Below are 60,659 nucleotides of genomic sequence, written 5' to 3' on the forward strand. Positions count from 1 at the left end.
TTCTGTTCTCAAAATGCAAGAATAATATCAAAATCACAGCTAAAGTATCATACCATTTTAATAATCTAAATTTTAGGGAGCATATGTATGGAGCATAGAGGAGTCAAATAATTCATAACTAGTCCCATCATAAATTAATGTGACAGGCACCTACAATATTTATTGGATAAATGGATAAAGGATAAATAATGGTTGCATCTCCCAAAGATTGGGGAAATCAACCTCTTCTATTAGGAATATTTAAATTTTCTCCTTTGAATCTATTTAATACAGTGAGATTAACAGTGTTGTTAAATTGTCAAACAAAATCTTCAGCTCAAAGGAAGATAGTCTGTGTAAAAATAAATGAGCCATACAAGAACTATATATTTATTGCACTAAAATAATAAAAAGCTGCCAGTATATTGAATGAAAAATGTCACAACTCTTAGATCAAGTCTATTTAATTAAGTCTGCAGTATCTTACTACATACAACAATGTATTTACATTTTCTAATAAAATAGTGGAAGAACTTTAAAAAAATATTGTATAGAAAGGAGTAATGGAATTCCTCACCTTCCAACAATATTAACAAAAGGCAGCTATCCATCTTCATTATTTGAAATAATTACCAATTAAGGTTGCAATCTTTCTTCCCTCCCCAGTTACACGTATTAACTCTCATGGATTTCATAAAGATTTAATTATGTCTGATGAGGTATCATCTTTTGCACTGGAACAAAAATTATACTTTCATTTTCAAAAAGAAGAGTATTTTTAAAGGGGAGGGGGACTACACTTATTTGGAGGCCCCTTCCTTTTCAGACATACAACTCTCCTGATACTCTTACATTTAAGATTAGAGGTGGGATTATACTTTAGATAGATATGAAATAAGCAACATTTAATTGAACAATTTTGTCTGTGAGTGTTAAGGTCACCCTTGAAGCCAGCATGTACCAAAAGTCTTAGGACAACAATTGCGAGATTTGTAGGGATTTGTAGACTCAATTCATTTGAAAAGAACCAGGTTAGAGAAGATAAATCCACAAAGTTACCTATAACACTTCAGTTTAAAAGTATCCATTGTTGCTTTGTATTGGTTGATTCTCTAGTTTTGAACAATACCTCTAATAATGTCAGTTTATTATCACAGCATATTTACTAAAAGAAATAATGTATTTTATTCAATCATCACTTATTTTATTAGATGCAATGCCTATGTATTCTGATCCATTTCCCCCTTCCTTAAAGAAAACATATAGATGTGAGCAATAACCTCACCATAGCCAAAAATATATGTCACTCGTGAAATGTATTTGAGACTATGAGGCACAAGTGAGTTATATCATCCCATTGATCTTAGTCCACTCGTAGATGTCTTGCTCACATACTATATCTGAGTTTATGAGAAGGTATCTGTCACCAACGCAAAAATGTTTCTGGCAAGCAGCACACTTGAAGCATTCCAGATGATACACTTTGTCCTTTACTCTCATGGTCATCTCATAGGCTCGGATTCTCTTCTCACAGGAGGCACAGAGACCATCTTGGCCAAAAAGCCTTTTTGGAAAAAAAAGTCCAATGTTAATGTTCCATAATCCATTTTAACAAAGTGGATTTAACACAAAGTTAAGTGTATGTATTTGACATTTTATTAGAGCTTCAAGCAAACGTATGGATAGTCTGAAGTTCTGGGAGGAGGGAAAAGAAAACACAAAGAAGGAACAAAATATACAGGTAGTCCTAATTTATTGACTGACTAATTCAATTTAGTACTCAGGTCCTACTTTAGCCATGAAAGGCAGCTGGGTGACTTTGGGCCTGTCCCTCTCTCAGCCCAATTCACTTTACAGTTGTAGAGAAAATGGGAAGAGTATGTTAAGTATGTTCAAGCCTTGAACTATTTGTAAAAATAATAAAGGTGGGATGCAAATAAATAAATAATGACTATTTGCAATTATGACACTGATAAAAAAAACTAACTTTTTGACCAATCCTTGTATTTATGCTCTCTGCAGGTCTGTAAAGGACTCCTAAAGTAATATTGTAAGCACATTTGCAATTTCATTTAACTAATGCTTTGCTTAGCCGAGTTGTTGGTTCCAATTGTGGTCACCTGATAAGGACTACTTATAGTACCATGATAACTCTAAGGACATATCATAGTCCACAAGAGCATAGCATCCATTAGAGAAATATAACATCTTGAAAAAGCAAGTAAGCAAGCAAACAAAAAGCTTTACAATATTTTCAATTGGCACCACAGCTGACTCTTGTCAGCTCAGCTTTCCAAAATTTAAGTAGAATCTCAAATGAGTTTGGAAATAGTTTCTATTCTTAATTTGCCTTCTTTCTTCTTATTGACCCTTAAAAATCTTCTGCAGGTTGATTGATCATTGAGTAATCCAAATTAAAATAGTCAAATTGTTAAAGGGGTGCAAATTTGAATTTGATATTAAATAAAACATTTATAGAAACATTAAGTAGGATGATAATGAGTTTGGTGTGCAGATTGCTTACAATTGATCTTCACATCAGTATCACATGGATTGTGGTCATTATGATGGGTCAAAGTATTTTTACAAATAATGCTTAGCATAATGTGCCATGTTCTTATGAATATTATAGAACAGAGAAAGAGGAATTGTAAAATCCATCATACTTTGTATAATTCCTGGTTATGTTAACACAAGCAGATACAAGTAGTCCTTTACTTATCTTATAATCTGGAATTTTGGTTGTACATCATTGCAGTCATAAGACAAGTCACCATGTCAATGTGCTTGATTTTACAACCATTTTTAAGTGGGTCATTGTGACTGTTAAGCAAATTGTAGTTGTAACTCCTAATTCATCTTATTGAATGGGTGGGTTTTTTGCTGGAAAATGGCAAAAAAATATTGCAAAATGCAGTCACATGACGGTGGGATATAAATATAAGCCAGTTGCCAAGCATCTGAATGCATCTACATCACAATGAGTGAGGGTGACAGGACCTAACTTTTTTTCAAGTCTATTATAACTTAGCAACCAGTCAAAGTTACAAGACATTTCCCCAGGACTTCGACTTGGATTTGAAGACACCCCCTCCCCACACACACACTTCATGTAATTATATTTTGGGCGCTTGGCAACTGGTCCATTTTTACCACTGTTTGCAGAGTTCTGCAGCTTTGTGACCATAACTTGTTTGCCAGAAATTGTCATTTGCTTCTGGTTTCCAGCAAAAAACACCCATTGTAGACAATGGATTCACTTAAAGACCATGGCATTCATTTTACGACTACAGCATTTGCTTTACAGTTGACCCCTGGTGGTGCAATGGTTAGAATGCATATTGCAGGCTATCTCTGACCCCTGCCAGGAGTTTGAACTGGCTCAAGATTGATTCAGCCTTCATCTTTCTGAGGTCCATAAAACGAGGACCCAAATTGTTGGGGGCAATATGCTGACATTGTAAACCACTCAGTGAGGGTTGTAAAGCATTGTGAAGCAGTATATAAGTCTTAAATGCTATTGCTAATGCTATCACAACTGCCATATTGACTTAATGACTGCAAAAAGATTGTAAGATCAGTCATGGTCATGTGGTAATCTGCCTAATAAGCACAATTTATGACCGTAGTTCCTGGTTCAATTATGATTGCAAGTCAATGACTACTTGTATATTTTTGTATTAGGCATATTTTATTATATCAGTAATATATGTTGTATGTTAATATGATTAATTTTGGAACAAGCCTATTAATTTCAAATATTGTTGTAAACTAAATACAGGGCCAGGGACAATAATTCTCAGCATAAAAATGATACATGTTTCTCCCTTGTCTTCCAAGAGATGTCACTGTTTACTCGTCCAAAACAATAGTACAATGCCTGTTAAGATATGGGTGTTTTTCTAAATGTTACCTCCTTTTGGTTTATAATATAATACATAAAGTAATTGCTAATTGTCAGCATATTGTTTAAAAAAGTTGTAGACAGAGTATACAGTGCACTATATCATACTAATACTAATAATGCTATACTATACTTACTGTACTATACTTGAATTACAAATTTTAAAAAACACAGTTGAGCAGTCTGTATCTATGGAACACATTAAGAAGATACAAATAATTGACACACATTATAGTGTGAAAAGTTGGGACATACCCAATTACAAGTTATGGAAGTGTATTAACTTAACAGTCCAGATTTTCTACCATCTCTGAAAATATTGAGCCAGTGGAAATAGGATACAATTATCTGGGAGTATTGAATTATTCTGGAAGTTTGCTGCAAATTATATCATGTAAAGCTAGTCCTTTATTCAAACAAGACAGTTGTTGGGGGGGGGAGTTTAAAATGGAGCAATTTGTATACTGTTTTGAGATTCCTAATAATGACAAGTGGTACACAACTATAAAAAATAGCAAGTTAGCACTTTTATTCCCATTCCTCCACTCTGAATTAGATATTAAGAGAGAATAACATTTCTTGATCCAGTAATGCAATTTTAACATTGTAATTAAATATTGGTTAATTTTTTAAAATATGTTAATGTTATATTGCTTTGTTCATTTGGCCTTGGTTTTCAACTATTCGGTTCAGAAAAAAAACATAGGGCCTTTTAAAGGCCTAGCAGCATAATGTGCCAATGCACATTATAGCTCATACAAGTAAGCCTTGATTTATGTCCACAATTGAGCCCAAAATTTCCATTGCTAAGCAAGATAGTTGTTAACTGGATTTTGCCCCATTTTACAATCTTCCTTGCCACAGTTGTTAAGTGAATCACTGCAGTTGTTAAGTTAGTAACACGGTTGTTAAGTGGACCTGGCTTCCCCATTGTCTTTGCTTATCAGACTGTAGCAAAAGGTGATCATATGATCTTGGGACACTATAGCTGTCATAAATACATGACTGTTGCTAAGCATCCAAGTTTTGATCATGTGAAGTTTTGATCATGTGATCATAGTTGTAAGTGTGAAAAACAGTCATTTCACTTTTTCAGTATCATTGTAATTTTGAATGGTCACTAAATGAATGATTGTAAGTCAAGAATTACTTGTACTTTCGAATTTATTCACATTATATTCTTGTCCCAGGGTATATTTTTCCTACCAAAATCAGTGGCTCACTAAATAAGACTGCCTGGGGAGTACTAAATTAATGGAAATAATTGAGACTGTATAAAGGCAACAGATCAGTTGTTTTGCCTTGAATTAATATTATTAAGCCATTTTATCAATTTGAAATCCTAACCCATACTTTTTGTAAAGTCCAAAGCAACTGGCAACACTATTATCCCCCTACCTTAATGTCTTGAACATACATTTACTATTTAGTCAGTCTTAGACTCATAAGCCCTCTGTCACTATTCTGCTTCCTTTCCACTTTGTGTCTATAACGTTGAACGTTGTCATTTTAGCATCACTTTCAAGGATTGGATCTTTTTCAGCTTCACTCTCTAGCAAATCAGCCTCTGCTGAAAGAGTTCCCTTCTCTGTCACTATTCTGCTTCCTTTCCACTTTGTGTCTATAACGTTGTCATTTTAGCATCACTTTCAAGGATTGGATCTTTTTTCAGTTTCACTCTCTAGCAAATCAGCCCCTGCTGAAAGAGTTCCCTCTTCTCAAGCTAATCTGGCAAAAGGCTTATGCAAATTGGGTTTTGAGACTAGTTCCTTTCAAGCCATCGTATATGTCCTTTCAGCCCAAGCTGAACCAACCTGGGACTGATGTGTTCAAATTTCATAGGTGATTCTAGCTTTGTTCTAAAGCAATGTTTCTCAACCTCAGTAACTTTAAGATGCATGGACTTTAACTCTGGCTGGAAATTCTGGGAGTTGAAGTCCATGCATGTTTAAAAGTTGCTGAGGTTGAGACGCATTGTTCTAAAGAATTTTGAGAGAAAACTATCCGCAAGGCAAAAGGATAAGGAGTGAGTAGCTTACCTGAGATAGTCTCTTCGACAGAGCTTTCTACCCAGTTTATAATATAGTCTCCTTCCCACTTCTCCAAGTCGGCACCCACATAAGTCACAGCTCAGACAATCTTCATGCCAGTACTGGTCAATGGCTTTAAGGAAGTATCGATCCCCAATATTTTGCTGACAACCTCCACATGTTAACAAGGAAGGAGGGATTTGGAGCACCTCATCCACTGGCTCCCTGGTTGAAACAAATCAAAGCAATCATTCCAACCTGCAGAAAGTCTAATTAGGACCAAAATTTTACCTTGCTCAAGAGTATAGAAGACTCAGACATTTTCTACAATAACAGATAAGGATATAGCTTTGGGTATATAATTTGAAATTGTGACCATCTCAACTTGCCTTTTTGTTAAAGTGGGATTGTATTCTTCCAGGCTAACACATTCAGAAATGTAGCATAATGGTGGTAGAAATACTTGGAAAAGGACAGAGAGGAAAAGCTAAGGAAACTCTTCAATGGTGGTGAAACTAAAATGGCTTGCATGATCTTTAGCAGAAGCAATATAAATTAAGTGTTTTTTTAAAGCTAAACTTCCTGTATATTGTTGTGTACAACTAGTAAAACCCAATTTCATAACTACAAATATTATAGTATTTCCATAATAAACAAAATGCAGACATTTTAGCCAACTACTTATTAAAAAAAAAACCAACATCTTATTGAATAGAAGCTGTATCATAGTTCTGGGCTGAGGAAAATGGTGTCTCAAATGCGTTCCCTATGCAGTCTTGATCTATAATAATTAAATGTTGATTGTATAAAAATCTTAGAACTAAAGGCAATCCTATTTCTAAAAATTTTTTTCTGTTTGCTTTCCTTTCCTACTTTGCCAAACACAACACTGAATATTGTAATGAATTATTTAATAAGAAATCGAGGTAAGCAATGGCATTTTGGTCACTGTGCTTTATTAGTGTATTTTTATATGGAAAATTATTACACTCTCAGTTATTTGTCCTTAAAATAATCAAATAATTGTTAATTTTTACATTTATTTTACTGTCTAGTAAGTATAACAGAAAGGTTTTACAAAGTATAACAATGCATTTAGGAGGAGTTTTATTTAGTAAGATTGTAGTTTAAGCCCCCTGCAGATTTATTGTAAAAAGCCTTTAAACTTATTAATAAACACATAGAAAAAATATATGAATGGGCTTGCATTTTGTCATTTGTAGATGGTCCATTCTATAAGAGCAGAGTCTGCAAATCCTTTTTCTTTGGTACTTTAATGTTGCAGACAATATTCTGCTTAAATGAAGTAAAAGAAAATTAAACAACTTCATAACCCTTATTGATATTATTAAATTACTTTAAACACTGCTCCTTATAGCAAATTCAGGAAATAAATAACAGAACCTAGAGTTGGGCCACTAAGAAAGGAAGGTAAAAGTTTGTGTTTAATGAAATTTTAAAACATGAATAATTAAAATAATAGTTAAAGGCAAATATCTCTGTATGGGCTGTATATCTCAAAAGTTCAGTGAAACAGCTCTGGAATACTGAATATTTGATAATGAAATATAAAAAAAATTGCTTGTGAAAAAGGATGAGATCTTCTTCTTTGGTGTCATAAAAACTTACAGTATCCCGAGTAAAAATATAGTATACACTATACAGTATTCTGCATTAGCCAGAATGAAGGTTATCAACAATATGCTATTTATTTATATAATTATTTAAATACTGTCCACTTCAACAAAAAACTAGTGTGGTTTAAAATCAAATGAAAATATTGAAAGAAAATTACATTTAGCTAACAGTTCTTACACTGTCAACATCCATGTGTTCTGTGAAATCATAAATTTTCTAAGCCTTTGTAAAGCCTGGGAGGTTGGGGACATTTCTAATCTCACATACTTTTCCTCAGTGATAGCACAGGGTAGAGTAGGCTGAGTCTAGCTAAAGTACTGTAAATAGAAATGGTCCTTCAATAAAATGTTTATGGGATCAACTGCAGTAGTTTCTTATGTATTAGTAACATACAGTATATTCACTTTGAACCCTGTGTAGCATTTTCATTGTAAGAAAATCTTATGTTCTTAAAAATCCTTTCCTCAAAAACATCTTAGTTATCCCTCTGAGACCCTTGAAATATTTCATTGAAGGTTGTTAATTTCATGGAAGGGTAATACTGAAGGGTACTATGGATACTTTCCTCTTTTTTTTCTTTTCTGCACCTTCAAATCAGTGTAAACTCCCAGGTGACTGGACAAATCCCTCCAGTTTTCTTGGCAAAATAAGTGGTTTGACATTGCCTTTTTCCTCGGGCTGAGGGTAAGCTTGGCCTAAGGTCACCCAACTAGCTCTGTGCCCAAAGTGGGACTAGAACTCACAACCTCTACACCACACTGGCTCTCACTACTGGTACTACTACTGTTATTATTCTGCTGTTCCTCCCAAATGAGCAGAAAGCAGTGTTTAAAGGAGCAATAGAATAATATTCAGTTGAAAACTATTGGGTAGAATGATTACAGGAGAAGCCTACTGTATTAGTAAGCAGCAGTTCGTTCCCCATTAAGCTGAAACAAGAGCTAAAGTCACGATTAAATGAGAGGAGTAAGACATTTTAATGTTACTCTATTATCTTCCTTTACCTGCTTTGCTCCCTTGACATTCTATTGTATAACTGCTGTTGAAAATTAATTCTCAAGTGAAACCCTGGCAGCTCACACAGTCAGCAGCTCAAAGTAAGATATTTTAACACACATTTAACCTTTAGCTCATAAACCTTGAAGAAGAAAGGCTCAGATTTTCAAAATTAATGACAATAATTTACATTCTAATCAAACTATAACATTCTCCCTATGCTTTGGCTATATTGCTAAATATAGTTTTTATACTAAATATGCTCATTCTGACTCATTCTCCTACATACCATTTTTATCGCATCTAAATAATTAGGAAAATTAATTGGGAAGTGGTTTGCTGGATGTCTTGAACAGAGACTGGATAGATACTGTAATTGTCAGGGTTGCTTTAATTTAAATCAAAATTAATTTTTGCAGTGAGTAGGGAATTGATTTCAATGTACTGAATAGAAAAGTAGCCAAATAAGACCCTTCCAGTTATAATCTTTTGGCTCTATGAAAAACAAATACACTTTTTCAAAACCTTTTTAAAAAGCATTTCCAGTTTAATCAGGAAGTAAATGATTAAGTATTGACCATGCTCAAGTTTTCAGATACTTCACATTAAAATTTTAATTGGTATTATAAAGACAAATATCCTATTTTATTCCAAACCTATAAACAAATGTTTCTATATTTGGTGATTTATTATTATTAAATCCTTCTAGCTCTTGCAGTGAAGACTGTCCATATATAGCTCAGTAGTATATATTTCCAAAATATTAAAATTTATTTTTTTAACATTGGGTCTTATTTGCTTATCTAATTATAATAATTACAATTATTAATAATTGCCCACAATTTTTTAAAATATCCCATTAGGACAGCATCCCTGGACTTAAAAATGGTAGTAAGCAAATCACGTGTATTCAGTTCAATGAAATTAAGTAGCAGAAGGTATCAGTATTTCTTGTAGGCCCATATAAACAGCAGAAAAACAAAGAAGGGAAGCACTTTTAACATTTAGTTTACTTCCACTATCTTAAGTTGATATCTTTTTTTAATAAGTGCTTTAAAAGCACTTTCATTCCATGATTTTGAATTTTGAATGAAATTCTCATTTTTTTTAATGTTTTGGACTGTAGGTGCTATAGTAATAAATTTCTTGTTTTGGTTATTTATAACAGAAAATTAGCACTTCTCCTTAATAATAAAATCTCATTCAGTTTTGTGGGCTGAAGTCAGAATATAGGATTGAAGCCTAAAGTATAACTCAGTATACTGAAGTACAGGGGAAGATAGGAAATGGGAACAATCAATCGTAAGAAATGCAAAAGGGGTTTGTTAATTTTCTATAATGCATATATTTATATAAAATATTTTACCCAAATGAAGTAAACTATTGATCTAATCAAAGTGCTTTCAGGGTAAATCGTGTTTAAAACAACCTGTTTCTCCAAATGGGTGGTTGCTGGGAGTTGGTTTCTAAAGTTTCCCTACCTCCTCCCTCCCCCATCATTAAAAACCAAATGCAGTAACATTATTTCTCCATCCCCATGAAACAGTTGATCCTGTCTTTAAAACGTATATTCCACTAAAGCAGGATGTTGGATAACAACTTTTCCATCCCAGAAATTAATAAAATGGCAGTTATCCGGTAAGAATAGCCATACATTATGCATGTGTATATACTTAGAAGTAATTCCCAAATAAGCGTGAAAAGCATTGCAGCTTTAAAACCCAAGTTCAACGCCAGTGACTTAGTAACCAACAATCGAAGAAACTGCAGGTATCAGCATTCCTTTGGAAATTCTTGTAACTGGATCCTTGTAAGAAATTCACCAGAAACCCTTACTTAATTTTGTTAATACTTTAAGCATTTTATAACGTCTATGCTAATCGGGAGAAGGACGGACTAAGAATGTGGCAAGAAGCCGGTGCTTGGCCGTTTCTGAGATACTACAACGCGTTGTAGTTTCAAACTGGTTTGCATTTTAACAATCGAGACGCTGAGCACTCTCATCTGATACTGACACTCATCTTCGACCACTCTCATCAGATCATTAAACCGGGCAGGCCGCGAGGAGAGAGAAAGAAAAACCACGCAGCCTCTCACCAAGTATTCGGTTCCCCCATCTCTGTCTCTGCCTCTCTGAAATCGCTTTCAGCTCTTGTTGCCGCCGCCGCCAACCTCTAAATCTCCAGGTCAGAAGGAACTGCGCCCATCAATCATCCTACCGACCGCCGGTCCCCTTCCAACACCTCCTCTCAATAAGAGTCTGAGGTCTCGGGCAATTTATCTCCCGGATCAAAAATGGGGGAACTTCGGCGCGTCTCTGGGCTCTGCCTGCCCTGCTAAAGGGGGCTCAACCTCTGAAGAAAGCAGCGCTCAGCACGAGCCGACGAGGTCGAAGCCAAGCGGAGGGCCACGCTGCTCACTCCGTCGCAAGAGGGGAGCGGCGACTTGGAAAGCGAAGAGAAAAGAGCAAGCGGCAGCCGCATTGTGTCGCCCTCCGAAGCCCTCCTCTCCAGCCCCAGCAGCGCCTAACGCCGCCGTTCCAGGGCTTCCTCCCGCCCGCCCGCTCCAGACGCGCACGACGCGGTCGCGTCTCCCTCCGGGAAAGTTGGCACTGAGTAAAGGAGCCCCCGAAGAGCGGGAGGCGGGCGCGACTTACTCGGAGGGCTCGAGGCTCTTCCTTTCGATGGCCGATGATGACATTGGCAGGGGTCGCTCCTTTGTAGCGGCGGCGGCCGTCGTGACTCTCGGCTTGTCCGTGACGAGGTTTATCCCCTACAGAGGCTGGCAGCTCCCGAATGCCTTTTCGGGTCGGGTCGGAGCGGGTCGGGGGTGGGGGGACGGCGAGCAGAACGGCACCTCCACCCTCAGTGACATCCACAGGGTGGCCCGCTTGTAACGCCGAGGGACTGAGGGATGGGGCGGGGGGGGCGGGCGGCGCGCGGGCAAGGGCGAGACGGACCGCGGCCCCCGAGCCGCACGCGCTCCGGAGCTATCTGGGCAGGCGAGGCGATCCTTTCGGAGCTACGCGCCCATCCTCGGGACGCTCCTCCCGCTCGCGTTGCGCGACTGGCCGCTGGGAAGAGCCGCTGCTGCTGCTGCTGGCACTCGCGGGCCGGCGCTCAGCTGTCACCGCTGTGCTTACCCCGGAGTCTCCCCGCTGCCTGGATTAGGTCGTCTGCCTGGAGGGGGCCTCCTGCACTGCGGAGGTAGTGCGGAGCATCCCTGGCTCCTCCGCCTTCATTATGAGCCGGGTCGGGGCCGCCGTAGTTGCTATTATTGCTAATATACCATTATTGAGGCCAACCCTGATGGTCTCTCCTCTGAGCCTCTCTGGTTTCACATCCTCTTTCCTGATCACGATTCAAATACAATGGGAGGAAATGACATTTAAAGAGACAGCTGTCTATTTCTTAACTGGACACTTGGGAATTTAAGCAAGCCTGAGCAGTAGCAGCAGTAGCAGCAGCATCTCTCACGACTGAGTTGGTTTCTTAAAGGGCCAGTCTTCTCCTGGCACGCACCCCCAGCTTGGGGAAAGTATCTCATGAGTAGGAGTTAGTGCTTTTTAAATTTAATTCCATAGTCATTTGCGGATAACATGGAGCTTAGCAGCAAAGTATCCAAAGAGAAGGCTGCCTTATGCAGATTGACATGCCTAAGATTTCTTAATGGCAAAATCTAAAAATTGAGGCTTGTTAATTCAGCACTAAATGTGCTGTATTTTGGAAATTACTAAGGCAGCTGCCCACCTCCCTGTCTGTATCTTGAACATTGATAATCATTGAACAAATCCATCTTTTGCATATGAATAAAACAGTGCATTGGGGAAACTTCTTAAAGAGAAATAAATAATGAAAATCAGTAGCTTATTCCATCATTTGTCCCACTGTCTTGCTCTACCCCTCCAAACCTATAACCAACCACCAAGATGGGATACTTATGGTGCAGTTGCTTAGGTTTAATTGCCTGTATTTGTTCCTTTAATGAAAATACCAAACCCTCATTAACAACATGTGTGGTCCTCCCAGAAGTGGCTGTTGGTGTTAGATAGGTGAAGTTCTGCTGTGGGCTTCAGTGGGCCTTCAGCCTGGCTGCTAGTACCTTTTTTTTTCCAAAACAGATTGTGAGGAAACAGCTACGTTTTATGAACTGGAAGGTCTTATCTCTAACTCCCAGGCATTTGATGCCCATGGTGCAAACTCAGCGGTGAGGGAAAGAGTGCTGACATGCTTTAACTTGCTATCATCCACTTCATTTACTAAGATGTCCATCCAAAAGTCATTTATAATTTCAACTTTTTGCAGTGTGATTTGAAAAACAATTACAAAACTGCTGGGGAATGAGACAGAGGGGAGAGGTGTGTTTATGAGTTCATAACTAATCACCAGGGTACTTTGCCAGTTTTCCCATAATGTGCTTGAAATATTTAAACCTTTTCAGTCTTTTATTGAGATAAGAAAAAAGTAGACTTATTGGAGTCAGCCAGAAAGCAATGGACTACTCTGTTGTGTTTGCTTTCACATCAGAGCTTGCAGATATAATCATATCTGTATTGAAAGGATAAATATAGATGCTACTCCTTGAAACAGTTACAGGAAACAGAGCCTTCAAAGCCATCCTGATCTAAGGAGAAATTTGTTTAATCTATTCTGAAGACAAAAGATCATCAAAAGGCTACTTTTGTCACTATATTGAATCCATAACCTCTAATACAGTGGTGGCTAAACTTTTTCATCTCCAGTGCCAAAAATTGCGCTCATGTGCTCGTATGCCAGGACCCAGAAGGCAGTGCACATGGGGGCCCCACGCCCCTGCGCATACATGCCCCCCATGTGTGCCAGAAACTTCTGAGCATGCACACGTGACTCATCCCGCACAACTCTGTGCATGCTCATGTGTCACCTGCAGCCCCCCACTTCCCACACATTCGTGCCAGTTACCCGACAATCAGCTGGCGGGCAGGCAGCGTGCGTGCATGTGCTCCAGGCTCTTTCAGGCAACCTCTTGCGTGCCGGCAGAAGTGGTCCTGTGTGACCCATCCCACACGTCTCTGTGCATGCGCGCGTGTCTCCCGCACCCTCCCACTTCCCATACATGCACGCCAGATACCCGACAATCAGCTGGCAGGCAGGCAGTGTGCGTGCATGTGCAGTGAGGCTCTTCCAGGAGACCTCTCGCATGCCGGAAGAAGTGGCCTTGCGTGACCCATCCCACACATCTCTGCGCATGCACGTGTGTCTCCCACACACCCCTACTTCCCATACATGCATGCCAGATACCCGACAATCAGTTGATGGGCAGGTGGTGTGCGTGCATGAGCAGTGGGGCTCTTCCAGGCGACCTCTCGCGTGCTGGCAGAAGTGGCCCTGCGTGACCCATCCCGCATGTCTCTGCACATGCGTGCGTGTCTCCTGCAGCCCCCCACTTCCCATACATGCGTGCCAGATACCCGACAATCAGCTGGCAGGCAGGGGTTGTACGCGCATGTGCAGTGAGGCTCTTCCAGGCAACCTCTCGCATGCCGGCAGAAGTGGCCCTGCATGCCACTTCTACCAGCACACATGCCATAGGTTTGCCATCACGGCTCTAATATAGATGGAGAACTATACCTAGGGCTTCTTTGGTGACAAGACCCATATAAGTAAAAATAAGCTACTGAGCAGAGCACATCCCCGTTTAATATATAAACAAGAAACCTTGGACAGGAACAAGCAGAGAGTTCAGCCCACAGTACTGGTTTATCTAGATAAATCCAAATGTGCTGTTAAAAGATGTGGTGCTTATCCCAGTAGTTAAACTGACCAGAGACTGGTGTGGTTCCATTACAAATGAAATAGTTTTAAAAAGCTCAATCATACAAGGAATTAGTAAAATATAAAACTCAGAATATATAGCTATTGTGTTAAATCAAAAGTATTAATTTTTAATAGTTAAATCTAATTTCCAGTCTTTAGTGACTACAGTTGGGACAGGCAACTTGATTCTTAAGTACAGGGTCACTCAGTGAAGCCACAACTGTGTTTACAATCTTATTTCAGTTTTCCTTTGCTTTATAGACCTGTGAAGGTGCTAAATGTGAGGATTGGTCATACAATTACTTTTTCATCCCCATTGTACCTGCAAACAGTTACTAAACGAGACAGTCATTAAATAGGACTACCTTTCCCCCCACCCCACCCCCAGTAATGCTAGGAGTAGGCCTAAATGATTCTTGAATCTCCCAACTCAAGAAATTAGATAGACATTAAACGGAAAGTTTTAAATTACCTATTTTAAGTGGCTTCTTCCTAGGCATTTATATACATTTGCGTGTATGTGCATATGTACATCTATTTATTTATATCTCTATATAAGATTACAGTCTTACTGCTGCTACCAAGTGTTCTTCCAGATTTTGCAGCCCAGAAGTGATACCCTTATTTTATGAAAAAAATCTTAATAAAGTACTAGTTTAATTTTAAAAGATCACCAAAGATGTTAGAAAACTAAAAACAATAATTTTCAGTTACTTGCGATTGCTATCAATGGATCTTTTCATTTCTATCTGTAATATTTTTTTTAACATACGTTAGTTCAAGTTGATGCATAGTTAGCCAGAGGAACACCATCCTTTTCAAGACAGTGGCCTCAGTCCATGTGTTCGATAGTACTAAACTACTGAAGCCAACATGGAGAGACGCTCCAGCCCTCCCAGTCACATGAAAAACTCAGTTTCAATTTCCCTTTCCTCTTCAAAAAGCATGTGTGCTTTCCTACAAGTAAACATAGATAATTCTTTTTTTTGCTACTTTCTCCATTGTTTCAAAAAAAAAAAAAAGCTTTGGATACAAATTAAAAAACAGTCAGATGCTCAACATCCTGTTAAACAATTTTTCAATGTGTTAAAAGTCTATTAAAATGAAACCAGGCTGCAATGTTGCTAAAGCAAGTTAAGAACCAATATGCAAACATATAAATTATTAACAACCCTTTAAAAAAAAATAACCGTTGTAAAAAGCCCACAACCATTGCTGGACCCCCAAGCATGAGGGGCAGAGCCATGTCTTCAAGACCTCCTTTAATTTCAAATTACATATCAGAGAAGGGGGCAAGATATGCAAGCCATGCAAGCTGACCATACAAAATGGCGTTCAATGATCCAAAAAGTGGACCCTGAACCTGTGGGAATATGCTAGGAAGAAGAAGAAGAAGATCAGAGAAGGGGGCAGGCAGATTTGGATGATATTTGGATTTTTATGTAAATAGTTTCTCCAAAGGTCTAGTCAACCCTTGGAATGGAAGATAGGCTAAACCATCAATATGTTTCTTGATACTGTATTTGAAAGCTGACTATGCAGGAACTGAAGAGTATTGTGTTTGAGATAATTACATATGATAATTAAATCTAAGGAGCCTTGTCTGCATATGAAACTTTTGTTATCCTTAGGCAATAATAATAAAAGTGCCTAGAAATAACAGGACTCGGTAGAAACATCATAATTTTTCTTCAAAGATCAATGGTGCAGTGGAAGACTCAGTTGCTGATCAATGGCGATAGATTGGAAGAGGTTAATAGTGAGAGAGGAATCTTCCAAGTAGACTCAACTACTGCCATTACTGTTCCAAAGCATTTTTCAAAAGTCAGCTGGACTTTCTCGGGGGTTTTTTTCTTTGAAAACATTTCACTCCTTATCCAAGAAGCTTCTTCAGATGAGAAGCAAAATGTTTTCAAGGAAAGAAACCCAGAAAGTCCAGTTGCCTTTTGAAAAACACTAATAGGAGAACCATGACTTGAATGATTGAAAATTTCCATAGATATATTGCTACTACCTGTCATTGCATTGGTTCATTTGTCTCCAATACTGAATAATTCAGGCCAGGCTATCAAACATCAAAAACATCTGCTAAGCTATCCCACCTCCTTTATGTGGACGATTTGAAGCTGTTTGGAAAAATTCCACCTGAAATAGAATTTCTGTTCAGCACTGTCTGTCTATACAGCCAATGCAATGGAGTTTGGACTGGACAAACACATATTCAGCATTTGAGGGCGGGGGGGAATAGTGAAAACTGGTGGATTTAAGAGGCCCTATGGAAATGACATCAATAATTGGATGAAGACGAGGTTCCGGTATGAGTTTCTTCGGCGCCAGACTGAAATCTGCGATCGTGCACAGTTTTGATCTGTGCTCGCCACAGGTGCGCCCCAAGCTGGATGGTTTTGGGGCTAAGCCATCCCATAGAGGTGGTGAAGAGGGGGGAGACTGCCAGCAGGGTCGAGAGTCGCATCTCTCCTCCCCAGCTGGTCATTACTCCTTTTCCTGAAGGCGGTTGCAGCAGTGGTTAGAAATGGCTACCTCAAAGATGAACTCAACCAGAAAAGAATGTGCAGGAGGAAGATAAGAAGAGAAAGTTTTGGCTGACCGGGTCAAACTGAAAAAGCAACAATATAAGGTACCCTGGAATTTGAATTATAAAGAACAACATTGTTCCCAAAGAAGACTTTGAAGCGGCAAATGAGAGGGAAGGGAAAGGATTTGGTTTTTTTTCTTTTCTTCCCTATATTGACAACTAAGAGATTTAAGCAAGAAACCTGCAAAAATCCACTTTGACATTAACAGGTATTTAAGCTGAAAATAAAATATCAAAGGGATAATAAAGATTTCTGGATTCTCAAAAACTTTTAAAAGAAGGAAAAAAACAAAAGGGTGGGATCTGGAAAAATGGAGGAGACCACTTGGAAGTGAAAGGAATTAACAGTGAAATTTTAACAAGATTCCTAAAAGATACATTTTAACTGAAACTTTGTAACAAGATAAGAGAACCCCAGGAAGAGAAAGTGGAAAAAAGAAGCAAGAAGAAACAGCTTTGGATTATTTGGATTACTTGGCTATTGGATGTAAAGGACTAAAATTAATTGGGTTGTTTAAAAGTTTTTAAAATGGTATCACTCTTGGAAGAATTGAGAATGGAACTTAAAGACAGAAAGAAGATGCACAAGAAGGAAGAGGTTCTTTTGGCTTCGTATTTCAATTTTTGGAAATGGAGATCCTAAACTATGAGAAACAAGAAATGCCTGTAGAACAAGAAGGGTGGGACAAAGAAGAAACCATCTTCAATGACCAAATATTTCTATGTGGGGGAAAAGAAAGGAAAGGGGGGGGAAAGAGAGTGAAAAATTTAAGATTTGAAAAAACAACCCCCCAAAAGAATAGTTTGAAAAGTAATTACAACATTAGGAAGAAACAGAAGAGAGGATTATAGAAGAAGAGGGGGAAGAGGGAAAGGAAAAAAAAAAAAATAAAGGATAGAAACAAGACATAGAGAAACAGGGAAAACATACAAGGATTAAGGGTATAAACCTATTTAGAAGACACAGAAATAATGGGTGAGAACTTAATTGAAAGGGGGATTCTGCAAGGGTACATAAGATAGTATTGTTATCTTAGAAATAGAAATGAACTTTGAAAATACGAAATAAGTGTGATTAAAATGATTACATTATAATGTAATGGAATGTTTAATAAATAAATGAAATAAAGAGAATGAGAGAATGAAATTAGGAAAGGAGGGGAACATTTCAATTATTATAAATGTGTTATAAAAATTTACGTAAAGAGGAATATGAAAGAAACATGAAAAAATTATGGAAATATAAGTGCTGCTGGAAGTATGATACCCTATTGAAAAGAAATGTTAAAGATGTCAAAGTTTATAACTAACATTAATGATAGAGCTGAATTGGAATAGAATAAGTATTTTATTTATTATTGTTATATATATATTTTCTCTTTAAGAACTTAATGCATATTTTAAGAATGTATGAAGCAGAATTCGACTGGAAGTTATGTGTTATATTGAATAATTGCAAAGGCATAAATTGAAATTTAAATAAGAGTTGAATAGATAAAAATTAAAAGATACAAAGGTGTCATACTCCAATTAGTAACTACAGGGAAAAATTTTGTTCAATGAGAAAAGAAAATATGAAATTGAAACAGGACAGACAAAAGTATAAATATAATGACTAGAAAGATATTGAAACTTAGAAAAAGATATATACATAAAATTGAATTTAGAAGGGAATGAGATAATTAAAAGTAAGATTGAGAAAACTAAGGGAAGGGAAAAATTATTGAGAAAATGTTAAAATGGTAATAAGATATGGAATAGAACACAAAGATGAATATGAAATTGAATTTGTGTCTATATGGAGAAGTGATAACCTGGGACCATGTTATTCTCAAAAAAAGAAATTTTACTTGTATTATGTTTTGTGGAAAACCCAAATAAATTTTTTACAAAAAAAATAATTGGATGAAGACAATCATTATAAATACTTGGGCTTCCCTTAAGTTGACAATATCAAGCACACTGCAGGCAAGAAAAAGGTTGGAAATGAATACATCAAGAGAGAAGAAGATCTTAAAGTACAAGCTCAGTGGAGGAAATACTATCAAGGCAATCTATACCTGAACAATTCCAGTCATTAAATAGTGGACTCAAGCAGAACCAAGGGCCTTGGATAGGAAAACCAGAAAAATAATGTCAGTGAATCATGCCCTTCATCCAGTGGTGCAATTCAACCGGTGTAACAATCGGTTTGATGAGCACACACTTGGCACGCATGTGCGCCAAACATGCACTTAGCATGCATGCCCAGCATTTAGAAAAGACTATTTTTAGCTACAACACTTACCTTCTGCTGCATCCCCTATGAATAAAACAGCTGACGCGCAGCAAAATGCTCTGCCGTGCAAATCAGCTGTGCTCAAAAACAAGGAAATAAAACACAGGTAAAGGGCAGGGGTGGGTGGGCAGAGCCAAATGATCACTGGAACTACCAATTCGCCCAAACCAGTCCGAACTGGTAGAATGCCACCCCCTGCCTTCATCCACACAACAATATTGTCAGACTCTACTTACCAAGGAAAATAGGTGGGTGTGGAATGTTGCAAGTACATCAGTCAGTTAAGGGGGAAACAGGCATTGGAGGAATATCTGAAGGATAACAAAGAAGATGCACTGAAGTTAGTATATCAAGAAGCCTACTGAATACTGGAGAGGCTAAACAGGTCTATAAGAAAGACCAAATGAAGAGCAGAAAGGAGGCATGGGAAGACAAAGCATTGCATGACCACTACATTAAAAATATAGCATGGAAAACAGATAATAACAAAACCTGGCAATGGCTAAGAACAGGAAAGTTGGAAAAAAAGACAGAGAGGCTAATTCTGGCTGCACAAGACCAAGCCTTAAGAACAAATGCATACCAAGCCAGAATTGAAAGACAGCAACACATAACAAATGCTCCTCAGCCAAGACGCCGAAGAAGGAGTGGATAACCTGGCTAGATGCTGCAAGAAGATCACATAGACTGACTACAGACAATGGCATGACAAAGTAGCAAAGGTAGTTCACTGGAAGATCTGCAAGAAATACCATTTTCCTCCAAGCAAGAACTGGTGGGAACATAAAATAGAGAAAATAATAGAAAATGAAGAAGCTAAAGTCTCTGAGACTTTAGACTTCAAACAGACAGGCACCTTGCCACATAACACCCCAGACTTAACCATTGACGATAAGAGAGACAAAAAAACTCTGGATACTAGACATGACAGTACCAGGGGACAGCAGAAAAGAAGAGAAAGAACTGGAGAAAATAATAAAATACAAAGACCGGCAAATAGAAATAGAATGACAGTGGCAAAAGAAAGCAAAGGTAGTACCAACAGTAATAGGTGGCTTGGGTACAATCCCAACACAATTGGAGAACCACTTGAATATCATCACATTCACCATCAGTCAGTTGCAAAAAACATCTTTAATCAGAACCTGTGACAATACATCTTAACACCATAAAACATCAAAATCAGCCTCTCCCCAGTCCTTGGGAAAGACCCAATAGATGGATAAAAATAATACTCTGAACATCTGCCTGACTGTGCAAGGAACCATAATGATGATGATGAAAACAACAACAGGAAAACATGACTCAGAGATTAATACTTGAATGATTGTTCAATAAAACTTGAATTTTTATAGTAAATGTTTTATGGAGGAGATTTCAACATTCTTAGAACACGTTCATCATTGCAAAATCAGATACAGATTTTCTCAAATTTACTTAATTCTATGATTAAATGGAAATCTTGGTGTCTGTAACTACTTCCTGCTCATCTATAGAGAGGATTTAGAAAGATGGTTCGGAAATTTTTGTCTCTTCATTTTAAGCTTGTCATAAACTGGAGAGAGAGAAAAAAGAGAGAGTGGAGAAATTTGTAATTGGGTGACTGGCCTAAGAATCAGTATGTCACATGGCTAAGTTTTGTATCTGCATTAAATCTAGTTAGGCAACTAGGCAGGAAATATTGAATCAAGATAAACCTTGTCATTAAATCTTAAATAATCCGTATCACCAAAAGACAAAGCAGTTTCATGTGGCAGGTGGGTTTTAAACCACATACCAGAAGAAGGATCTTTTTGAAGAAGCATCTATGGTATATTATTAAGATAGAAAGTTTGCCTTGGATATATTTTAAGCTGTAATTAACACGTGTGATATTTTTCTAAGTGAAATTTCCATTCATATCTAAAACAAGATGTTTCTTTATTCCCCAATATTAAAATAACAGGAAACAAAAGAAGGATTTTATCATGATTCCACTATTAACATGCAGTAAATGACTATTTTTTGCAGTAGTGAAAAACTTTAATAGACATTAAATAAAATTTATCTTATAACTGTTTACAGATATTAACTTTATACTGTAGATGCATATTCCTTTGGCTAAAACTAACATTCTTTGGTTATTGAATGATATAGTATATGACAATGCATTCTTTCCAGGCATGCGAAATAAATTTCATGTTTACTTTGTTCTGTATAATATAGACAGTTTGGTTGGTCTGCCTAGTAAAGTTACCATTTCTACTGCCATAACTGATGGTATGGTATGTTTTGTTAAAATACAAGTTTATAGCATAAATGCATTTGTAAAAAGATCTTGAAATAACAATAATAAATTCAGCTTCAAACATCCTATTTAACATATTGGGAAATTAAGCTGTAGTTCTTTGATTTACTGGGAACTAAACAATTAAGTACAGTGTGCATTCCAATTAAGATGGATGAGGCTGTCTATTCTGTTTTCAAAGCAATAGGTCCATCCTAGTATTATCGATTATCTTGTGTGCCTATGTGCACATGGATGCATAAAAGGAGGGGAAAAAGGCTCAGTTACCAGATATCAAGGCATAAATAGTGTGTTCTACTGAGACTTCATATAATAGATATAACTGGAAGAATTCAATTAGTTCTGATCACATTATTATAGACAGAGGAGGAAAAAGTGGGTGCTGAATCTCCTCAATAGCTGAACAGGTAATCAGAAATGACTAAGAGATGTCTTGGTACAAGAAGAATTAGAGGATCCTGACATGTAATTGATAAATAACTGCCACAAAAATTGAATTTCAGTTGCAAATTTGCAAAAATCTGGATGCAATGGAATATTTCCACCCTATATGGAAAATTCAGATTGTAAGAGATAGCGAGTAGGATCCAAGAGCCCCTGATGTCAGCAGAGAAGTACTGATCGACAGGGAAATAATCTGATAGGAGAAAAGTCTCTTTTCTTTGAGCCTGTTCAGTGGATTTACACCTAGGAAACTACATGTAGGGTAGTAACCTTACATCAATTCTATAGAAGTATGGAGAAGATAACTAGATGATCCTTTATATTCCTTGTGATACTGTAATTAAATTGCTTATATACTAGAAGCCATTTCCCCCCCTTTCCCCCATTTCCCCCCCTTTTTATGACCCTATAATCTTGTTATATACTGGATAGATGATATATACTCAGAACAATGGGATCTCTCACATGTGAAAAAAAAACATATTAAAAAACCCCTCCTTTTAACCTTATTATATTTTTCAAGATTCTTCTAAGGTGTTTCATCTTGTTATTTGATGCACTATACTAAGGAGTACCAAGTACTCCTCCTTTTCAGATGTGAGAAGCAATACATTTTTGCCTGAAGCTTTACAATGAAAATGTATAATTCTTCATAAGCACAGCAAAAAAGGGCAACTAGTAATGGAATGAAGACAGTAGGATGTGACACTTAATTGCTTTGGAAAATGTGTGAGGAATCATAGTCAAGAAGTTTTAAGAATTTCAGGATATTAGAATTATAGGTAATTACGGTAATTTAAGCATAGTGCCTATAATATTAGAGATGGGCACTCAGATTCAAATTCCTGCTTCTGTACTTATGCTTCTTAGATTCCTAATGGAATTCATAAGGTGATACTGTAACGGACATGTATTACTGACACAAGGCAAGAATAGAACAGGAGAATAATATAGAATAATGATATAGTTGGAAGAGACCTTATAGGTCATCTAGTCTAACCCTCTGCAGTCTCTTCTTGAAAGCTTCCAATGATGAAGCTCCCACATCTTCTGAGGGCAAGCGTTTCCATTGGTTGATTGTAAGAAAATGTCTCCTTATTTCTAAGTTAAAACTCTCCTTGACCAGTTTCCATCCATTGTTCCTTGTCTGGAACATACATCAAAACAATCCTAAGGGTGATAAAACTATTACAGTGTATAAATGACAGATGAGTTGTGAAAAGAGAAGATGGTTCCAACCTAAAGTAACATCTGAAAACAGAGCTATGATCAAAGTGATTAAACATGATCTATACCAGGGGTGGGATTTTATCAGTTCAGACCAGTTCTATAGAACCGGTTGTTACGATTCTGCGCAGTTCGCAGAACCTGCAATTCACACCACTAGCTGGCCCCTCCCCTCCCCACCCACCCCGTCCAGGAGGCTTCCCTGAGGCCCAATCAGGGGTGGTTATTCAGGGGGTTGGGGGAGGGAGAAGTGGCCTGAGAGCAGAGCTGAACCTTCCTTAGGACTGAAGCTTCTATTTTTCAGTGCAGACTCAGGCAGCAGATTGCAGAAAGGGAGATCTGTGAGTGACTCTGATTCTGCAAGCAACTCTTCCTGCTTTGCCTGATTTTGGGTAAAAGTTGCTCTTTTTAAAAAAATAAAAAATTCAATCTTTACATATATATTTATAATATTTACATACAAGCCACGCTGAGCCAGTCACATGACCACCAACCCACTCCCCAAAATTAGGCCACGCCCACAGAACTGGTTGTTAAGAAATTTGAATCCCACCCCTGATCTATACTGACTCCAATTAACATGCTGACAAGGAATGTTCATTTTTCCTAAAAGATTAATGGTATTTTCAGAAATTGAAATATGCCATGATAATAAAGTTTGGTTGGTAAATTATTCTTAATGTTGGAGAGCGTAGTTCTTCATTTCACATGATTATGATGTACTGTAAATAAACTAGCATAATTTAAGATCTAGCAAATTACACAGAGATCCTCAGACACTTGACAGATTGGGACATTCTATACATTTCATAAACAAATAAGTAGACTGTATGAAGATTTGGTATGTATATTGGTTCATTCAATAATTTTATGGGTTTTTTAAAATTGATTAAATAATAGCCCACCGACTTTAGGTTAGAACTTCTCTGCAAAAGTCCCTAGGGCTCTTTGTCAAACGCACAATCGTTTAAAAGTCCAAATGTAACAATAATTACTTGCATATTTGTGGTTTACGTCCTTCGGACTCATATACCTGTTACCTAAATGGCTGTAAGAGAACTGCAGCAACTTGTAGCAATCAGTAGAAACTTCAGGCACAAAATGGAGGGTATGTTGTTTTTGTCATTCTACTGAAATAAAATCAGAATTGTCTCTGTCTAGAAAAGATTTTTTGGTCTAATTTTTTTAATAGGCCAATAAAGCTGTAGACCCATTTTTGCTGTTAATAAGTGTTGGGAGAAATATCGTTCTGGGTTCAGTTCCAAGTGGGGAAAAAGACACTGGAAACATGGAAGCTGTTTAATATCAGGACCACATGGCCTGGAGCTTCAGACTGAAAAGGAAGGATGATCACATGCGTCAAGCTAAAGGAAGAGATCAAGAAAAAAAGGGAAAAAAGGGCTGATATGTTGAGAGTGGCTGGGTATTATACCCTCTGTTGGGATTTGAATTTGAGCTTGTATTCTGATTGGTTTGTCAGACTCCCAGGGACAACTCTGTAGGCTGTCCTGAGTTCCAGGCTTGGTTGAGCCTTGCTGCATGATTATGCCCTTAAAAGGGCTTTTGGCAATTGCTATAGCTTTACCTGGAGATCCTGGTTATGTAAAGTATTCTGGCCCAGGCCTTAATGGCCCACCCATTAACAAAGGTGGGGGTGAGTTCCTGCTTCTGAGGTGAGTTTCTGCTTCGGAGTTTCTACTCTTTTTAGAGGAAATATTCTGCCTTTTTAATATTTCCTAGGATATTTAATTTTTCTAGGAGAGGGGTGGGTGCTAACTTCCTACATAAGTATAAGGGCAAGTTAAAAGAGACAAGAAGCTGTAGTGATGTTTTACTGGTACCAGATAGGCTCAAAAGCCCCTGTCCTCATTCTGCCTTTTCTTGTTTCATTGATTTCCCTTGCCCCCAACAAGACCTTTTTGCTTTGTATACAAGTGGGATCCAATTATTGCAGACTACCTTCCACCAGAAGGCTTGCATAACAGTGTCAGCTTTCTAAGTGATTTGCACTTTCTTTGTGTCAATACTGTTTATTCTTTCCCCATTGCCTCATCTATCAATGTATTCAGGTCAAACTGTTGGTTATAGTTATCGTACCAGACAGTGTATGATGTCAAAGCAAAAGAAGCTATTTGTTTTAGAAGGACCTCTAACTGTAACTACAGACAGAGGGATTTACTCATACAAATGGGAATTATCAAGCAATTAGAGCCTCAGCAGAACTTCTTGTCCCTACAGGAGAATTCTCCACCCCAATCATTCATAGAACTTATGTAAAACAGGTTTTGGTTTTCCAACTGGTTAATATCAGTCTTATATTTATTACATATCAGTGCAAATAATATTATGAGTGAAGACTATTTGCACTAATAGTAGTAACCAGTTTTGAGCTAGTTAAATGAATATGGATTTGAGGATTTCAACATTCAGAAGATATGCTGCCATGTCTTTTCAAAATTGCAGTGCGGATGCACTTCCTATGGACTTTTGGCTCTACTGAAGGCATATTTATTAAGAGTTTTATTAAAAGATTCTGCTTTGTAACTCTGATTTCAAATGAGCAGGTAGAGAAAGGGAGTGGAAGAAAGGGGAACCAGAAGAAATAATGAACCAGAGAAAATGGTCGTGTTGTTCTAGTTTTTGCTCTAGCCCAATTCACAACTGTCTTCAATCCTAGATATTGACAATAATGGACCCCCAGCAGATTACTCCCAAGGGGATATAGCTCTTGAAAAAGATTTTGTTGTTCAAATCCTGGGGCATGGGGATTGCAGATTTAATATCTTCATCATCTGACAGTTGGAAGAAAATTGTAATCTTGTTGTCTTGGACTTCTGGACTGAAGCTTCATCTAATCCATAATTCTGTCCACAGCATCTGGGAACTTCTTTAGTGAGATATCCAAATCCAAATTATAGCTTTACCCTCCATTACTTTGGCTAATTATTGCCTTTTTGAGACACCTAAACTAATGGCAGTCCATCATTTCTTGGTCATGTGAACGTCTCAGTTGCATGAATTTTAGATAAAGGAAGGGTGAGAGTTCTCAGTGTTTACTAGTGTTCAAGCCTGCAGTTCTACATTTATGAACCAATTTCTGAAATTTGATTATCCAAATAAACTTTGATCATTTATTTTATCTCAACATACAGTATTTAATCCTCAAATATGCATTTTAAAATGAACTTTTAGGCAGCTTTTAGTAAAACGTTTTTATACTAAAAAATTAATGTGTACCCTGGCCTGAGGAATATGTTAATCTACAAATGAATATAGAAGGCAATGAGCAGATTTGATCCTGTATATCAAATTCCCATAATCTGAAATAAATGCGATTGAGAAACATGATAGCTGTCTAGGTGACTTTGAGTCATTTAGTCATACTCTCTCAGTATAAACTCTTCCGGGATTATTGCTGTACAAAAAATTTGGTGGCAGGAATACCGATTTTGTTTACTTAAGCTCCTGAGGGCAGGCATGTTATATGTGCAATAATAATAATATAATATATAAAATAATAAAATAAAATAAACCATACAGTTCCTTCTCCTGTCTTGAGTAAACTCCTTCCTGAGTTCTATTTCTTGGGCATACTGCAGTGTAACAAAGAGACAGAAACCAATAACTGGCAAGCAAATCAGCTGTTTTATTTCTATCTTATCACTGGACAAGGTTGTTGGTTCCTGGACGCTGTTCTCTGCAAATTATCCCCCAATATTCCCATCCCCAACTGCATCATTTGAGTGATCTTTGAGCCCTTCTTAACAAGACAGAGATCTCCTCTGTCTTGTTGGGAATTGGCAGGGAACTGTGGGTGCGTTATTGCACTTATTTTTTATACATAACAAGCTGTGTTGCAGGCATTCCAATCCCTTAATTATTAGCCTTGTCCTTGGGAAAAATAACTGAAAATAACAGCCCCAGTGAGATGAAGCAGCTTTGCAATTACGTTGCATAATGTTGTCACACGGAGGGGGTTGTCAGGGAGATAATGGTAAACACCAGCCTGGATTCTGTCTGAAAAATAATTGGCATCAGCTCCCTTTGTGGCTGGTGGAGAGAAGCAAAATGGAGGAGTAAATTAGCACTTTCTGGAGACATTAGCAGCAACGCTATACTTACCAGTGACCATAACACTGGCTGCCTTTAACTACTGTGGCATGAAATTGCCTGCCTGCCTGGCTTTTTAAATGACAGACAAATTTTCAAGTGGGCAGCCTTTTAGTTTTTGCAAGCCAAACAGCTGGCAGCAAAATGACCTTTGTTTCTATCATGCTGCTCTTGATTGTTTGGCAATGATTCCATCACTAGCCAGAGAGAAAGAGATATTAAAATTAGATGAGAAAAAAGAGCAACACTTGCAGTTTCAAGATACGTCAAGAATGCTGTTTTATGGTTAGAGAAAGGTTTGGCTTCTGTGAATGTCACAACGTGGTTCTTTCTCCTTACTTTCTATTTGAAATTGTTTTTTTTTTCTCTCCTGTGGTTCTGGATCCACTGACTCTCAGAAACCATTTTAAATCTATCTGATAAACAAAAAAGTCCTTAGGAGATTTCTTGGAAAAGTTTCTGTTGATTAAGGCTTGAAAATGCCAGGAATCAATGTATCTGGGATAGTGATTTCAAACCAGTCTAAACCTAGCATCTAACTCCACAGTTCATATATGCTTCTGAAATGGACATGTGTACCATCATCTTATCTCCTTTCAGTTATATCAGAGGTTTCCAAACTTGGCAACTTTAAGACTTCTGGAGTTAAAGTCCACAAGTCTTGAAGTTGCCAAGTTTAGAGACCCATGAGTTATTTGAAATTTAGTTTCACCTTCTGCAGTTCTGTGGGAATGGTGTAAAAATGTGCCATTTTAGCAGTGCTTATGTTCATGTGGAGATGACTCTGTGGAATCCCTAAGCAGAACACTCCTTTGTTGTTCTATCAGCAATCAAGGAAAATATATATGTATTCCTTTTTAAAGGGCTACCCTGGTAGAGAGCACAATATCTATCTGTCACTGCTTCTATCTGATTGGGACCTTGACATATCTTTCCAGGTTGTCCGACTTCGTTCTATCATTTGTTGCATCTGTCTTACCTATGGTTGATGTTTAGCACAAATTTTGAGATTCCCAGTGCAATTTGTATTGCAGTTACTATAATAGTGTATTTTGTGTAACTTCATTGCATTAAAATAATATTAATAAGTGGAGGTCTATCTATTTTATTGTTGTGCTTTCTGCCCCAAATGCTGTAATAAAAGGTTTGGTATGGTTTGATGATGGAGATAGAGTGCAGTATTGACTTTTTCTTTCATCTCTCCTAGATATCTCATGGACTTTCTTGAGATCAGATTTGAAGAATTTAACTCCTGGCAATTCCCTATTATTCCCTCTCCTTTGATTCTCCCTAATTGCAGCTGTGAAACACCGGTTTCATCTCAAGAGAGCCTCTCCAGCTAGTGTCAGTGCCATCACTGTGCTGCACCAGCAAAAAAAGGAATGCTCCATGCATACCAAAGATCATTCCCAGAGCTTGCAGGTCTCGGTGAGGCAACATCAAGTATTAGTCATATTAAATAACAATATACATACGGAATCCCCACATGATTTTTTTCCAGTCTAACAAAATGGTGGAAGGAAGTTTGGTAAAAGAACTCAGGGACTTTGTTTGCCTGCTGCTGTCCTTCTGTCTATCAGTAGGATCACTCTCCAGAAACAAAATTAAATGTCATCAAATGAAGTGTGATAGGAGTTGTCCAAAGAAAATCAAGTGCAGTAATGGTTGGATCTGGCCAAGAAAAGGGTGTATTCCAGAAAGAAATCCCACAATGCATCTTGATGGGAGAGGCAGCTGGGTAGAAAATTGGAATCTGATTTGATTGCTGCTGGACAGCTTAGATTAGCTGTTCCATGCTAAGCCTCCCTCCCTCCCTCATCCCATCTGGTCACATGACTTAGAATTGACAAACTGCAGTAACCCATCCACCCCATTCTTTCTAGTGCACACATGCAAACAGACACAACTGCAACATGAGCAGAGAGTGGAAACACACAGAAATATACTGCAGCACATTACTTCATTCCACTGAAGGGATGGACATACTATAATTTCAGAAGCCATGCTATGCATGCTTCTTTGTCTGGTTATTCTTTTGAATCCAAAAGAATAAGTGTTTTTGCTAAATTCAGGAAAAATCACATGTAAAAATACAAGTAGAGGAACACAAGTCTACCATCCCATAGCAAGATACTTTAGTAGTAATACTTGACAGAATTCCAGATAAGACTGAGGAAGAAAAAGATACAGCTGTTCCAAATATTTTTGTCATACTCCTGCATAGAATATTGATATTAAACCAGAATTATTGTATATTTTCAATAATTTTGAAACTGGGCTGCAGGTGTACTATATATGACAAGAAAAGTTATATACTGCTATATGTGTATGTGTTTTTTGTTTCAACTATTGAAGTAGTCACAAAGAGGAATTAAGGTTATTTTTAAAGCTCGCTCTTTTAGTAAAACTTTCCAGGATGGCACAGAAGTTCTTTTGCTCTTCGATTATGTAGAGAGACCCATTCAATAAGTGATTTAAAGCACATTCTGAATGTAAATCTTGTATTGGGAGAACGGGGATATAACTTTTACGCAGTGACCATCTCTTGTCAGTTGAATGCTGAGAAAATATGATAGTGACAAGTAACAGAGTTCCATTATTGTGAATATAGCTTACCTCAAACTGTTGTCCTCCAGATGTATTGAATTACAATAACTTTAAAAACCTTGGGTATTGGAAAGATCTTTTTCAGTAGCAGCTTTCCTTGGTAGGATTTTGGGTTTTCCTCCAAGATGATTAGTTCACAACATACTTGTGGGAGAATCACTTTTGTTTTCCCAACATGCTCTCTCCAAACTTTCTTTCCTGCTGTTGGGAGAAATACATCTTCAAAAACTATACTCTGCTCTTCTTTACAACTCTCCAATTAGAAGTTTGTCAGCAAAAATATATCACTCATCCAGTAGCTCCTGACTAGACTAAGAGCAACTGTTCTGCTTTAAAAGTTTAAGGGACTCCTGCTGGTATCATCTATCAGTTAGCACTAGCTAAAACTCATTTCTGTTACCAATGATTGATTGTACATCACAAAAACATAAGAGGATATGCAGTATATGTATGTACTTGGACTTCTAGCAAATCCTCTTTTTCTACTAAAGACTTGTCTGCTATTCATACTTCTGCAGTTCTTATCAGTCATCAAGTTGTATGGAAAATTAGATCTTATACGATATTACAGGAACAGCTTCTGTGTGCAGGAAAAGGGAAATTAACTCATCAAAATGATTAACATGCCTGAAAATATAAATAAATGTCTATATTAGTCATATTTCAGTATGTAGTTTTTCAGATACATCCAATTAAAAATATAGCAGACACTAATTCATATTGATTCCTAAAGTGTTTTGGCTCCTAGAGACCTAAATACATTGAAAGCTGCCCCTTTCAGCTTGTTTTCATTTCTGCATATCTGGATCCTGATATGTGAGTTCTGTTACTGAATCCCCAGGGGGAATAACATATGAATTATGCCAGCTCATCTCTAACAGCTGTCTCCCACTGGGTACCTCACCAGATGCATTAAATATTTTGAAGTAGCTATTCCAATATTTCTGACAGCTCCTCATAGTAGACATAAGCAATTACTGTAGAAGGTCCACATTCAAAAATATAACTGATTTCATCTGAATACTGTGATTTTTATAGGCTTGGGGTATATATTTCTCTGCCAAAAGTTTAGGCAGACAAAAGCCCAAGAGCACAGGAACATGTAGCAAAAGCTTTCGTTTGGGAGCAACTCCAGAAAATACAACTAAAACAAAACCATCCTTTAACATATGCCTGCTTTTTTGGTTGGCTTGTGCTGTAAGAACAAGAGAAGACAAGGCTAATTTAAGTTACCAATAGTTGGGCTTTATTTAGAGAAACTGCAGAATAGCCTTGCATAAAACAGAATGACAGAATGACAGTTCAAATAAATAAAACAGAATGACAGTTCAGTATGATACTGTGACAGGGCACAAAAATTGTAGGCCATTGGCAAAATAAAACAAAAATAAAATTGCTGCTTTATTTTGATGGTGCAGGAAAGAAACCTCCATCTTTGTCAGGTGCAATAAGGGCATTAATAATCTGCCCAGAAGCACAGAATAGTGTTAGAGGAAGCAATTGCATCTGGGGAGTGTTTAAAACACTGAATCTCTCTGATGGGGTGGATTTGGATCAACAAAAGCCTTTGAGAAGGCAATCAGTCTCACTATCATGGCTGCTTCATTTATTATCAATTTATAGTTAACTTTTAGCAGCCACTTAGATACATTTTCTCTCATCTGTCCCTAACATGGTCTTTCAGATCTTTCAACAATTACATCACCACTATAATTGAGTCTACTTTGCTGCTGGTTTTCCTCTTCAATTTCCTTCTATCTTTCCCAGCATTAGAGCTTTTTTCAGACAGCTGGATCTTTGCATAATCTGTCTGAAGTAGGATAATTTGAGCCTGGTCATTAGTGAAAACTCTGGACCGATTTGCTTGATGGTTCATTTGTTTGTGTTCTTGCCTGCTCACAGTATTCTCAGAAATCTTCTCCAACACCAAAGTTAAAAACAACACCTATCCTGCTTCTTTAATATCCAGTATTTGTAATTCCAAACAGAAAAAACTCCTATCTGTTTCACAGAATACCCTGCTATCTTAGGCCTCATTTAGAGATGGAAGGAATATTGGGTCAACATTTTTTTTATCCTCTTGCGCTTTGTGATTTTGGGAGAGAAACTTTGGGACTGGGGTGGGTGTGGGTGAGGAGGACTTCTCTATGGTAAGCCTGAGCATTAAGACAGAGTTGTTCTGTTTTGGTGGGGTTTTTTTTTTCCCATATTGAAAATGAGTGGGAAATTGGCTTGCCTTTGTCAAATGGTTTGCCACCAAATTCTGAGGATACAAACTGGGAGAGCTCTATGGGCATATGAAAGGAAGCTTAGGAACACAGCTTTCCAGTGCCAGTTTTATGGTTTTTGTTAAAAGTGTGTTGGTTTGATAAAGAAGAATGTTGATTTACATATTTATCAGCATATTCCTACAAGCATCTGCTGATTTAGATTATTGTACTTCATTCTTTCTTGAAATGTCTGGAAGAAGACATTATCTTTTCATTTGGCTATCCTACAGATTTGGTTAACTTTCACTGTACAATAAATGCTCTGTATTTTTTTTAAAGAAAGGAATTTGATCTGCCTATTGCCACACCTTTTGTTGATTGGATGCCTAGTAATCAGTTGGACTCTTAGTAACAGAGAAGTAATGCTGTTTGATGATTTCACAGCAGTGACATTTTAAATATATGATGAAAGTGGTAAAGATTCTCTGGTTATATGAGTCTAACAGTATAAATACCGCTGTAGATTAACTTCAGTGTATTTTCAAAAAGAACATCTGTTATGAATTTATTAAATCTGTTAAAATTCTATCAGAGGCTGGAATGTGTAAAAATAAAATAAATCTACCTTGTTCTTACAGAAGTGTGGCTGAGAATATAATTTGGCTCCAGGAGACTTTTTGGGGGAGCATATGTAAAATATTTTGATATTTTAGAATAAATTAATTATGTGCCATAAAGTTTATGTTGGCCTTTAGCAACCACATAGATAGACTCGTTCCAGGATGATCTAACTCCAGACTGTCCTGAATATATTAACCACCAACTTTCATAAAACTTTCTGACTCCAGCCACTCTCTCCCATCTTAATGGTTCTGGACTGAGAGCCTATTGTTTGTGGTGAGTTTATTGTCTTAAGAAGCCACACTTCAACTAAATATGTGTGGGTCATTCTCTTTTGTTTGGATTTACAGTCCACAACCTCAAAACAGAACAGAAAGAAGTAGTATGCAAATTGGCAGTCAGAAAAGAAAACTAACACCTGCTTTGAGTCAGTTGAACAGAGATTCTGGTTACCTCATTTGAACACATTCATTCCTTCCTTTTCCAGATGAATAAGTTATTTTTTGTCAGATTATAAATCAGATAACTGTAAGCATAAATTTATTATGCTCTTACTAAGCAATATATATTTAGATAATAAATAGCCATGCATATTGTAACACTTCCTTTTTTCTGAGTGAAAAATTACCTTTGATGTATGATCAATGTAAGAGGGAGAAAATTTACCTTGTTTATAATACAATAAAAGTACATTAAATACTTAATATCTTTAACTAGAGGAAGATAAATATGTATGTGCACATGCACATGCAGCCTACCCTCATACTATGTTTAATATATTTCATCCAATACTATATAGCAAACAGCTCTTTTTTTGGTATAACCACCTTCTTCTTGGGACAATTTATTCTCAGCACAGAAGATAATGATCACAAGGAACATGGGAAAACTTGTAAAGAACATAAATGGATACAGACCAAAATATGAAATGAAAGAAGCATAGCTTATCTTCTCACATTTGCTACCATAAAACTATCATATATATTAAAAAATTACTATCAGAATCGGTTTGGTTAGAGGATGCTAACAATGGCAGAAGTACAAGCATAGGTATGCTGACTCTCTCTTTTAAAACTTCTATCAATTATTATTTGCCACTTCAGATTTTAATTCATAAAGCTTATATACCAGATGTTTTGATTATAGAATGTTGGCCTATTGATAGCAATTTATTCTAATACCTAAGAGTAAGTTCCATGGTCCAAAGCCATGTGTATGTATTTCTGTGTATTAATCACTGAAAATAATACATAATGCTTAGGAGCAAAGGTTTCAGTTGCAGTATTCAGTGAGCCTACATGCTATTCCACCAAAAAACCCGTAAGCTGTAGTCATGAAAATATTAGGTGGAGCTTTGGGTTGCTCTGGTGATCTGGTCATATTGATTCAAATTGTTGCCTCAATTTTTGCAGACCTGCAATTTTCCTACTTTTCCTGACCATTCATCTCCCTCAGCTCAGGATTCACCCACTTATATTTGGTGTAATTTATTCCTGATGGCCTTCTAAGAGCTGAAATTTGCCATCTCAGATAAAGTGCACTGCAGGATTTTAAAGAAAATATTTGCCTTCCAAATCCATATCCTGTAACCACACCCTAAGAAAAATAAACCAAAATTTGTCATTCATCAGTCTGTCTGCTCACATACTTTGCATTCCACAAAAAATAATGAAGGTTGATTTCCAACAGAAAGCTCATTTATTTTTTCCCCTTAATGGACTAACGGACAAGGTTAAAGGCATAACAGGAATACAAAGTTGCTTGACAATGCAACTGGCTAGACATCAATCACCTCTACTTGACTTCCTGTGTGCCTGACTTCCTGTATACCCCATGGGCAGTGTACTGATAGGCGGGCCTTTCACAGATGGCTTCCTCTGATACTCTTCCTGGTCACCACAGCCAGCAAAAGAGATGAATGTGTTTTGCTTTGCTTTCTGTCCTTTTTTAATTAATAGCTACCTGCACATTTATCCTCAGAAAACCATGGCAATGGCTGCTTCCAGAAACCTTAAATGAAAATGTATCCAGTAATAGTTAGGATAAAGGCACTGAAAATGTTACTGTTATGTGGATTGTATTTGCTTCAATACAGCATCTTGGCTGTGGTTCTTTTGTTTTGTTTAACCTGCTATGTTTTTCATTACAGGAGGTCAGCACTGAGAATATATTTGATGTATTAATGTGAGACTTACTTTACAAAATGTGCTGTCCCAGCCAGTCTATGGGAATTGGATAGTTACTTAGGAATTATGAGCTGTCCCCTTAAGGGAATGCATCATGGTAAATGTAGTTAAAGGTATCCTGGGAAATGTAGTTCATGTTACATGGCCACATCTGTAATTCTGATTGGTCACTAAATTGACCCTTGAGAGGTTAGGGGAGGTTTCCCGCCATTCTTGCCTGGACTCATGAACTGATAGCAGCTTTTTCTACCGCTACGAGATGGGTTAGGAGAGAACCATCTTTTACCTACAAGGCGGATATACAAAGGATTGGTCATAAAAGAAGAACTTTATCACAAACGTGAATTATGAGCGAATTATACCTGATGAACCAATAAATGTTCTTTTTTATGGATGTCTTGTTATCTCTTTGCATCTGTACAGTTTATGAATCCACCTCTGTACAAGATACAGAAAACAAAATATGTCACTCTATCGAATAAGTTCCCTGTATGTTAGATGAAAGTATCTCAAACAGATATTCCAAAGAGGATATCAAGAGTTCAAGCTGCATTTACCCTACCTTCAAATCAACAAATCATTATTCTTGTCCTAGTTGGCACTCTGTGGTCTGAGTTGGCAAAATGTTCTTTCAGTGAAGAGGTGTGATGCTACAAATGGATTTCTGTTGATGTGGACAGAATGGGAATTTCCTTCCAATTTACCATCACTTTGTATATACTGTTACAAATCATTAACTGCAGAAAAGAATGAGCAATCTTTTTTCTAGCCAAAAAAAGCATTTTGCATTGAGTGGAATCCTAGGTGCACATTCAAAATGTAAGTCTACAGTAATTAAAGTAATTAGTCAAATTAATAAGTCAAAAGAGTAAGAGTGGGACCAGGAAAAAAAAACAAGCCAAAAATCATCCTAAAATGTTCATATACTTGATGAAAATAGAGTGGGAAACTATTATATGTGTATATGAAAGTTTTAAGGTGATTTTTTTTTGCTTCTTTTTGTCAAAACAGAGTGATAAAATTAGTTCTTGCCACACAAAGAAACAGTGTTGGTCACTTATTATTCATAAGCCACAGTAGTTGCTTCTCCATCACTGTTATAAGAATAAAAGAGGAATTACTGCTGCAGATGTTGCATTTTTCATTCAGAAGTATTTTATAGTTCTGAACAGTGAATGAAAGCACTTTTAAAAAATTCACTGACTACTGATTATGACACTTCTGAATTGTTTCTTTGCTGACAATGAGTTTTTGCTTTCTGGATATTGGTAAAATTAAACTTCCTAACAGCAGGTGGCAGCACCCAGCTGACTTTGGTTGATCCAGCAAACCTGTGCAGGATTGGACTTATTAGTACTTGCTCCAAGTACCAAAGTCCCAGGGCTGTGGGGCAATTTTAAAAATGTCCCATAGGAAGACAATGCCTAATGATTCCATATTTTGTTGCCAAGAGCATCGTGAATGAGTCCATATCTTTTCCAGGAATCAAACTTGATTGAAGGCAGTCTTTACTATTCCTTTACTGTTCTAGTTTTCTCTGACTGTCCTTCACTTTCGTATCATGTGACTTGTTTTCAAGTTATTTTAAACATGTGACTAAAAAATGCAGTCTTGCTATTTCTTGCGCTAGACTGATGATAAAAACAATTCCAGGTAATGTAAGATGAATCCTTACTAGAATCATTTACAATATTATTTTTATTCCAGTATCCAAGAAAGGACTGTTCTGCCAAGGGAAGAAAGTGCGGGGAAAGTTCCCATGATTGTGGCCTAGAAAGTTCTTTCCTCATCCGTGGGGCTAGCTGCAATGATACAATGCATAAACACAATGTAAACACAATGCATAAAATGATCAATCATGTCTGCTAAGGAATTTTTTTTAGTATGCTTTTATCTTTTATAACCCCAGGGGTTTAAATTGAGACTGTACATCTGCAGAGCCAGCAAGCAAGAGTGTCCAAATTTCTCAAGATATATTGTTGGAGTTATGTACATGTTGAATATACCTTGTTGTTCTCCAGCATGATATACATTTTTAATTTGGTGCTATTAACATTAGATTGTGAACAGGACATTGGACAACAGGATTGTCCCAGAGGTACTTTTCAAAAGGCAACCCAACTTCCTTGGCTTTTTTTTCCTTGAAAAGCTTTTGCTTCAGAATAAAAATAACTGAAGAAGGTTCTTGGATGAGAAGCAAAACATTTTAAGGGGGAAACGAAGAAAATCTAGTTGTCTTTTGAAAAGCACGCTTGGGGCAGGTCATTGTCCTGTTTCATTAAATATTTGGAAAAACGAGAGAGATTCCTTCTTTAAACAATTAGCATTTTAATTAGCATATAACAAAATATAAGATCAAATTGGACTACAGTGGGCAATACATAACATATTTCTGATAAAAGAAATATTTTCCATTTAAAAAGTTAACAGTAGAAAAATTCTAGATTTAATTTCCAGCATTGCTCCAAGGATAAACTCTGTTCTGAAGCCCTGGAGCTATACTGCCAGTATACTTAAAATTTATGTTTTAAATTGTTTATTCACAAGTTTAGATTAGATCAGTTAATATGTTGTGATATGAATTATGGGGAAGAACATATACTATGCAGCTAGTTCATATTAACCATAAATCATAATTTGGTACCATACCAGAAATATTTAGGCGACAAATCATTTTTGCCCTTTGCATGCTCCAATTTGTCTATTTACTATCTTGTTTCTAGAAGCTTGACTTTCCTAGCTGAGATAAATATAGTTTATCTTGTCACCTAGGCTATTATTTTGCCATTGTATGAATAATGACATGTTTTATTTGGCCCCAAAAGATTACAGATTGGAAGGGATGAGGTAAGGAAATATTATTAATTCTTCCACCCTTAGGGAAAAAATACTGCTGGGATTAAGGGCTTTTTATGGATGCATCTTTCAGGGAAAAACAGTAACTGTTCAAATAAAACTTCTGAAATAAAACTGCTGAAACATCTCATGGCATTTTAAAATACTTCATAGGACAAGCTTTGTAAATAAGACTTTCTTCTGCTTTATGTTAGAAAAATGTGTTATCCTTCTAAGTTTCATAAGTAATATCTTATTTCTGAGATAGGACTGTGATAGGTCATTCTTCTGTATATGTTAGTTTTCTACTTGCAAACATCTGTCTGCCTTATGTTGAAATTCTACTTTAAGAATCATAATGAATAAAATACAAAATCCATACCTTACAGCCAGAGAGGAAACTGTTTATTTAACAATTACATAAACGTATGTACCACCCAATGCTCAAGACTCTGGGAAGTTAAAAATACAGGACTTAAAACATAAATAACACAAATCCAATGTAAGTACCCAAATAGCACGTTGAAAAACAGTAACATCATCTTTGTAACATCTCAAAAAAAGATAGCACGAAAAGTCAAAAACAATCTCTAGAAACAAAAGTGTCTTCACAACTTTGCAGAAAGAGGTCCCCAATAAAAGATGGACCAGATGTGATGCGAGGAATTAAGTTTGCTTTTTGATGCAAACAGGTTGATATATTATGGGAACACCAAATGGGGTCGAAGATTAGCCAAAACAAACAAATTTATGGGGCTAGATTAACTTCAGTCATATTGAAGAAATAATACTCAACACATTTTGTCAACTAAAACCTCCAAAATGAAGAGGGGAGAGATTAAAAAAGCAACTCTGCATTACAGAGGTTAATGGCTGGCAGCAGAAAACATCTCCATCACAAGGCTCTCTAATTGCCACCAATGATGAAGGCATATTAGGAATTTTGTGGACAGAATGGATGAGGAGTCCGTATTCCAAAATGATGGTATTTGACACAGTTCATGTGATGGCCTTATGCAGAAACATAGGTAAGATCAGAAGTGGTATTCAGCAGATTCTGACCAGTTCTGGAGAATCAGTAGTGGAAATTTTGAGTAGTTCGGAGAACCGGCAAATACCACCTCTGATTGGTCCTGCCCCCAACTATTCTCTGCCTTGCGAGTCCCAGCTGATTGGCTGGGTCTTCTTTTGTTGCCCTGCACAGGAGAATGGAGTTGGAAAGCAGGTTAGTGGGATGGGGACGGAATGGATTTTGCAGTAACCTTCCTCCAGGAGTGGAGAGGGAATGGAGATTTTGGAGTATCCTTCCCCTGCCATGCCCACCAAGCCACGCCCACAGAACCAGTAGTAATTTTTTTTTAATCCCACCACTGGATAAGATGATTTGATTGGTTTAGGGGTCCACTGGGTTAAATGTGAGAACAGCTTTGTGAGTAGTCTACTTCTGGGATTCCTGTTCCTTCCTTGAAGAGTTAGGGATGGTCTCATATCCCCAAGATATCTTAGCCTAATCATTTAGTCCATGTATTTATTATTAAACTATCCTGGTGCAATATGCTTCAGGCTATTTGTCAACGGAGTTTACAAGGTTACCAGCAGCATTTTTTAAAAATCATTTGGGAATAAAAACATCAGTAAAAGCAATTTAAACACATGTTCAAGATGAGGCTATGTTCTATTTTGTAGCTATATACTGCCTTGCAATTGTTAACATGGCCACACGAACAAAAGGGGGAAATAATTATGAAGATAATATCTGTTAGGATCAACTTGTGAATATCTGTGGATATAAATGTACAATAAAAGAACAATAATTGAACCCAGATTTGTTTGTGTCAGTTACAGAAGAGATCAGATGTGTTTGGTTCATGTACATATTAATGCCTAATATTTTCCCAGACACAGTGACTAAAAGTTTCCACTTTGTTTTGGAGAAGGTAGGCAAACTAGGAGCTTGTAATAAAAATGCTATGATTCTTATTGATGATTAAATTATATTAATTACCACAGTCACTGACTGTCTGCACTCAGAGTTGAGACCAATCTGTTTTATTCACCTCCCACAAAGCCAAATGAATACCCCATATTTTTCAGCCAGTACACCCTTGGATGCATTTTGCTTTTTGCCATTTAGAACTGTTAGTTTATTCTAGGTAAAGAAAGTCTTCTTATCTAAACGTGACTAATACAATATACATATACATATCTAGTTATCTTTATGATCTGCAATTAAAAATAGAGCAATTATATGAAGTGAGGAGTGAACTATAATGGAAATAGGTTTGTAAGTATGCTATGTATGTGATAAAGAGGCTGCCCAACTCCCTAAAATGCTAGACAACTTAAAATATTAAAAGCAATGAAAATTGAACAACAACAACAAAAAACTCATGGGTGTCCAGCAAAAAAGACCCACATAACAAAAATGATAAGAGTTCTAAATGTGCCCAGAACTAGAGGTGGGCTGCTGGGGGTTCACAGAGGTTCGGAGAACCTCTAGCTAAGATTCTGCACAATTTGGAGAACCCCCAAATCCCACTCCTGGTGGGTCCCACCCACTCTGCCCTGCCCCTCTCAGGAGTCCCCATGTGGCCCGTTTTGGATGCAGATAAGTGCAGGGCATGTGCAGAGGCATAGGGAGGGTGGAAAACGGGCCTCCCGGAAGTTTGGGAAGGCTGGAAATAGGCCTGTTTCTGGCTTCCAGAGAGCCTCTGGAGCCCGGGGAGGGGGAAAAAATGCCCCTCCATGGTGCAGGACGCTGACTAGGCCACGCCCACCATGGCCACGCCCACCTAGCAATCAGGCAGAGAACCCATTGCTAAAAATTTTGAAGCCCACCCCTGCTCAGAACTCATCCTAATCCAAAACCTGGGGGAACAGCCCATTTCCAAAGATTGCTTGAATATCATCAGTGTGCAGTCATGCAAATATCTGAAGGATGCTGCTTCACAGGGAAGGTGCCACGACAGAGAAGGCCCACTTCCTATGTCTGGTTAGAGAATGCACTGTAGATAAGATTTAATTGAAGGGATCTGAAATGTGCCTGCTCTGCACAATCTAGCAGAGAGATAGGTGGTACCTCAAATTGCCAGTCTTCTGCCTTGAAGGGCTTTATCAGTAGTAACCAGTACCTTGAATTCTATCCAGAAGCCACTGGTAACCAGTGCAATTCATGATGCATGGTATCATATGGGCATACTGCAAAATGCCCATTACAGTGTACAGTGCATTACAATTGTCCATACATAAGAGGACTAAGGTCCTAGCTAACATGATAAGAGGTGTGCATGTTCAATATAAAGTCTTCAAGGTAAGCACCGACTTCTTTTGACTGTGCATAGACTCAACTTTAGATTCTTACTGCAGCTTCAACATTTGAAACCTCCAGCGTATACTGGGAGTTGACAAGATTCTGATTTCTGCTTTCAATTTAATTCGATGACCTTTTCTGCTTACTGTATTATCCTATGCTATCCTATCCGCATGTACAGGGGGGCTCTTCTGGGCGACCTCTTGCATGCCAGGGGAAATGGTTCTGCGTGCCACTTCTGGCACGCATGGCATAGGTTCGCCCACACAGATCTAGGTCATGACAATTCCAGATTCTAACAGTTACTGCAATAACAGCGTAAGAAAAATGGCCAAGAAAATATTTCCTTATCCCTATACAATGGTATATTATTATAAGTGTATTACAAAATCATGTAGTTTATGTACAATAAAACCCCAAAGAACTGTTTTCAAATGCTGGTTACAGCCTTAGCCAATATAACTTTGCAGTTACATTTTATACTGTGGGAAACAGCATCTCATGCATGCTTTCACCAAGATATCTACACATCGGAATGGAAGTTTGTATATCAAAAGTTATGTACCCTTACATTTTACCAAGATATGTACACATTGGAATGGAAGTTTGTATATCAAACGTTTTGTACCCTTACATTTTACCAAGATATCTACACATTGGAATGGAAGTTTGTATATCAAAAGTTATGTACCCTTACATTTTACCAAGATATCTACACATTGGAATGGAAGTTTGTATATCAAAAGTTATGTACCCTTACATTTTACCAAGATATCTACACATTGGAATGGAAGTTTGTACATCAAACGTTTTGTACCCTTACATTTTACCAAGATATCTACACATTGGAATGGAAGTTTGTATATCAAACGTTTTGTACCCTTACATTTTACCAAGATATCTACACATTGGAATGGAAGTTTGTATATCAAAAGTTATGTACCCTTACATTTTACCAAGATATCTACACATTGGAATGGAAGTTTGTACATCAAACATTTTGTACCCTTACATTTTACCAAGATATCTACACATTGGAATGGAAGTTTGTATATCAAAAGTTATGTACCCTTACATTTTACGTGTGGAAGAAAATTTCTCATTTCTTGAAAAAGTAGCCACATGAAAAGCTGTATGTGTTTTATTTATGTCCATTATGTATTTACTTATGTACATTGCACTATGTGTATTACTTCCAAACACTGAAGTTTTGCAATTTAAAAAATATGTATGATTTATTAATTTTTAAGACTGGAACATAAATTAATAGAATAGAATATAACTTTATTACGGTCTTAGACCAGCAATAGACATCACTATTTACAATATATATAAAAAATACTGACACATTATAATACATTAATAGTGGATAAAAACTTCCGTTAAGAAAATACATGTTCTCAAACAGTTAGGGGCACTCCCTGGGTTATATGAGTGGACAGCCAATAAATATGTGTGTAAATATCATTTTCCAAAGTTTGTTCTATTTCCAAAAATTGTCACAAATTGACAGCTATAATTCTGTAACCAATTTTTTTCTAGTAGACATTGCAGCAACACAGAATTTTGCCACAGCTGGGTTTGAATCCTGGAGGAGAAAGTCTACATAAAAATTGTCTGCCCTTCCTGGCAATCTCTCTAGTAAGGGGAGAATATACAGTGACCTATATTGTTGCATTCTGCTTCAATATAAACTCTGTATAACTCACAGTAAAATAAAACGTGTGAGATATCTTCAACTTCTCCTTTACCACATATACATACCCTTTCTGCTATTGGTGTTTTCTTATACCTGCCCTGAAGGAGTGCTGATGGGAGAATATTAAATCTGGCTCTGAAGAATGCTATTCTTTGTTTTGGGAAGATCAGATCATTGAGATATCTTACTGATTCCCACACTCCCTGTTTAATTCTGTCCCAGCTGTTCCTCTTGATCTCAAGAGGCTTGGCTGCTGATTGGATTTTTTTGTAAAGTTCAATCCATTTGTTCTGGGAGTCCTTTATTTCCTTCATGATTGTTCCGTCTTGTTTGTGGTTCAAGCGCAGGTATCATCTATGTCACGGGTGTCAAACTTGCGGCATCACGTTGGTGTATCATGACATTTTCCACCTTTGTGGAACTGGAGTGGGCCTGTGCGTGACGCATCCGCCAGTTTCACACCCCTGAATTCTATGTATAAATCAATTGATCTTTCTAGGATTCTTGTTGTGCTTGATAGCTGGGTCCCTGCAGTTCTTAAGGGATTGGTCCAAGATGCGACAAGCTGTTTAATTTTTCAGCTGGCTGTCACAGTGCCTGAGACTGATTTGGGTGGTGAAAGATTGGCCCAAAGTTATCCAGCTGGATTCCATGCCTGAAGGAAGACTAAAACCTGGGTTCCTCTGCTTCCATCCTTAACCACCACATCCACCAATTCTTACCATAATCAATCAGATACAGATAATCAGAGCTGGAAGGGACCTTGTAGGTCATCTAGTCCAACCCCCTGCCTAAGCAGTAGACTCTACACTATTTTTGACAAATAGCAGTCCAATCTCTTCTTGAAAGTCTTTTAAAAATATAATTTAGATACAAAGCCAAAAAAAAAGAACATTGAAAGTTGTGATGGATTCTACAATGACATGCTAGAACTATCATACAATATACTTTTCTGCAAAGGTCACATCAACTGCTCAAAGTCACCAAGAGCTTGCTGTGCCATTCTTTCCTTGCGGCCATCTACGATCTGCTACAAAAGAGGAGATCTATCTAAATTCCTCAGGCCTCTGTCCATTTCCAAGAGGCCACAGCTGTTTTCTTCCTTCTTTCCTTCCTTCCTGTGCTAAGCTCTCACTTCAAAAGCAAAGGCTTCCCTTGAGAACAATTGTTTGATTATATCTGTGTAAAACAGTTGATAATCTATTTCTTCGCTCTTAGATAAAGTGGAGTAAATTTTAGGGGGGAGGCATTATTTTGAGAAAAACTGATGCACACGTAGTGACCATTTGTTGAGAAGGAAAGAAAGAGGTTATCTCTGAATGATACTGACTGGCAATCCCAGCGGGCAATTTTACATGTTGTCTTGCCCAGAGGGTGAAATGACTCCTGTGCTTATTTATTAAAAAGGAGGTAGGCAGCAGGAACAAAACGGAGAGATAATGACTTCTGTGGCATGGAAGCATGCCTGGTGTGCAGCAAAACTCTTTAGAGAGTGTTTTCAGAATTGCAAGCACTGCAGTCTATTAATGGGTAGCATAAACTGTGGTGTGGCTGTTGCAAAATGGGGGCAACTAGTTTTCTAAAAAAAAAATACGTTTAGCTCTTAACTGAGCTTGAGAGTAGGAAATTACACAATGGATGTTGAAATGCAGGCTGGGTGACAAGTTGTCATTTGAGTAATGGATGCTTTATTTCCTGTTTTTGCTAAAAGCTGGAGCTCAGCATAATTAGTGAGTGAGAAAGCAGCCTTGGCAGTCAAACAAAAAAGCACATTTTGGGCTCCTGAGCCAATTAAAATTGTTTATGCAGCCTCTGAGCAATATTTTTCACTGAACAATTAGACTCCAAGCATTCATCATAATGAGGGAGGAGCTGTGATTATAAAGAATCCGATTTTGGGAAATGCAGAAGCTGAAGAATGTACGGTAAAGTGTAACTATTTCCTTCAATGGAATGTTCAGTAAAACAGTAACTTGTAGAAAATATATTTACTAACAACATTTCAAGCCCTTGTTGGAAGAAAAATCCTTCTGGGTTCAGTTCCAAATAGGGAAAAAGACACTGTAAACATGGAGGCTGTTTGGAAAGATGGTTTAATGGTGGACAGGACCACATGGCTTGGAGCTCCAAAGTGAAAAGGACGATCACATGCTTCAAGATATTGGGTGAAGGAAAAGAAGGGAAAAAAGGGTCACGATGCTGAGAGACCCTTAGTTATAGACCCTCTGTTGGGCCCTACCTTTGTGTTTCCTGTTCCTGTGTAAGAAATGTATCCCATTGGCTGTCAAACTCCCGAGGCAGGGGTCTTAGCTGGACCACATGGCTTCACCTGAGTAGGTGAACCCATGTGGTTGATGCAATCTTCCCAGGCCAAGTGGTGAGATGGGTAGAGAATACTGTTATGTAGAATACTCTGGCCCTGGCCTTAATGGCCCGCCCATTAACAAAGGTGCGGGGTGAGCTTCTGCCTCTCTGAGTTTATACTTCCCTTTTAGGGGAAATATTCTGCCTTTTTAATATTTCCTTGGATATTTCATTTTTCTAGGTGAGGGGTGGATGCTAACTGCCTACAATCTAAACCCAAATAGTAATCAAGTGAAGAGGAGTTATATGCTGCACATGTGAAAACCAGGCTGGAATTCTGGTATATCAGAAGAATTCAGGACAGAAACACCCAATAGCTTCTTCAAGCATCAAATGGTGTCCCTATGTTCTTTCAATTGTCAACAAGACTGCACCCTATACAATAATTGCAGTGTTGCACTAAAGAAAATATATGTGGGCAACATCTAAATTATTATTTGGATCTGGATCAGGTATTTACAATTTACTCCACAGTACAGGGTGGATCTCTGCAATCTTTCAAACCATACTCAGATAATATATTGTGTGACCTGGGCTAGCGTAATAATAAATGCTTGCAATATTCCTCATGGTGGCAAATTTTCAATTGCTTTGATAAAGAATGTGTCTTAAGATGTTAATTGAAGCATAAGACAACCATATTTTAGAATCAAAGATAGAAGGAATCATTTAGGCCAGGGGTCCCCAAACTTGGCAACTTTAAGATTTGTGGACTTCAACTCCCAGAATTCTCTAGCCAGCTATGTCCACAAGTCTTAAAGTTGCCAAATTTGGAGACCTCTGATTTAGGCCTTTGAATCCACCAATCCTCCTCAGTATAGGAATACAGATGAAAGCATCCCCTATTGGATGGTTGTCCAACCTCTGTTAGAATACATCCAGTGAAGGAGTTTGCATTACTTCCTTTAGTCACTGGTCCCACTGTCAAACTGCTCTTATTTGAATAAATATCTCATCTGTGCGCAAAATGTAGTCACCGAACTGGTAGTAACACTGGTTGAATCCCACCCCTGCCTCACTCCATTCCTAAGAGGTCTGTAATAGGGCATGCATAAGCGCACCAGCGTGCCTACCATCCCTCTCCTACTGTTCACATTTATCCATTTATTTGTATGGATTTATTATGTATATACTTAAACCTGTTTATATTTATATGTTTATATGTTATGTTCATACTTATACTTGTTTTCTCATACATGCTTGACAAACAAAATAAAAATAATATATAGAAACATAAAATAAAGCAAAATAAAAAAAATGTAACAAAACAATCACTGCAAACAATATACTGTAACAACAAAATTGTGACCAGATAATTCCCATCCAGAACTTCATGGCTCACCGACTTGAAGAATGTCAGTGGATGTTGTCAAAATCTAGCAGGGGAATCTAGTGGCTTGATTTCTCTATCTTGATCAATATTGCTCTGCCTTTGTAATAAAGCTGTAAAAATAATAATAGGGAACCTTAATACACTTCAGCAATATGTACTATAGCTTTATCAATTACATTCAGTTTGCTAATTAGGGATAAATAGTCCCTTTTCCTTTCTTTTCTAATTATTGTTTCGCCTTCAGTCAATAATAAGTTAAACATATATGCTTGTAACACCATGTATTGACATACTCACTCTTGTTTAGTTTTCTAGCTAAGCACTCATTCATTTCTCAGAATATGGATTTTTTTGGGGTGAAGGGGGTTACTTTCCCTTCCCTATGCCTAATGAACACAGACCTGAACATAATCAATTGATAAGCGTAAGACCTGCTGGCTTTGAGTTTTTGGCCTATGATCTTTACACTAACAGCTATTGCTCACAGAGACAGCATTTCAGGATGTCTCCATGAATTTAACTGTCACCTTTGTTTCTCTTATATTTCTTTGAACTATAGCTTAAGTACAGGTTTCAGTCCCTTCCCTAGGCTCTGATGTATTTCACATTCAAAATATTATCAAATATGAAATTTCATTAAGAGGCAAAATATCAAATCAATCCAATACATGCATAATTTTTATTTAACACACTCTTAATTTCCCTTCACTTATTTTGGAGAAAACCACACCTTTTATCTTGTTACATATAATTTAATAGGGCGTTTTGTGCATGCAATTGGTATCAGTCAACAAACTTAAATATTTCTAATTAACTGACATGGTATGCCTTATTGCAATCTGAGTCTTAGAAGACGGAGGTATAAAAATCAATTTTAAAAAAAGTAATAGATGAGTAACATACATGCATATAACTCTCCAAAGCTTTGTGATTAAGAATCTGCATGATATACAATTGCTTCTATGATGACCTTTTCATTCATTTGGTAGTCAGTTTTTAGTTTTTTAATGTGACATTGCTTTTTTGTGACTGCATGGCATATTTCATTTTTCCAACAGGACTGTGATCTAGACTGCAGACAAAACTATTACACATGACAGCACTAGGTGGAATATTGCTTTGCTTTGACATGTTACTTGCCCTGGAGCTTTTCGGGGGAGGGAAAAGAAAAGTATGATTTTGCAATGTTTTTGTTATGCCTGTTTTCTAAGGTAGGGGTTTTCAGTTGGTTCCCATTAAATTCCATTGGGAAAAGTACATTTATAATCTTGCTGAAAGCCAAATTCAGAAGATAATATCACTGTAAACAGTTCTACTCTAACTTGACAGGAACTTAAGTAGAAATTTCCCATATTACAAAGTTCATAGTTTATTTATGAAAAGTTGTGTTTATATGGACACCAGTGGTGGTATTCAACCAGTTCGCAACGGATCGGGCGAGCTGGTAGCAAGAATTTGGCATGGGTCGCCAAACCGGTAGTACGTTCTGGCTGGCCACGCCCCTGATCTGGTCCCCCTCCCACCCGATGCTTGCTTACCCACCCGCCTGACATTCACCTAAGGTATTTCTTTTTTTTCCCCTCCCGACAATCAGCTATGCTGGGATTCCCCTTGCTGAGGCCCAGGAAGGCAAAAAATGGATGGAGAAACTCAGCCCCACTCCTCCATTTTTTGCCTTCCCAAGCCCCAGAGGAGCCTTAGGGGAGCAAAAACACCCCCCAGGCTCTTCTGAGGCAAGGAAGCTCCTAAAATGGAGCTTGGAGGGGTGCTGCACACCCCTCCCATGCTCTGTTTTTTTCCTTCCTGAGCCTCAGAAGAGCTTTAGGGGAGCAAAAACATCCCCCCAGAGGCTCCTTTGAGGCTAGGAAGCTCCCAAAAATGGGTGGGAGTGGCAAAAAAGCAAAAAAAGGCCACACCCACCCAGTCACATGGCCATGCCCACCAAGCCACACCCACAGAACCAGTAGTAAAAAAAATTTGAATCCCACCACTGATGGACACATCATCTTACTTGAGAATATGAATAAAAATAATCCCATAACAGAAATACCCATTGGCCTTGGAGAGTAATCAGACTGAAAAGCTGCAGTGGTATTGTTTTAAAAGTTTAAACTGCTGGGAAATTATAAAAATAAAAGGATCACCCTGTTTCAGAATGGGTTAAAGGTAGAAAGCATATTAGGAAAAAAGATATAAAGTATTTGAGTCACAAAAAAGTGGGTGAAGAATTGATTTTAGCAGGAGTAAAAAGAAAGAAATTGAGTTGCTTTATGTATAATTTCTCAACTATGTCCAAAGACTATACTGTCTGGCCATTATGGCATATATATTGGGGGCAGAAGTTAATCTATAGGGGGCTCAGACTTTAATGTTGGTAATTTATGTCTTAAATGAAGATAAAACTGTATTTTATAAAGGACTTATTGACAAAAGATTGAACTTTCTGTATGAAAATTGGCATCTGCTGGGAGATTGAGATATTTTCTTCACAAAAAGAATCTTTAAGAAAAATATTAAGAGGCAGACTATCAACGGCTTTCTTTGATTTAATAGCAAATGTGAAGCTTCCTCATATTGCAGCATGGAGATATTTAAAAAAGGGTGATTCAAAGGAATATACTTATTTTTTGAAAGGTATGAATCTTTTTCAAGATATATGATTTGGATCTCTAAAACGTTGTCTACTAATGTTCATAAAGTGAAAATATTATCAAAGACTTTCTCAGACCATAACTCAATGACTTCAACTTTTAAAGGAAAAATAGTTCTTTCAGATGAAAATTGAATGACGTTTGTTGCAAAGGAAATGGTAGAGCAGTATTGCAAAAAGAAACTAAAATATATTTTTGAAAATAATCTTTATCAAGCCACAGGGAAAAAAAACAGTTTGGAATGCAAGAGAAGCTTTTATAAGATGATGTAAATGATTTCAAAAAAGAAAAAGACTTTGGATGAGATTTTTTTAAAAGGAAGAGTTAAATAAATCCCTATAAAAGACAACTATCCATCAAATTAAGCTTTTACAAAGGCAGTTATTTATGTTAACAGTGAGAAAGATGGTAATAAAGAGGAATTATGCAAAACAAATAAAATTTGAATTTGCAAATGAAGTGGGGAAAAGTTTGGCATATAAATTGCAGAAAGAAAAAGAAAAGAAAGTGACCCTAAAGTGACAGGAAGGAAAAACTGTAATAACAGATAATGAAAATATATAACAAGTATTTCACCAATATTATTCTACATTATAGAACGGTCAAGAAATTTCCTTGGAAAAAGTGGATGAATATTTTCATAAACAGAATTTACTGAAGATTACAGAGAATTAGAGACAAATTTTGAATGGATCTATAACAATAAGGAAAGTTTGTATACTTGTTAAAAGGACTAAAACAGGAAAGACAACTGGTCCAGATGGTGTACTGGCCTCTTATTATAACTGTTTTGAGGATGAACTTTTATAACCTTTATAACAATTAAAATATATGATGAGTGTTACAGAATGGAAAGATTCCTGAAAGCTGGAATGAGGCCGGGAAAGCAGGAATACTTAAAAAGACCCAGGACCTGACTTTAACAAGAAATTACTGACGAACATTGAATAATAACTATATGTTGTTTAAAATTATTTTGGCTGAAAGATTGAAAATAATTTTACAGGACTTTATTCATAAAGTTGAATAGGGGTTCCTTCGTAAAAGACAATTATGAGATAATATTAGAAATGCGTTGGATAGATTGATTTATGTGCACAGAAAGAATAAATAATTGTTAATGAAGAATTAACAAAACCTCGTAAGATTCAAGAAAAGAATGCCTGCTAACTCCAGTCTTACTCGTTTCAGTTCTGGGGCATTGAATGAGACAAAATAAGACAAACATTGTGGGAGTAAAGATTAAAAAAGAAACTTACATTAACTCCATCTTGCTGATGATCTAGATGTAATTTTGGAAGATCTGTTAGATAATCTAGAAATATTAATGGGAAAATCAGAGACTCTGGCATGCTAGCAAGTTTTAAGATTAATGCGCAGAAGACAAAGTTGTTAAAATATGAACTAGAATATCAACAATACTGAAAACTGGTTTTAAGATTGAGGGGGTGGGGGGAAATACTCAGGTCAGTAAAATGAGGATCCCAGATTGTTGGAGGCAATATGCTGACATATATAAACTGTTCAGAGAGTGCTGTAAAGCACTATGGAGCAGTATATAAATCTAAGTCCTATTACTATTGCTATTTTTAGGACAAATACAAATTGTATGTTGCTTCAAAATAATTATGTTAAGACAAGGAACAAAATTAAAAATGGATGTATTAAAATGGGAGAAAACCTCACTATTGGGAAGAATTAAAATAAGATACAAACACTTTGTGCAGAATGATATTTTTATTTCAGACAATACCTGTTTTTGTATTGTCTGGGGGATGTACCATTCATGAAATGGCAAAAAGATATACCTAAATCTGTGTGACAAGGGGAAAAACACAAGTTAAATACAAAGTTTTACAAGATGCAAAGGGAAGAAGAGGATTAGGTTATTGCATTTGAAATTTTGCAGTTTGTTTTGGATGAAGGTTGCTGAGAAACAAAAGACTTTTAGAATTAGAAGATCATGACCTGAGGTTTGGATAAGATGGATATTTATGGTATGATAAAGTTAAAGTTAATGTAGAGTAGAAAAATATTTTTAGGCGTACCTTATTGAGAATAATGTGTCTATGCCTGAAGAAACACTTTTCAGAAGAGAAACAAGAGCAAAGACAAATGGTAAAGATACTAGGAATTATTGGAGACTCACTAAGGGGAATATAAAATTAAAAGAGAAACTGATGAAATGTTTTCCTATTAAAGTTATCAGAAGATTTAAAATGAATAAAAAGACATGGTATGCAGCAAAGTAAGCTATAATTTGAAATGCAATTTAGCAACATGTAATTGTTAATTATGTTTTGTTCAAATTTGGAAGGAAAGAACAGACAGTGGTGAGAGTCAAATATTGTTGCCACCAGTTCAGTGGGCGTGGTTTGGTGGGTGCACTTTGCATGCATGCACACACTTTGCGTACACGTGTGCGCCAAATGTGCACTTTGTACAGGTGCAGAGGTGTTTGCGCAGGCGCAGAGGCATTCTACCTCACCTCCTGCAAGCCTGCACGATTTCCCGGTCGCTTCAGCAGCTACTGCGCAGCACTATTCTGTGCCGCGCAAAGCAGCTGCACTTCAAATTCAGCGGATAAAGGTAAGCATGGAAGCCCAGGCGGGTGGGCAGGCCCAACAGCAGAGCCATTAGAGCAGCAGAGAGAATTGGTTCGATCTCTGCTGCTCATCACTCCTACTGGCTGTCCAGAACCGGGAAGAACCAGTCGAATACTACCACTGAGAACATGTTAAAGAATTTATAAAGAGGGCTAAAAATTGTGGTTATAACATAAAGATGGATCAATCAGAAAATATTTGGTCAAAAGTGTTGAAATGTACATTACATTTTCTGAAACCAGAGATCTTGAATTATCTAGAATGCATAAAAGCATTTCAAATGTGTATTGGTGTCAACTTTACCAGGTGAACAAGATAGGAAGTACAACAAGATAATTGTACTTTGTTATAAGTTTACATTAATAGAATCTGGCAAGTCTGAAAGTACAGTTCTTCCCATTTCCTTTTATACCCCAAGAAATTAGGGAGGGTCTCTTCTAAGCTTCTTGTTTGGCCCACTATCCAGCTGCAGACTATGTTGTTTCTTATCTGACCAGCCTAGACCCGCAGTAGACGATGTCTTTCAAGGTCATTCCCAATACTATTACAGTTGGAAATGTCAACAACATGAAGAACGGACATTCGTTTGCATAAAAAAAATTAAAATGATTTTGTGACTTATGGTTTTGATGATTAGAAAAAATAGGTTATAGAAAGAAGATAATTATGAGGTTATCTTAGAGAGAGAGCTTGGATTAGAATTGTATGCATAACTGCCAACAGGAAGATCAAAAGCTACTTTTTTATATATTTTCTTCTTTTGTGTTCTTGTTTTTTTAACCTCCTTTTATTTGCTCTCTTCTTTTCCTTTTTTTCTTTTTCACATTTACTATATTTTTTCTTTGAATGTACAGTATTTCTATATCTTTTTTACATTCTTTAAGTGGTCATATTCAGAAACATGACCATTATTTGGATGCAATTCATAACGTTTGTTTGATTTTTGCACCTCAGCCTTCATATTCCATGGTAATGTACTCATATGATTTTCCCTCAACACCAAACCATCCACACGAAGAGTCTCGTAACCAATTGGATTAAAGCACAGTTGCTTACTCATGATAGCCTTCCTGTGAAGACAAGCCCTGATGTGTTGTCTTTTGATAACACTGGCTCCTTTAGAGCAATAATGCTGATACAGCTTCCTCTCTAATCATAAAGCAATTACTGCACCTCTAGAGGGAAAACACTTTAAAACATCTGGGTTTATTTTAGACATGATAGCCTTTCCTTGCTGGCCTTAAGTGTCATTTTAAAAGTACCCTTTTAGAAAATGTGTGAAAACTATGAAGCAATGGGTAATGCACATAGTATTTACAGCGTTTTGATAAAATAACCCCTTCCAAAAAAGATATAAGACTGATCAAATCTAATTTAAAAAGTTGAACACTGGGTGCTATCTAACAAAATTAAATTCAATGGTGAAAAAAGTAAGGTTCTACATTTAGGCAAGAAAAATCAAATGCATAGGTGCAGTATATGTCAGGGGTCTCCAACTTTGGCCACTTTAACACTTGTGGACTTCAACTCCCAGAATTCCTCAGCCAACTCCAACCTTGGGCACTTTAAAACTGGTGGACTTTAACTCCCAGAATTCTCCAGCCAGCATAGCTGGCTGAGGAATTCTGGGAGTTGAAGTCCATAAATCTTAAAGTGGCCAAGGTTGGAGACCTCTGGTATATGTGGTACCTTACTCAATAGTAGTAACTGTGAGAAGGATCTCAGAGTTCTAGTGGACAACCATTTAAATATGAGCCAGCAGTGTGCAGCAGCTCCCCAAAAAGCCAACACAGTTCTAGGTTGCATAAACAGAGGGATAGAATCAAAATCATGAGAAGTGTTAATACCACTTTATAATGCCTTGGTAAGGCCACACTTGGAATACTGCATTCAGTTTTGGTCGCCACGATGTAAAAAAGATTTTGAGACACTAGAAAGAGTGGAGAGGAGCAACAAAGATGATTAGGGGACTGGAGGCTAATGCATATGAAGAACAGTTGCAGGAAGTGGGTATGTCTAGTCTAATGAAAAGAATGCTGATAGCAGCATTCCAATATCTCAGGGGCTGCCACAAAGAAGAGGGAGTCAAGCTATTCTCCAAAGCACCTGAGGGGAGGACAAGAAGCAATGGGTGGAAACTAATCAAGGAGAGAAGCGACTTAGAACTAAGGAGAAATTTCCTGACAGTTAGAACAATTGATCAGTGAAACAACATGCCTCCAGAAGTTGAGAATGCTCCAACTTTTTTTTAAAAAAAAGATGTTGGATAACCATTTTTCTGAAGTGCTGTAGGGTTTCCTGCCTAAGCAAGGGGTTTGAAGTGAACACTGGAAACTATATGGAAGACTGTCAAGTTCAGTATATAAGATAATTTTTCCATTTTATTTATTCTAAGACTGTGCTGTGCTCTTTTAAATTTGCTTTGAGCTCTATGATTTTTCCCCCCAATAAATTCAACAAGGGAGGAAAATCTGATAAATGTTTTCCCTTGATCACTTTTATATCAAAACATTTCACATGTATTTCTTTAAACAAGAAGTTCTAATTATGTACAATTAAAAGCACCATTATATTCAACATAACTGAGTCTGCAAAAGGCAAAGTGCCCAAATAAATCTTCCTGTTACAATCAAGTTCTCTTCAAAATGTATTAAAATAAGTTAGCTGGACATATCTAAAGCAGATAGAAAAACAATGAAAAAACCCCTAAAACAGTTAAACGATTGTTAAAGAAATCTCTGCTATTGGTGTAAATTGTATGTAGAAAAACATAATAGAAGTAATCGTTTATTGGGTTTATCAGTGTAATTATTTCATTTTTGAATAATATGGAGGTTGCAGAAAAAAAGATGAAGCTATCCAAGCGGTCCAAAAGCACAACTCTATGGTCCTTGGGAAGCTGTCTACATAATCATCACATTTTGTGGCTCTCTCCATGGGTGGAAGTTCACAATCAGATAAAGAGACCCATTATTGAAGCTTGTTTGCTAATACAACAGGAATACAACAGTGCCATTGTTTGGCTACCTCATATGCTCCTCCATTATTAGGAAGAAAGAAAAAGTGCTCTGGAATAGGGGTATCAAACTCACTTCATCATGGTGATGTCACGTGACATATCAGGACTTCCCCCCCTTCGCTAAACCGGGCATGGGCATGGTCCGTACGTGACCATCTGGCCTACCAGCTGGGGAGTTTGACAGCCCTGCTCTGGAACTAGAAAAAAAGCTACATTAGCCCTTATAGCTGCTATTAAGAAAAGGAAATAAAGCCAGATTGGTGCAGTGGTTGAAGGCATTGGACTAGAAACTGGGAAACTAAATTCTAGACCTGCATTAGGCACGATGTGGTGACTTTGGGTTGGTTACTTTCTCTGAGGCCTAGGAAGAAGACCATGGCAAACCACTTCTGAAAATCTTGCCCAGAAAGCTGCAGGGATTTGTCCTAGCAGTCACCAGGAGTCAAAGACAACAGGGAAGGGGAGGGGAATTCAAGACCCCTCTTCATCTTTTATTCTGGCTATCATAACTCCAAGAAGGGCTTAGAACTGGATGTGGTGGTTCCTTCATCAGGTCCTTATCACTCAGTCGCTTCAGAACTGCTCTGAAATTTTGTCTTAAGACAGTTTGTAATGACATTCTTTTGTAATTTATTTATTGTAATTTACTGTATGTTCATTTTAGTTACATGTGTTATCTATTAAATAAAAAATATATGACAATTTACTGAAGCAGAAGCTCAAAAGTAAGAAAGATAAGCTGTATTCCCAGCCTTTGCACACATTATTTCCCCATCTTCACTGAAGATCAAAAAGTCATTTCTGGAACTCGTTCCACCACCAAAACTGCCCGAGTTAACTTTCCATATTTTAATGTGCTATATGTGATAGCAGTAATAATAATTGTACAAGGCACTTTTGGTAATTGATCAACCATTTATTCATCAAATGTAAAATAAAGTGACTCTGGATAGTGTATGATACTTAAGTAAAGCAATAAATATATAAAAACAATCATGATTAAAAATATAAACAATCATTATGAAAATGCTTGTTAAAAAAACCCCTGAATCCTTCAGATGGTGAACAAATCTGCATTTAGAAGAAAGAGTGGGGAACTTTTGCTCCAGAATCATAAGCCAAACCACTGCAGCTAAAGCATGAAGTTCTGAACTGCTTAACAGAGAAGGACAAAATATATGTATCATGATACAATGAGCAGTACTGTATCACTAAAGCAGAACAGAGAAGGGAAATGACTCAGTCATCAAAAGGTCCTCCTTCCTCAGGGAACTGTCTCTAATCAGTATTAGCCCCTTACAATAATACTATTTCAGAAGCTCTGCAAACCAGAGCACTCTGTAACCATGTAAACTGCTTCCTGGAATTGCCAAACAAAACAACATCCAGCAATTAATAGAATTTCACTATTAGCTGTTCTATGATAAAGCAAAATAAACTTTGCATGTTAATCATAGAGTCAATCTGAGAGAAAGGCGGGATTTACCTTTCCTGTCTTATATACTGTATATCTGCCTGCCTGCCTGCCTGCCTGCCACTCTCTCACTGTCTGTCATGCAAGCCTGTAAAAATCAGTTGCTTACATTTTGCTTGGCAAAACATGGCTCTGGAAATTGTCCTTGCTACCCTTGCAAAAGCTATTGAAGTTTTCTCATGAGATTTCCCTGATTAATCACTGCTTTAGTTTTAAACTAGATAGTTTGTAGGGCATGCCAAAGATCTAGAAAAATTCTACGTTTTTATGCTTAATCAGAAAATTAGGCAATGCCAAAAGCTGGCAAAAGACTCTGCAGAATAAGGCAACAGGCATGCCATAGCTCTGGGACCCAGAATATCATTGAAAAGAAGTCCTTTATAATTAATGGTGATTAGCCATAGAAACAGATGTGCAGCACCTTTGAAACAAATGAGCTGTTTGTTCTTTAACCCAGAAGGAAATTACACCATTGTAAAAAGAATGGATGCAGGCTTATAGTTTTTCCTCCATATTTTTAAAAAACTTTTCTATTAATTGGTAAATGTCCCTATTGAGAAATATGAACCACGTCTGCCATGGGAGTTTTTTGTTTTTTGTTTTGCTGTGAATACAAAGCTCTGCTCAAATAATTGCTCTTCTGCTTCGAGGTTTTAGCAATTACTTTTAATAACACTGTTATGTAACTACAGTTTTCCTAGTAGAGAGAAATTCCAAAGGCAATGCTGCTGTGATCTACCTTTCATTTTGAGGAGTGTCACTGAAGTCATCTGGAGCTTCTGTGACATATACTGTATTTGGCAAATACACAACTCAAAGAGGAAGAGGCAAACTATATACCATAGTTAGGAAATAATGCTTTCACTGCCCAATTTCAAATTTCTTATGATGCTTACATCAAGTATAGGTGCTCCCCATACCTTCTAATCCACCCTCAGCCATGGGATTTGACTTTGTCTAAGGGCCAATCATCTTCTTCATCCACCTCACTAAAAAACTGAAGGAGAAAATGTTTTGCTCTAGAGATTATTCTCCAAAAGAGGATAAATATAATGACATAAGACTCAAAAGCTTATGTAAATGGGGCTGCTGGAAATGGCTCTTTTCATGTATTGATGTGGTGCATATTGTTAAAGAGGGTTAGGGCACATATAGGTGATAACTAAGACTTAGGTTAAAACATGGTGAAGGTGGCACCACATGGGGATCAGTTAGTGAGGATCGGAATAAGGTAGGGATGTAGACATGTTATAGGATTAATAGCATTTAGGGATAATGGGCTAGGCGTGGCCAGAATTAGAAATGCGTATAGGCCTGGGTGTGGTGAGGTGTGTCTCATGATAATGGTAATAAAAGAAAAGGGAGCAAGCTCAAACCCAACTCTAACCTTATCTGGCTTTTAGCCTTTCTTGTCAGAGAAGAGTATTTGCTGTTTGCTGAGTCAATGAATAAACCACCATGGCACTACAAAGGAGCTGGAGTTTGTATTCATTTCAGGACAAGTCTTCAATACTCAAGGACTGGCTGAGAAACAGGAGACAAACAATCCTATTTTCAGGAATATATCTATCATAAGAACAGCAACCCTTCCCTAAAAGAAAAATTCACATGGATGGTATCCATGCTGTAAATTGAGGTTTTCAGTGCGGTGGTTTATCTGCTGTGCAACAATCATGGCATATCCATCCTTCCATAAACACTGGATAAGAAAACGGCAAAAGAAAGAGGAAAGGTAGTTATGCTGGGAATGGTAATTCTATTAATTTTCCACTCACTATCAACCTTAACACACAAAGAAATATTTGCAATAAAAATAAGGGTTTTCACAAATGATAGCAACTACAGTAGATATAAAGTAACCATGTCATGTTGCTTTTCTTTTGCCAAATATGTATTATGCAGCTCCAAAATGGATGATCCACAAACTTATCTTCTTCGGAGATTTTGGACACTTAAGTCTCTTCCCATGGCCTCTTTCCCATTGTACTGAAGTTGCAAACTGTTTTAGCCAAGCACTACAATATTCAATAATCAAAAGTCTGCTAATTAAAAATCAAGAGTTAAGGTTCATATTACCTCAAGAGCCAAACAGCCAAGACATTCAATTTTGAAACAATCTTCATAAATTGGAGGAACGACCTGAAAATAATAGAAGGAAATTTAACACACTTTCTTTCTTTAGAAAACAAACATCTAGGGGATGAGGAATACCTGACTTTGATGATATTTTCAAAAGAGAACATGGAACATGAAGGCTCTGGAAGAAAAAAATATGGCATCTTTAAAGAAATATCAACAGGTGGAGCTAACACATCAACATCTTATTTGAAGCCTTCATCTCTTCAAATCCAAATATATTAGATTTAAGTTACAGAAGGCAGATTCAATCTGAATATTAGGAAATAATTCCTAAGAGGAAAAGCAGTTTGATGGCGGAAACAATTACTCAGAGAGATGGTGGGATCCCTTTCACAAGAGACATTCATACAAACTCAGGACAGCCAATAATCTGGGATGCTTTAATTTGAATGCCGTGAGAAAGTTATAACTGATGAATATGGTCTCTATCATTGTATGGTTTGGAGATTCTGTACTGGATATGCTGCATGATCAGTAGCACCTTTAGACAGTAGTCTAAAGGTTTAATGAGTCCAATTATAATGTAGTAAGAATAAGAATATAATAATAGGAACCTTAGGTGCAATCCCAAAAAACTAAAGCACCACTTGAACACCATTAGCATTGACAAAATCACCATCAGTCAGTTGCAAAGTCAGCTTGGAAGAGCTTACATCCTGCAATGATACTGTGAACACCATCAAATATCTGCCTGTCCTGGGCTCTTGAGGACTTGATAGGTTGATTAAAATGCAAAATCCAATCTAAACATCCGGCTGACTGTGCAACCAACCATAATAATAAAACAACCCAGAAAAAAATGGGTTATTTTTATATTCTCATGAATTCCACTTTCCCTATATGGATATGGATTTGAACAAGGAAGTGTGTTGTGCATGTTTAGGGCAAACATTATTGATATGGGATGCATTAAGGCATTATCTTACCTTCCAGTTTCCTGGTTTTAAACTGACATTTTTTTTTTTTAAATCACAATTTTTCTTAGTTTTCGAAAAGAACTTAATTGCTATTGTGATACCACAGTATTTTCTCCTTAATGAATTTGAATCTGTTTTCTTGATAGCGACCCTATTTTACAAATGAAATTAACAGTGGTAAATGTGATAAACAAATAATGTTTCTATTGGTTTTTAAGGATTTACAACTCAAATCAGGTGGCAGCTGTGGCTAGGAAGGCTATTGTACAGTTTTATGTGCCAGTTATGACTATTCCTTGTCCAGAAGCCTTACACATATTCCCTCTTGCCCTAGTCACCTGCTCCTTGGACTAGTGTGTTCAACATATGGCTGTCCTTGAGGGACATCTAAAAGTTATGATTGTATCAAATGTGACAATCCAGGCACTGATGAGTGTGTCCTGATTTACTTAAATGGCTCTGCTTTAAGATTTGCCTCACATGCCCCTCAAGATGCTGTATGTATGTGTATGTATGTGTGCGTGCATGCATGCAGTTAGTTATTTGACTTATATGCCACCTATGTAGGCAACTCTACATAGGTAGCTTACGGTAATTAAAAACCAGTAAAAATACTGAAACATTAACATTATTTTAAAATTAACAAGCTGGGAAGGGAGAGAGTAAAATGCACATTGAAGGAGAGGGAGGGGGTCTTATCTAGTACATTAACCTCCTCCAGAATAGTGTACCCTCCATTGGGGCCCCAGGTCAATTGGCAGAGCCAGGTATTCAAGCCCTTTCGGAAGGCCAAAAGGGGCTGTGGAACTCATCTTAGGGGACACAATGTTCCAAAGGGAAGGAGCCATAGCAGAAAAAGCTTTTCTCCTGAACCCTTCCAACCCAAGGTTGGAATTCCTTGTCCAATGGGGTACACAGCACACCCTTCCTGCCAGCGCTGGTGGGGTGGCTTAATCCTATGGAGATGAGATGGTTCCTCAGGTAACCTGGACTCATGCCATGAAGGGCTTTAAAAGTTATAACCAACATCACAAATTGGACCTGGAAGCAAATTGGCAACCAATGCAGCTCACGGAACAGTGGTGTAAGAAGGGGCCCCATAAAGTGTCCTCACAACTTTGTTCTTCACTAGCTGCAACTCCTGGATATTCTTTGAAGATAGTTGTCAACCCTGGAACCATCTTTAAACATCTTCAGGGTTGCCACAGAGAGTCTGGATGGAGCTGTGGGAAAGGGAGGGGGGAGCAAAGATAGCTGGGGGAAGATGTAGCCAAAATAACATTCTTTCTTCTGGCAACCAAGGGCACTTGCACCAGGAGGGGCATGGAGGGGAGTCATCTGGGATGGGGAGTGTGACCTGATTGGGTCATGTGATGGTTGTGTGTAATGGGGGTGGTAGTGAAA

At 37.3% G+C, this 60,659-nt stretch overlaps 1 protein-coding gene across 2 annotated transcripts; it reads right to left on the reverse strand.

Moving 5' to 3' along the window:
- Nucleotides 1–430: 430 nt before the first annotated feature.
- On the reverse strand, nucleotides 431–12,022 carry LMO2 (LIM domain only 2). Of its 2 annotated transcripts, none has more exons than XM_026706924.2 (3): nucleotides 11,204–12,022; nucleotides 5,923–6,138; nucleotides 431–1,543 (listed from the first exon to the last, which is right to left on the reverse strand). In XM_026706924.2, exons 1-3 carry the CDS (start codon nucleotides 11,245–11,247, stop codon nucleotides 1,324–1,326), a joined length of 480 nt encoding a protein of 159 aa, XP_026562709.1. In that variant the 5' UTR covers nucleotides 11,248–12,022; the 3' UTR covers nucleotides 431–1,323. The 2 variants fall into 2 exon arrangements, with proteins under 2 accessions (XP_026562709.1, XP_026562717.1); XM_026706932.2 differs by lacking the exon at nucleotides 11,204–12,022 and adding an exon at nucleotides 10,645–11,136.
- Nucleotides 12,023–60,659: the final 48,637 nt, after the last annotated feature.

The sequence above is a fragment of the Pseudonaja textilis genome, chromosome 1 (assembly GCF_049901715.1).
Source record: "Pseudonaja textilis isolate UNSWEBS1 chromosome 1, rPseTex1.2, whole genome shotgun sequence".
NCBI classification, from domain to species: domain Eukaryota; kingdom Metazoa; phylum Chordata; class Lepidosauria; order Squamata; family Elapidae; genus Pseudonaja; species Pseudonaja textilis.

Excerpts from the sequence above, each read along its gene's own strand:
- LMO2 (XM_026706924.2), bottom strand. The coding sequence starts at position 11,247 with ATGTCATCATCGGCCATCGAAAGGAAGAGCCTCGAGCCCTCCGA. Across the intron at positions 6,139-11,203 it reads AAGAGCCTCGAGCCCTCCGA|GGAGCCAGTGGATGAGGTGC; the intron begins GTAAGTCGCGCC and ends TGTTTCAACCAG. Across the intron at positions 1,544-5,922 it reads TGTCGAAGAGACTATCTCAG|GCTTTTTGGCCAAGATGGTC; the intron begins GTAAGCTACTCA and ends TTTTCCAAAAAG.